At 39.3% G+C, this 62,167-nt stretch overlaps 1 protein-coding gene and 1 long non-coding RNA gene across 2 annotated transcripts; both read right to left on the reverse strand.

Moving 5' to 3' along the window:
- Positions 1-25,666: 25,666 nt before the first annotated feature.
- On the reverse strand, positions 25,667-44,649 carry LOC121951042. The gene is made up of 3 exons (XR_006106377.1): positions 44,575-44,649; positions 44,263-44,472; positions 25,667-25,909 (listed from the first exon to the last, which is right to left on the reverse strand). It is a non-coding gene; the product is annotated as an uncharacterized LOC121951042 (long non-coding RNA).
- Positions 44,650-57,831: 13,182 nt separating this feature from the next.
- klf17 (Kruppel-like factor 17) lies at positions 57,832-60,410 on the reverse strand. The gene is made up of 3 exons (XM_042497756.1): positions 60,224-60,410; positions 59,032-60,106; positions 57,832-58,907 (listed from the first exon to the last, which is right to left on the reverse strand). The coding sequence occupies exons 1-3, from the start codon at positions 60,302-60,304 to the stop codon at positions 58,732-58,734; spliced, it is 1,332 nt and encodes a 443-aa protein (XP_042353690.1). The 5' UTR covers positions 60,305-60,410; the 3' UTR covers positions 57,832-58,731.
- Between the last annotated feature and the right edge of the window lie 1,757 nt (positions 60,411-62,167).

Here is a 62,167-nt window from a genome sequence, read left to right on the forward strand (position 1 = left end):
CGGTGCAGTGAGTAAACATAGCTACTTTGCACTTCCGCTCCATAAACTGCAACACCTGCCCCCAGATGGGCAGTGTGTGTGTGTGTGTGTGTGTGTGTGTGTGTGTGTGTGTGTGTGTGTGTGTGTGTGTGTGTGTGTGTGTGTGTGTGTGTGTGTGTGTGTGTGTGTGTGTGGGCCCCTGCTGGCTTCCTACGCTAGATGTAATGTACTGAACTGTATATTAACAGCTACCATAACATTATATATGACATCCATGGTTGTTTCACAGTCATAACCATCTCAATAAGTTCGCAGAAAATGTGCGTTTTCAAAGATTCCTGCCAAATCCCTGGTAGTTCAAACTACCGAGGGTTATTTTAGGAGAACATCACCCTGCTAAACCAACGCTGAGACTGTGACAGCCTGCAGGGCAGAGAGGCTAAATATGTCTACACATGTTCTTATAGGAGACATAAAGAGAAAAGGTAGGTGTTGGGAGTGCAACAGCACTCTGGATGAATGCCTCTACAGCAGAAGAATTTGTACTTCTCTACACAACAGGCCTCATTAGCTTCTTGGCAAGGCACCCTATGATCCAGAAAATCTGCTTAAATACAAAGCAATAATTTGGGTCAGTCTGTTAAAGCCATTTTCTTCGAGTTATGACTATTTCAGATTAGTAGTATCGACTGTGTTTCAAAAATTAGGAAAAGTAGTTTAGCATCCTGCCAAATGGTCCCAGAGTGCACAGAGATTGCACTTAAATGTGCAGCTACCATGAATACAAATTGCTATTCTCAAATATGATGATAATTAAATAATGAAATACATAATTCCCTGAAGTCAAAGCAATGACTTTCTATTGTCTGGAAATGGAAATAATATCCGATCTGATCTTTTCTTTCAGTAACAGGATGTCAAAGGCAATCATCAGCACTCACTTAGCAATTACCAGATCCATCCCAACTCCTTATTACTCCAATTATTAGTCAAGCATGCTTCAAACACACACATGAGCTCAGACTATTGTCCCAACACCGTGAGGTCCGTCTACCGCTGAGAGAAGGACGTGACCCATGTAATGACAGGAAATGAAGGAACAGGGCTCTGATCTGAGCTGGGTATTTTTGATTGAATTTTATTTTGCAGTCAGGGAAACAACTTTTGAGGCAGGATATTGGGTGGTTTTAGAAATGGGAGAAGTATTTGTGGACAGAGGTCAGGGAAATGATTGGGTGGAATGGGATGGTGGGTCGCTTATGGCAGCCAGAGTCTGCAAGGTAACAACCCAATTGCCAGATTTGTGCATTTCTGAAAACGCAACGTTTCCACATATCATAGGGGATATGTAGAAACGTTGCGCTTCTTTACCTTTCAATTGTACGTTGTGATAATGCAGAGGTTAATGTGGTTTTGTTAAGGCACAAAAACCGCTTTGTTATGGTTTGGAAAAATCTGTGTTTTTGCATAAAATACACAATTTTGTTGTTACATCTAAAAATGGAAATGTTCTGGTGTCTCCTCAAAAAAATATCCACTTTCGTTGCCTCAAACACTGCTGGAAATGTCACAATGTGTCATTAAAAAAACACGGTTGGTCTGCTACTCAGCAGCTGTCTCATTTCATCCACCATGCACTTGTCCTTCTGATAAAAAAACTCTGCCCATTAGAGCTATATAACTCTGGAAATGTTGTAATTGTATGTATAAATCATACAAATGTAATGTATTTGTATTTTCTTCGGGCAACTAAGCTTGGGTTTCCCAAATTAAGAGTTAAAAAAAAATAGTTGTAATGTAAATTAATTACATAGAGTGAATTATTATAATTATGATGATTACTATTATTATTACTACTACTACTATTATTATTATTATTATTATTATTATTATTATCATTATATATTGGGGAGTTCAATAACCAATTAAAAATCTGCTTAAAAAACATGTTTGTTCTTATAAAAATAACTACACTTGCAACTTTTAAACTAAGGAAATGTTACAAAAAAAATGTGATTAAAAGTTTTATCAATTATTTGATAATCAAGCAACGGTGCAGAAACACTTAAATACATTATCTTGAAAAATCTGTTCACTTGATTTTACTGATGTTAAGATTTAGATTAAGACTTAGTTATTTATCTTTTCTGCTCTGTGACAACAGTGTTATCAGTCTTAACTTTGAGCGGGATCACTGAACATTTTTCACTTTAGAGCGACTTAATTTTGGATGACAGGAGGTGGTTTTCAAATCCTGCTGAGACGCATTCTTCAGACAAATTTAGCCAAAACAGAAATGTGCCTTGCCTGTCTGTATGACTGATTTCTGCAAAGCAAGTTTTGTTTGAGCGTAAAATAGGTCCTCCTGCTAGGCAAGTACTTTCATACCAATAACAAAACCGTGAAGTGATGGTGACCACATTACAACTGTTTGTACCTGTGAACGCCAAATGATTTATTTAGGGAAGACTATTGTTTGGGAGCAAACTGCTTAAAAAAACTCAAAGCTCAATATTATTGTGATTCGTGCTATAAACTTGTCTGAATAAAATGCACCCAAAATGTCTATGTTTTGAAATAATTTCTAAGCTTTAAAATAATACAGAGCAAAAAGGATTGACAAGGTATAATCATTTATACACTTTGGGATCTGTACCAGCTAATTACATGACAATATGTACAGTAGATCTGCACACCTCTAAATGCCTACATGAGGAAATGTACAATGTGTGCATGTCTGCCTTTTTTTTTTTTTGTTCTACAAGTAAAGTGAAAGTACTTAAGAGTCTTAAAAGAAACAAAAGCATTTTGACTACCCTGCATAAATAACCTTTTATCTCCTACAATACGCCTCCCGATGTGAGTGACATCACGTTTAACTGCCGAATCTTGTCTCAGTTATGACATTTAAGACAAAAACAAAAACACATCCACAAACGCTACTTATCCATGAAAACTGATAAGTGACAGCGTGGAGCTCAAAAATGCAGTAAAGTTCACCAGAAAACCTGCAGTTTCTGACAAGAACGCCCACAAATTCATAGTCAATAATTATGGCGCTATCTGCACATGCATCCACCGCCTGTAATTATGCAGTGTCCACACAGTCCTGTCAGTCAAAGCTTTGGGAATATGGTGTGTTAACAAATCTAAATGGACCAGAATCAGCGGATTAGCATGTGTTTTCAGCTACTGCTGTACACCTGCATGTGTGTGTGTGGTGCCGCCACGTGCACACGCACGCGCTCTGCAGCTCTAAATATCTCCAACCTTCCACCCACAATCCATCCCCGAATTTTTGTGTGCGAGCAATTCGAGCAGCTGTAGTGTTGGGCGTGTGCGTTTTGTGTGTACCCAAAACTTTTGTGCTTCTATGTGTGTGTGTGTGTGTGTGTGTGTGTGTGTTTGCCTACAGAACTATAGCAAGCTGACTCAGCCTCAACAGTAGCAATCGGAAACAGGAGACAAGGACTTGGCTAACAACATAAGCCGGCAGCAAGGTCGGATGCACACACACACACAGACAAAGACGCGCACACGCACACACACACACACACACACACACACACACACACACACACACACACACACACACACACACTTTTTGTCTTTACCTGCCATAATGGAAATAACTGTATATCTTATCCTAAACAGATCAGAGGATTTAATTGTTTCAAAGTGTTTCAAAGTCAGTCAGCAGTTAAAAAAAGAAAGCTGAGCAAAGGATGGATGTGCCAAAGTGTGCGATTAAAACGGCTTGTTGGGGAGGAGGGCTGGAGGAGAGGGAGAAGGAGGAGGAAAGGAGGGGGGCATAAATATCGGCCTTTTCTGGACACTTCTGCTTTTCTACTCTGTCACTCTCTTTCACACACACGGCGGACCAGCCCACTTCCTTACCAACCCCATCTCTCACAGCGCTGCCCGGACTTCCCACTGCAATTACTTATAAAAACTTTTCAGGGCCGCCACACGTGGTCAGGTTTTTAAAGAGCTGCGTCCCCCTCCTCACGTGGTGCGGGGGGTATTGAGTCGTCACAGACCCCCTGAATGATCACCGAAAAATAAGGCGGCGTAGACAATAGCTCGTCTTGATGAATTCAATTCTTTCAGGACCCTGTACCGTTGTCCAGGCAGCTCCGGGCAAAACAATCGTTGCTTTGATAGTCCAAGAAACACACACTCGCTCGGTTGCTCTTAGAAACTTCCTTAACTACTTCCGAATTAGGATCTAAAGATAATATACATCTGCCCGGAACTTCTTATTCCTAGAAGTCTTTCGAAAGTCTTCTAACGAGATGTCTCCCGCTGCTTAAGCTGGCGTGAGGCGATAGAGAAGACACATCGGCACGCTCGCTTCTGATGCCAGCAGAAAAAACCAAAAACAGAAAAAAAAAAAAAACAAAACAAAAACAATATGACAGCTTGAACTGACCTGGTCTGCGGTGGAAGCGGCAATGGTGTTCGACTCGGACATGATTTGACGCTGTGACCCAGTGGTGCTTCTCTGCTGGCCACTGTATGCTCCTTCATTCACACCTTGCCTTTCAGTTCCGCAGCGAAAGAGAGGGGGGAGAAAACACAGTATACCCTCCCTTTTGCCCTGGCTTGATTAATGCCTGAATTACTTTCACCTCATTTCATCTGATGGAGCTCTGCTTCCTCTCCGCCTCTCTTGCTCATTCGGCATGGTAGCCCACTCTCTCTCTCCCCCCCCCCCCCCCATCCTTCTGTGATTCCAGCTCCCCTCCCTCCCTCCTTTGCGCTCTTACTTTTTTACTCACCCCTCCCTCTCTTTCTCCTCTCACTCTTTTACTTTCTCTTTCTGCCCCCCCACCACCCTTTTTTTCTGTCGTATTTCACCATTTCAGGAATATGCGCCCTCCCCTCCTTTCTCCTCCGCTGTCCGCCTCCCCCCCACCCCTCCACTTCTCCCAACTCCCACCACCTCCCCCCCAAAAAAAGACACAGGAGAGATCCACAGTCTTTTCCCTCTACCTCCACAATGAATGGCTCGTTGTCACTCCAGCACCTAGGCTGAATACAGAGCAACTAAGCGGGAGAGAGGAGAACCGATGGTGGCGGCGGCGGCGGAGGGGACAGGGGGGTGTTGAACTTCTAGTTAAGCTGGCCGGAGTAAAGTGGGGGGAGGTCTGGAGCACCCATGGGCTATAGCCAAGCTCTCTCTCTCTCTCTCTCTCTCTCTCTCTCGCTCACTCTTTCTCCCAACAGATTAAAGCGAGGAGACAAGAAAAAAGTGAGGAGCCCACTAGTGAGGTGCCTGCACGCCCTGCAACCCCCCCTACCCACCCACTCTTTCTCTCTGTCTCTCTTATTTCTTCCGTTTGTTTTCAGGGGCAGCTGCTGCAACTCTGCAGACCACCAACAACTTCCCTTTCAGCGGCACTTGACTCTTCCAAATCCTTGTCCGTCTCTACACCCTGACATTGCCAATGCCCCCCCTCCCCGCCATGTCACACCGAGAGGCCGAGCCAAAACCCTCCTCCTTTGCCTCGTCCGCGACGCGTTCACAGAGTTACACCCTTTCAAATTCAACCGCTTCCCTCCTGAGCCTCTGTTTTGTTGCATGCATTGTTGTGCCTGTTTGCCACCATATGGCTAATGGCTGCCCGCGACAAAAAGAGCGAGGACAAAAAGCGAGGAAGTGAGCGTTATGAGGGAGAAAAGGTAAAAGTGCGTCCACAATGGGAGCGTGATTGAGAGATCAACAAAAACATCACTCATGCAGCAGAACGAGACGTGGCGTCGAGTCTCTGACGGGGATGTGGTGCGAGAGATGTTAAAAGTTGACAAGCAACTGGCGCACGGCCTAATGGGTATTTGATAGCCGGGGACAATGGACACTGCCGCTTGAGTGGAGGCCCTCCAGTTATGTTTAACACGAGACGAGCAACGCAGACAGGATGCTATTCATTTGTCTATCAATTCAGAGGATTAGAATCTCACAGGGGATCCAATAAAAGAATCATTACCATATACCCGCCCTATTCAGTGTGTCGACAGGAAGTACTGAGGGCAATGAAAACAAGTGCCCCCAACAAATAGTCTAACACGTTGACACATTTATAACAGACTCATCATTGTTTAAGAGCTACTATTGCACTTTGTTCACTACTTCTGTATTTCTTTCTACTTAGAGTAGATAAACAACCTTACATAAATACCTACAGATATTTAGATGCACACACAGTGATTTGACTTATGCATTGACATTGAGGTTATTGTTGGTTAACTAACAATAATTTCAGCACAGAAATGCCAAACTATTTTTGAGGTAACTTAAAAACAATGCAAACTTTACATAGTTTTGCTAGTGAGCACTTAAAGTCTATTTTTGAGCTGTAAATGTCCCGTTAAGTATGTAATTTGGTCACAATCCTTCAAACGAAACAAATTCAAGACATCCTTATCAAGATTTGTGTAAAAACATGATTATTTTGTCTATTGATGATTGCAAGACAATAACTGCTTTTTTTTTAGTAGATGTAATTGTTGTTTCATCTCAAGAAACCAGAATAACCGCCTCACAGCTGTATACCTCCACAACCAGTCAAGTTGCACCTACAGTTTACATCCATGTCTATGAAAACATGGACGCTTTCCACACCTCTTCTCCCCAACGGCAGAGAAGATCTATAAAATCAGCACAATTACAAGGTGGGCAACCAAGATTATTGTCACTAATGCAGTGTCTGACCACATGCCTCCCCTTCTGCTCCTGAGTTATGACATTAACAGTGAAGTTGAACTTTGACCTTATGAATATAAAATGTCATTGCTTCGTCATTATATCCGATTAGACTTTTGTGTGAAAGTTTGTCAGAAAAAGTATGTGAATCATTGCGTTGTGGCCAAAAAGATGTTTTGTGAGGTCATGGTGACCTTTCACCTTTTATCACCAAATTCTGATATGTCATTGTTGAGTCCAAGTGAACATTTGTGCCAAATTTGAAGAAATTCACTTAAGGTGTTCTTGAGGTATCGCCCTCACAAGAATGAGAGACAAAGTCACAATGACCTTGACTATTGACCACCAAAATTTATTTAGTTCATCATTGGGTTCAAGTGAACCATTGCGCCAAACTTAAAGAAATTCCCTTGAGGCGTTCTTGAGATATTGCGTTCACAATAATGGAATGGATGGACAGACAACCAAAAGAATAATAACTCCGGCCTTGGTTAGCTCGTATGAAGGCATAAAGATTTTTAAAAATATATAAAACTACAGTCACTGTGACATATCTGTCTATTGTTCTGGTAGCGCCATTAACATGTAAAATCCAATGCAGAAATATAAATCTATTAATGCACACTGTGAGAACAGTGACTTACAGCTATAATTCATCTTAATACAACATATGTAGGGCACACTACTAGTTGCAAGAATCATCACATTTTGTGGTCATACAGTTGGAGAGTGTCTAACTGTGTTTTTGCCGGGAGCCTTTTACAGCAGGATGTTACTGCTGCTGTAGCAGACCTGGCTCGCTTTTTACTCAACATGATAACAAAAAGTGAAATAGAAATTTTAAAACACCTCTTCAGGTGATAAGAGCCTGATGCACATGTGCTTGCAAGCTTAATGCTTAGAGATATGCTGTAAGGTGGTGTGTTTGTTCTTGTACTTCAGTCTTTGCGTTACCAAATTTGTTTTTAAAAATCTGAGTTATAACATTTTTGTGATGAGAAGTCATTGGAGCTGGTCCTCACTCCTTTGAGGAGCTGTCTCAGGGAGCGTTATAATAGTACAGACGTTTGTGTTTGTGTTTGTGTGTGTGTGTGTGTGTGTGTGTGTGTGTGTGTGTGTGTATTTGAGAACTAAACTATGGCAGACCATTAGTACCTCCACAGGGATCCAGTCACTGCTTACTAGCTCTGCCTCAGGAGGGTCTGTTGGCCCCAGATTAGGTCAAATCTAATGAAAGGCTTAACAAGTGCACCCACCCACCCTCACCCTCACACAAACACACACATACTTAACTACACTTTAATCATGCAGGCAATAAGTGTGGGGACAATCACGAAAAACTCTATGAATTTGGTGTGGACAAACAGATCCTAAAATAAACGCTTGTTGTGGCTGCAGCTGGCTGTTTGTGGAGGGGGAAGGACTTGTTTCGTTAACTAATTGCCCTATTATGTTAGGTCAGTTAAATCTAATTAGAGAAGCACAGATGCTGCCGCTGATAATAACACCAACTTGTTAAAATTCTCACTTGTTTCTGCATATGTGTGCCCTCTGATAGCAAAACGGCCCGCGTGAAAGCAGAACAATGCAGTGTGAATGTCCACTGGATTTTCAAAGGCATCAAAGCCTACTGATGTTACTGACACCATGAGCTTGAACTCCTAAGAGCACCTCCACACCCACCTACTTCATACAAGCATGTCTTTATTACATGTATTTAATATGGGGCACACATCTTCAGAGAGTCTTCTCTGAGAGAGTCTTCTCTGAAGGACAATCTCATTGTTGCCTTAGGTTGCACATTCAAAAAGTGACAAAATGTCATTTTACGAAAAGTCACGGAAATTATTGGTAGCTGGGCAAGCAACAGGTATGATGCCAAAAATGAAGCCAATGTAGAAGTGCCAAAAACTGCAGTTCCTTAAAAAGCCACTTGAGGCTGGCTCTAAAACAAGGTAAATCCACATGGATCCCCATATTAATGGATGTTAATGCCCAGCTTTACAGCAGAAATAAACATGTTTAGAAGCTGGTATAAAAATGGCTTTGGTGTCTATAGCTTATTTCTTCAATTGTACAACTTAATGTAGGATGTAGGATGAACAAAAAAAATAAATTTTCCCCAAAGATGTTTTCTGGTTTTTAAGGTATTTCTCATACCCGGGATGTTTGTTCAAGTGTAAGTTTGGTTTTATTGAGTTATTGAATTTTCTGCCATAATTAACAGCTGTGTATGGCAATCCGTGCATTTGCATTCAATGCTGCTGCTCGTGATTGGATGGACAGGTGATTGGCTTCGAATGATGCCACCAACACAAGATGGCAGCTGGCGTATCCCAGATATTTTGGCTTCACTTAAGCACAACAGGTGTAAGTGGGGACTTGTTCATCTTTATGTGCAGTCTGTGAGCCAGACCTGACAATACCTTGCAAACCACAGCTTCACCGTCAGGTCAGGGAGACACCGTGCGCTTAAGTGGGGAGAGACCGTACATGTGTCAGGTGAAGGAGAGAGACACCGTGCACCATGGAGCTTCAGTGTTATGTGAGAAAGAGCCAGGTGTGCCTTCGAATGTTTGACAGCTCTGTGACACTTTATAGTCTGCAAAAAAAAAAAAAAAAGAATATCCGAATGCCTAAACTGAAAACCAAATACCTATCAAATAATCAAATAGCCAAATATTTGGATCCAGCCCTAAAAACAGTAATCATAGCAGAGTATTTTTACATACATCTCTAAAGGGGACCTTAAAATGATTGACTATCAGAATAATTCATAGTCAATTCATTTCAAGGCATTTGATTGACTAATCGATTACACCCCCTTTCTTGTGTAAACAAGCACAAGTCATAGGACAAGAGCAGAGAGACAAACAGTCAGGAGGGCAAGGAGCAAAACGCTGATAAGGTCAGAATGAATCTCTTCTCCCCTCAAGGCTTTCCTGTCAACCACCAAGCACATGCCAACATCTATTACAGGTTAACCTGAGGCCAAACACAGACATTGATCCTAAATGCCATCACTAAACATACAAAACAAACAACGTTCAAAGGGAGAGCAAGAACTAAAGGCAAATATTTTAGTAGGGAGGCTTCTTATTTCCTTTTAAGCTCCAGCACTGACAAACCAATATCCTTGCTGATGACCATGACAAATATGCAGTAATTTGAAGATTAATGTAGCTTGGGTCTCACATTCCTTTACTAGGCTTTTTAACTACACTTTAAAATCAGGCAGGTAATGAAATGTGCTCGCAGCGTGATTTGGAGCTGTAATTAGGAGGCAGGTTGGAGTTTTAGCTACACAAACAGATGGCAGGGACAGATGAGGTGGCATTATAATCCCAGCATATTAAACTATGATTGAACACAAATGTATGCATACTGTCCTGTTAGTTTAATAAAGCTTGAGGTTGTAACTGCTTTTGGGAAAACTAAAATCATGTCTTTTTTTATGTCAGGTTTGCACTATTTACAATTTAGTCTAGTTAGTCTATTTAGAGGCAAACACATTACAATTAGAAAACAACGTAAGGGGTTAATACAGATAACTAGGCTTTAGCAGTATCACAGTATTACGGCACCATAATACCATCAATACCATCATAAATACAGGCGCTCCACTTTCTATTAAACTCATAGAATGTAGTGCACAGCACGTACCACAAGAGCTCAGTTTCCAGTCTCTACTGGTGAACAGGCAGCTGAGCTGAAAGACGCTGTAAACAGCTGGCACCACACAGTTATACTGTCATATACCACATATTCCGATAAAATTTCAGGAAGGTATGAAGGCACGTCATATGACATACTGCCCAAGCCTAAATCCAACCATGATCGATAGTAAAATTTAAACATTTTTTGCTAGGTTACTTAATTCACTCTAGCAGGGTGCACAGTGCATTTGCCACAAATTCACAGCTATACACTGCCATTCACAGCTATCCATAGGACTGTCTGATGAGGTGGTTTGTTTATGTTCATGACATGTTAAAGCCCAAACACACTTAACTGTCAGCAAAGAACTAGCGGTAACTTAAGCCAACTGTTGAATTGCCTCACATCGCCTATGACTCGGCCAAAAAATTATACATGAACACATCGCAAAGACTTAAACCGACAGCCAACCAGCACACAAGCTCTACAAATTGAGTTGGAGGAAGTAACTCTCCATACCAGCACACATCAGAAGACTGTAATTGTCATTAAACAGGGGAAATAGGAAGACCACCATGACACTAGTTTACCAGTTAGCACATTAACAACATAATCCAATGTTGAAACAACAAAGCATATTTATAGTGCAGCAGTAAAAAACAAGACATCACAAAACGTTTCTGCTAAAAAGGTCAATGGCTAAGGAAAAATTATTTTTACTAATGAAAGGGAGTTTGAGTGAGTTTGTTTTAACCGTACTCCCTTTTGACTTTAGCTCTTTGTTTACTTTCCCTACTTCAATTTTTCTTCTCATGCACTGAGCTGAACTGCCAATCATAGTGATTTCACTCACTGATGGGCTCCTCAACCTCCAATGCTGATTAATAAGCTGCATCAGCTAAAAAAAAACAAGGGCTGGCAAGGGCAAACAGTTCAGGACAAACTACAAAGACAAGAGCGACAGACGCTTGCTGATAGCCCAATATTGACTGATGACCAGCCACTGCCTTGGTGTGTCAGGGCCCGTAGAGGTCAGCGCTTCCCACAAACCACAGAAGAACCTGTTGTCTACAACTCTTCATCTAACCACTTACCCAGACTAAGAAATACGTCTTTATCTTTTTGTGTAACATTTTTTATGGAACAACAGCAAAACATAACACAAGTTCCACTTACATGATGACAAAAACAATGTATTATCTGTAGCGGCTTCACAATAAAAGCATCACGCTGACTTGCAGGTGGAAAGGCTTTAATGTGAAGCAGCAGGAAATGTTCAGTTTGCAATAGCAGTAACCCAAAACAGCTCGGTTACAGCTGTAGAAAAGCGATAAAAAGTTATTCTTCTGATATCTCATTGGGAAAAGAAAAACATGAAGGAGAAACAAAACAGGTGTATTTTTTCATCTGTAGAATTATTCCTTTCCCATTGGCACTTGGCCTCCGGTGCCCGGTACTCCAGAAACAAAAGGCTGCTCAGGGAACACTTTAAAGGTTCCTCTAAAAAGTCAACAGTTTCAAGTCCAGGGTTTAAATTTTGCAACGTGTACGTAGTTGAGTTTAGGGGCATCTGATGAAAAAAAAAAATGTTCGAGTGTCTGACTGTCGGACTGTGAAGGACAAAGTTGTTTTGGGAGCAGATAACTCCTCAAACACAGTGGAATATAGAGCAGGGGTTGGGCGGGGGAGGAGTGACAGGGAAAAGTAAGAAAAGGGTGACAGAAAGATGCACCCATCAGACATCACGTCTGAAAATAATCTCCTTTCATTTGAATTCTTTTCACTTCATCTCCTCTCTCATGTTTTTCTCCTTTTTCAAAGCACTCTTATCTGTGCTGACAAATAAATTCAAATATCACTGAATACTCATGGAAGATAAATGTCTCCTGTGCCTTTCTTATATGAGTTGAAAAAGTTTTTGATCCAAAAGGCCAATGAAACACAATTAATATTCACTGAGGAGCTATCAAACTGTAATTTTGTAGTGTTGTTTCAGTTGGATGACTGCTAACTTCCAGCAGAAAATAAACACTTTCTGTGTTTATTTCGTGTTTATTTTGTGTGTGTTTCGACCCCCAAGTACAAAGGTGATGCCCACAAGTATGAGTGGGACTTGGTCTACCTGTGTTAGGCCTGGAGGGACTATTTTGCCTTTTCTTTTATCTACTATAAACTGGAAATATCTCTGTCAGAGATAAAAAAAAAAATTATTTTTGCTGCTCAGAAGAAAGCTTTTTGAATTATTTGCGTCTAATGAAAAAAATCAAATGCACCATCATCTATCAAATAAGACAGAAACCAGTTCAGACTACTTTATAAAAGTCATTCAAACAACTTACAGTCCATCCTTTTTTTTTTTTTTTTTGAAGCCCTGACGGAGGCTGGTGTTTGGTCGAAACATTTTGGATTTTTTAATGATTTAGCCACTATAATTAAGGCTTTTTAATGTAAATCCTCCTTGTTTTTTTATGTTAGTATACTTTTGGAGTGACTGTATTTCCCTCCCACCTTGATTTACAGTCCATGTTAAGTAAGCACACAGACACAAAGAACCACCAACATACAAGTAAAGACAGGTACAAGACAAAGGATCTGTTTTCTTGGTAAAAACACACATTTTCAGTGATCTGATCACAAGTGGATGGCTCTAAATACAAGTGTAGGCGACTACCAAGTCGTACTGTAATCACATCACTCAAACCACTTGCAGAGGTGGTCCAGGACGCATTTGTACACCTATCTTTTGTAGTGTAAATGCTAATGCATCCTGACATCAGTGCAAGATGTGGTGGTTGTTTTGGTGACAGAGTGCTAATAAGTTGCCCATTTTATGATGATGTGGACCAAATGTTGCGTGACTGTCCATTGTTTTGCCTTATGGAAGGAGATATGTTGGATTCTGCTGACAGTGATACTTCCATCTGTACAGACACAACGGCTAATGTACCCAGCAAGCAGCTAGTGAGAGTGAGGACATAAAACTGTGCACAGTATCTTTTTAATGTCTAGTGTGAGAAATGTCAGTAGTAACGAAATCTGAACACAAGTGTACAGCTGGAGACGCATGACAACTCCATTTTACACTGCCTGTTCAAGGCAGGAATATCACGCCGTTATGCTGCCTCGCCATTCTGTAATCAAAGGTATGACCACAGCACACGGCAACACTATTGGGTCAGTACAATGACACTAGTGGTAACTGCCAAATTAGCAGTGCCACTAGCCAGTTAGCTCCTTCCAGACCTGACTGTTGCACAATGCATTAAACTGAAGAGAAGCAAAATTAACCCTTAGAATGATGTGTGTAACCAGTAAAAAAAATCTTGGCGGTTAATCAATTAACGGTTGACCGATGACACTCTTATTGGATAATGATGCAGTCTTTGTGATGTGATCCATTTTGTCACAAACACATCAACGTATTGTAAAGAGCTTGCTGTAATTGTGACGTCTTGGTGATTTGTGCTTTAAGAAACTAATTAAATACAAAAAGTAAAAATTTCAAAATGATTAATCAATCGGCCGGCTGCACAGCATAACTTCTTGTGCTTTATTATCCATGGATCAAACTGCTTTTACACTGGGAGGCTAATCTCAGAGGGAGCCGACAGCCATGTCTGGGCTTATTACATCCCTCTCGATCTATATATCTGTCCCTTACTGCAATTAGGTTAATATCTCTTCACCTCTCGTTAGCTCAGCATGCCTGTGATGGGACGTCTGACTGTGAAAGGGGCCCTGAACTGAAGGAAGCATCGATAGGCCTGACGTTCTCTCCCCTCCTGAGCAGTTCACGTGAGGAAAAGCCGAGAGCAGAGGACAGAACAGTCAAGAGAAGATATGATAAGAGAAGTGAAGTGACGAAAGGATGAAATAAGTGAAGGGATGGGGCAGTGAGGAGAGAATTTCACAGGGTTGAGGTTCACAATAGGACAAGCACCACAGGAGCCATAGAGCAGAAGAAAAGGGAAGAAACACAAAAAGCTCAGTTTTGCAACAGCAGGTCGGCTTTGTCCGGCACAACAAAAGGACAGAAAGTGTTGAGGCGCTGTTGGAGGGAAAATCAACCTTTCTTGTTCAGTCCAAAACAGCCAGCTCTTTAATTGGGAGTGGGGAAAGAAAGTGTTTGTGAAAGGAAAAATGAGGGGAAAAAAACATCAGTTGCAGAGTGGTTAAAAAGAGAAAAAGAGCAGAGAGATAACGAAGAGATTGAAAGCGGGATAAAGGACGAGATTCAAAGAAGTGAGCGATGTTTGTCTGGCGGTCCGGCTGACCTGAGCTGAATATGACCTGACCTGGCCACTCTGGACACCCAGGGGAGAAAGACAAATGACAGAGTGGAAGACGAGAGAGCAAAGACAAGGGAACAGAGAGACATTTCCAACGCTTGGTTTAACCTGAAGTTTCCATGATAATTTCTCTACCCATCCCTCACTGCTTTGGCTGGGAGGGCCCCAGCTGTTCGGTCTGTATAAATAGCGTGAGGCTTCAGCTCAGACCCCCGGGGAGAGCGGGGCTCATTGGAGAGAAGGCATGGGAACAAATCGGGCCGGAAAAAGCACACAACATACACATTTTGACAAACATATGGGACCATTGCTGGGGATGAAAGTGAGGAACATGTGACTGAAGTTGGCCTCACGTGGCAGAAGTCACTGCCGCGCTTTAAATGTGACAAGAGAGGGAGAGCGGAAAGCAGAGACAGAAAGAGATATGAAATATGTCTTCTTCATTCGTTAAAGCAATGAAATGCCGTCCAAGATGGCAATTGTACCTGTGCATCAGTGAAGATCTTCTTTGTGGTGTATGCAAAGATATCAACATCAATAGTCGGGGTGGGAATCACCCCACGATACAATATTTATGCAGTTTTAAAGGTACTGAGATATACTGGGTTTTGCGACATCTATCGCGATAAATTGTCATTCATTAACTCTTTTTTCAACTGTAAATTATGTCCTCACAGGACATTTTCGTCAACATTCATTTTATCTCATAAGATAAAAGTTTTCAGTCTATTCACCTCACCTCAATCATTTTTATTGCAGCAAAATGTATTGAGTGGCCTGAAAAAGATACTGATTTTAAGTATGCTACAAGGCTATCAAAAGTTTTATATTTGCAATTTATATTGTAAAAAAATCAGTACTTGACGTCTGTGTATCCATACAACCTTGCCACAAAAAAATAATGTGGTTCTTTGCTGTTTCATTTCCCCCATCCTAGGGTTCTAAAAAGCACTTTCCTTAATCGATTATTTGTAAAATTAACGACTGATTAACCATTAAATCGTTATCTTAAAAAAAGTGTTGCTTATTTCAAACAATGCCACATGATTTTTTTCCGAAATCAAAGCTCACAGCAACATGTCAAGTGACAGTCACATACTTTGACAGCACTGCATAGCCTATCAATTGATTAATACAATTTTACATGCATGTTCAATTAAATGTTTAATGACTGATTATCAATTGTAGATTATTTTTTTCCATTCTTACCCCAACCCTGATCAAAAGCTCCCCAAAATCTTTTAAAGCTCCTTTATCCATGTACCTACATGCGGCAACTTGTGCATGCCATATACTTTTCTCTGTCTCTCAGTTTCGCATGCAACTGAAATCCCTCCATAATAGAGATTATATAGGAGGTAAGAGTTTTGTCTACCTCACTACCTTCTACTACTTTCTAAAATATCATTCTTGAACTTAGAAGCATCTGCTTCTTGAAACTCGACCTGTGCTTCAAAAGTTAAGGAGAAAAAAAAAAGAAATTTTAAAGTCTATATTTTCATGACAATATAGCAAACTCCACCTGCTGATTGACATTATGTGATATGATCCAGAGCATGTATGGACCTAAATTCTATAAAAAGGTATTTGTGAAATATGCACAATCCATAGGTAATGGAACAAGGTTTTACTGTCGAAAGTGTTCTGGTTATTGTTTGAGGTAGGTTTGTAGTTGGAGTAATATTGACCAATCACGTTTGAGCATCAAGTAAACCATGCGTGTGGAGGGCAAAAGCGGTGGAACACATTGTCCGAATTGCAATATAAGAATCCACTGGCTATCATATAAAGACAGTGAAGCCTAATATTGGGTTTTTTTAAAAATATATCTGCATTCATATCTTAAGTCAAACAATGTGTAGCCATGCCATCATGCCAGTTGAAGCGGAGTTTTAAGAGTGCGAAGTTAGGTAAAAACAACTTATGTTGGTAATAGCAGCACTAATTAACAAAATTGATTTAATAATGAAACTATTACCCAACCAAAATTTACAGAGTATTTCAGCATCTTTCAGCATATTGTTTGGGGATTTAGGAGACTCGCTGGTGAACATGATGTAATATTTAGCAGCTTATGAGCCAGATAAGGGTGTATATTGGATTTACAGTTAGGTAAACAGAACTAAGACTTCAAATGAATGCTAATGTTGGGTTGTGTCTGGTGGGTTTATATAAAGGAAATTGTTTGCTAACATGCTCACTACAAAATCTAAATCAATGTTGGGTTGACAGATACTTCTGCTGCCCTCGTGTGGCAAAAAATAAATAAATGTGGCTTCAAAGTTGCACTTTTTCTCTTAAAGTTTGAGGGCACAAAGCAAGAAATCTGAGTATAGGCCATTTGTTTTTCAACTAACATTAAAACCAAGTGGGTATAGGTTGAAAATCCACCAAATTGCATCACCTGTATTGACTTGGGTGCTGTTGGGTTGTGTAAACAGTAAAGCAGCGGAGCAGCTAGTCAAAATTTAAAAACGATAAAATTAATGAGAATGTATCTTGGATGTTAACTGAAATCTACTTGAGGGGTGACTATAGTGAAGGAGAGTCTCCCCAAAGCACTGTAGATGGTCGGCAATCAAGCTGTGAGGATAAGCAGTCGACATCAAAAAGTTTAATATTTCATCACTGAGGCAGCCGGCGTGACTGCTCTTCTTCCTTGATGAAATTATTTTCCAAATAACAGCTGTCCTCCAGCAACCCTGCACCTGGATCTCTGGAGTCCCACTCATGTTTGACCAGTCAACTTGGAACTTTCCCATCATGTTTAGACAGTCAAAGAGCCATTATTCTTAAGATGATCTTAGCAATGTTACAGATCCACGTCTGACGGGAGCTAAAGAGGGGAAGAAATAAAGGGAGGAGGAAAAGTGATAAATAACACAGAGGAGGTGTGTAACCAGGCAGTAGAGGGCTGTCCGGCCCTGAGAAAAGCGGACCCCCCCTCGTCCCAGGCTTATAGCTGCCATTCAACACTCACATATGCACACAGTGCCAGGGAGCAGGTTGGGTTCAAGCGCAACAAATTACCTAAATATGGTTCTGAAAAGGCCTTTGAAAAGAGTTCAATTGGAAACCGTTGAAAATGATAATAATACTAAAAGAAACGGGGGGAGATTTAAGAGCCCCGTTGTGTGGACACAATGTCAGAGCCCTGTCCATAATTTCACTGACTTCAGAACGACGAGAGAGAAAGAGTGTGAAGTCCCCCTTTTTCCAACTTGCTTGTATTTTTTGTTAAGTCAGAGGGAGGGAGACCCATTAAACCAGAAAAGAAGGGAGAGGAAGAAAATCAGAAAAACGAAATTTTCAGCCTGAGTGGTTTTTCCGAATGAAATCTAAAGGTCCGAAACACAATGGAGCCCCCCTTTTTTTTGCCTCTTTCCTATGAGTGTGTGTGTGAGTGTACACGGGGGGTTGGTTGGTGGTGGGTTACCTTTTAAAGAGTGCCCAGCAGTGGACGTGTTTGGCATTTGTGGCCCTTGTCCCTCAATTGTACGTTCGCAACAGTAGCTGCCATTAAGCTGACGTTGGGCGCTGCCTGTGCTCTGTACGCCTGCTTGTATAAAAAATTTTTCTTCTCGTTCAGCTGGTTACTCAGGGGGGGTGAAATCAGAAAGAGAAATCATGTCTGACTCTTCTCCCCCCACCTGCCCTCCCGGCTCTTTCTCTCTTTCTCTCTTGGTTCACATCTGTTTGTTGGCCCCTCACGCCAGAGGCAGGCAACACGGTTGCTGAGCACTGCTGTTAACTAAACTGGCTGACTGGCAACTCAATATGTTTCTTACATAAGGACTGAGAGAGGGAGGTAAACTGTCTAGTTTCACCTGTAATCAGTGTACTCGTGTTATGGGGAGCACATGTTTGACACTATGCTGACGATACACCGCTCTAGCTCTCAGAACCAATTTGTTTATTTGGCAACACTCACAGCACTACACATGGACCATGACCACAAACAAACCAAGACACCAGGGGAAGCTAACTTTTTAAAAAGAGGCTTAACGCATCCCTAGTGAGCCCAAAATTGGCCCCTGAGCCACAGTTTGGATTGCACACTTTTGTCACAGCTTCGGAGCAAAAGTCACAGCGACAGTTTTTGTCACAGCTTCAGAGCAAAAGTCACAGCCTTGAGTTACTAAACATGTTGTGTAATTATTATTTTATAATTATTGTGATGTGTGTTCAGATTTTGTTGTCTGTGTGAGTGTGTGCAGATGTGTTGTATGTGTATGTGCGGGTTTATGTAGCTGTGAGGGCAGAAATCTATGTGAATGTGCTTGTGTAGCATTGGAATGTGTGGACCAAATGTAGAAGTGTGTCGTCCATTATGTCGTTATGTTTCTATGTGTGTGCGCGTAGGTGTGTGTGCGCTTCCTGACCTCAGGGAGGTTGTGGCTGTGGGTTCCACTATTTCTTTTCATTTAATTTCCACTTCACAGCCTACAGCACACATTAGCCACACAACCCCTGGGAAATGGCGTATACACACACACACACACACACACTAACACACAAACACACACACACACACACACACACACACACACACACACACACACACACACACACACACACACAAACTGACACACTCATTCTCTCTCACATCCACCCACCCACACCCATACAAACACATACCCAAACACACAGGGGTACACAGAACGGAGGGGTAATCACAGACATATAAAACCAGAGTCCTGTATGTAAAACATGTCTGCATTGTTGCTCCTTTCACAGCATTCCTTTTATTAGATAAAAACCACATGCATAATTTACAGTTTCTAGTTAAAAATGCAATGTGATAAAGTTGTTGTATCTCACCCAGAAGCAGCTACTTATTAAGATAAGCCTTTATTGATCTCCAGAGGGTAATTGAGGACAAGAGGAAAATTCAGCATTCAAACTGTTTATATTATTCAAACTATGGTTCGGTATTAAGAAGTGTTCCTTTGTTGAAATTGGTTCAAAAACTGCTAGAACATGTATTAAAGAAAAAAAAGAATTTTAACGTCACAATTTCAGCCAATCTTAAAAGAGCAGTACATGAAATTTAGGGAAATTTAGCTGTGTTCACTGATAAGGATTGCGGATGCAACCAGAGGAAATTGTTAGAACTCCTTCAGTGTTTGTTGTTTAGGGTTTTTTAACACAGAGCTGATTTATCCACAAAGGTCTCCTCCTCTCCAAAACAAACAGACCTGGTGATTTACACCAGTAAAAAGGCTGAATAAAGCAGTTTCACATTACTAATCAATGTTCTTCTGATGCTGTTTGGCATGTTGGAGCTGGGCCATTAGACTAGCACCTGCTAAGTGCTCACCTTTTTTCTCTGATAATTTAAGACTGAGACATTTAGGATTAAAGCAGTTTCACGTAAAAAAAAAAAAATCTGTCTTTTTTCCAACACTGATTGTCATCAAGGGGCTACTAACTATAATGGCTACCACAAAAATGTAAATCCATTCTAGGCTATTGTAGAAACAAATCTCCCTATGTAGATATAAACGGGTCAAAAAAGCATCAATTCCTATTTCCAGGTGATACACTAAAGAAAACATACTTACTATATTATATTTCATTTCTGCCAATATCCACCCATCTAAATCCTACACACTGGACCTTTAAGGTTCAGTAGGGGGACTGATCCATGCTTAATTCAACAGATCTACGTATATCAGCCAAAAAATAAATATACCACATAGCATGCCAATTTGGCGCTGCTCTCCTATATGACAGCTGGACTATGACAGAGAGTATTTTTGCAAACTAACACATTTCCCCCAGTATAACATCCAAGCTCATTGCATCACCTCAACTCTCGCAGGTGCCTTCTTGCAGTTAACCTTTTTCATGTCATATCAACAAATCAAGATGATCAGTTCTTGAACAGTTTTGGAGCAGGACCACGAGTATTTCTATCAATAAGCTTGTGGAAATAAAATTCTTTCAGATTAAGTAGGCTACACCTGCTATTTTCTTGTGTCAAAGTACATAAAGGGACCTAAAATGCTATTTTTCAGGTTCATACACTACTAGGACTGTTTTGTAGCACCTGTCTCTTTAAACTCTTTATCTACGCATCATTGCACCATCTTTGCATCTGGAGAATAACTATAATGGAAATTCAAGCAATTTCTACCATGAAAAATCACCAACAAATGCTTCTAAACAAAACTGGACATGCTCCTGCAGGAATGTGATCCGAAATCAATGAAACATTAACAACATCAGCAACCAAGACTACAGCTCTCCCCGATGCTAGTATGTAGCTACATGTAGCAGTGTAGTTATTTAATGTAAACAGTTGAATTGACAGGCTGTTCTCATGCAGATACATCTACCTACAAAGGAATGCACCATAATTCATAGATGTCCTACATAATCATGAGCCAGTAATTTGTGAAGAACCCATGTAATCAGGAAGGCTGAGATCACATGACCAATGCGCTGCTGGAGGTAAAGAACGAGTAAGTCCATGTTGAGAAGCAGGTTGGGGTGGTGGGTTGGTCAGAAAACACAGAACATGTGTTCAGAACAGACTGAAATCAAGTGAACTTTGAGTCATTTTAAGGTACAGCATAACCATGTTTCTTCTCCTAGACCTAACTTTCGTAACTTTCTTAAATATAACCTCCGTAACTTTACTTGCCTTAAACCTAACCTTAGCAACTTTACTTAGCCACACTTAACCTTCGTAACTCATCTTGGCTAAACCTAAAGACGCCCAACCATGTTTCTTTTCCTAAACCGAACCTATATAACTTAACGTTACATAGGTAACTATAGGTAACTTTACTTGAAGTACCTAACATCATTCTTTGGGTGCTAATTCATTAGATGCATGATCTGATGCCAGCTTGTCTTAAAAATAGAAAAACACTGGAAGTAGAGCATTCAGATTTGATTTTTCGTTGCATTTGCATATGTTTATCTAATTTTTTGAAACTTTGGCCGCTATTTATATAAAAAAAATATAAGTCTGGTAAGCAGACGTCAAATTCAAATGTGGAATTGTAAAATTATATACGGTCATACAGTGTCAAAAAGTGCTAATGTTGTAGTTAGAATATTACGGTTCAAAAGGTTTAAGTCTCATTTCACTGCTGACGGAGCTCGAGTCCAAATTAGAATTCTTAATTATCACCCCGACACTCCAAACATCTTACAAACCGTGGATGAAAGTCACAGGCTAACTTCAAAAGGCCTGCCAGCGTTATTCTTTGATCAGAGGCCAATATTAGGTGACCTTTTCCTCCATTTGGCCTTCACAGTGATGGAGGGGCAGCAGTGGTCTGCACAGCCAGACATATGAATACAGCGCTCAGCAGACAAATCAGCAAAACCTCTGTCCAACTCCTCCTCCTCCTCCTCCTACTCTTACATCCCTATACATACACCCAATCAGTCGACATTTTAAAGACGAGCCGAAAAGAAGTGACTAAGAAGTAAAAACAAAGGGACAGCTATCCGTCCAGTAAAAGCCAGTGCCAGGGCACCATCTGCTCATCCGTTCAGTGGAAGTGGTGGCTTCCAGGGCAGTCAAAGACAACGCAGGAAGATTGAGGAGAGGGGGCTCCCTTTGAACGCTGTGAACGAGCAGGGGAATTAAGTTTGAACAGAAAGAGACCCGGCAGAAGGCTACCAGCCGAGCCAAGCGGTAGCAGGAAGCGAGCGCCTTGTGTGTCACGAGATTTACGGTGACGGGTCCATCCACCAACCATCTGGGCCGGCATAAATAAATTTAAGCAGACTGCAAAGAAAGGGCAAGGGGAAAGTTGCACTATGCTGGAAAAAAACACAACAGGAAAGGGCAATTTTCACCTTCCAAATAGAGGTGAAGGTGAGTGGATTAGTGCCCAAGACTCTTATAGATTCATCCACTCTTGTTATGAATGTGAAAAGATGGGTGAAAAGAAAAGAGCTCAGAGAGAGGGAGTAAAAACTGAAGTGACAGTTGGCGATGGGAGAGCAAGGTCAAAGATTGTGTCCATAAATCTCTCTCTAACACACACTTTCTTTCATTCTTTGTTGACATCTCGAAGCCACGACTGACATCACTATCTGCCCCTGCGGAGGACAACGGTCCCAGCCATGAGAAGTGACCAATCACAAGAGGCGAGCTGCGTCTAATTGTGCATTAGCAGTTGTCTGTTGTCGCTGCACATCGTCCTGCAGCTTTTCAATATATTTACATTCATAGATAAGATATGTGGGTCTGTTACACTCTAACCTCTGCACTAGTTTTTGAGGAAGATAAGTGACTGATGAATTTTATGAGAGCAATGTGAAAGTGCAGCTTGACGGCCTAATTGTTTGATAAGTGCACTTGTGCCTTCGTCTAAAGTTACAAAATGTTCTTTTCAATATCTCAATGAGGCTAAGTCGCACGCCACCTTCTGTGTGTCTGCTTCAAATGGCTTTTTAATTTTCTATTTCCTGCCAAATCAAGTGAATCGACCCTAAAAGAATGAGTCACTAAATGTTGGCCTGGAGACAAAACTCTCAGATTTCGAGAGCAAACAGTCTGTCACTGACTGCTGTGGGTCCATGTGCCAAATTAAATAAGCAATCATTTATATTGGTGATAAGAGGCGGCTCTGGCCAAAATGTGTGGTTATTCACATTTTGATATAACAGCAAAGTTGTTGCCTTATGCGACAGTTTGCTCTCAATTGCATTACACTTTTTTAATGCAGCTTTCAAACATTTCAGTCACTTACAAACTGAATGCTGGCACATTTTTAAGTTTATACTAAAGAATTTAACTTCACCAAGCTTTTATTTTGATGATATAGAATGATAAAAAGCACTTTTTATCTGCACAATGTAAATTTTGTGTTTGAGAAGGTGCTGTCAAGATTTAATTTTTTTAGTTGATGCGTCCACTCACTGTTGACCTAAATGCCCCTAGTGGCTATGAGGAGTCATGGCAGTCTCTCCAGATGCTCTATTAACCCCTTGAAACTTGGGCAATTTGGCTTGATTTATTTCAAAATCATGGGAAGAAGGCAATGAGCAACTTAAGAAGAAATGACCCAAAAATTAGAAAACAAAAAAGGTATAAAAAAAAGTACAAGATAATGACTTTGAAATTGCAAAAAAAATAAATAAATAAATGATGTGAAAATTTTAAAAAGAACAACATAAACAACGAACTGACATTAAAAAAGTGCTTACAAATTGGCAACAAATTAAAAAAAAAATGTAAAAGTAAAAACAACCAAAACAAAATCAAGGAACTGACCTGAAATAGTGCTTAAAAAATTCTCATAGTTCTGTAAAAGAATTTTAAATATGAAATTATGCCAATTATAAATACAGTTTTCTGGACAATTTTGCCTAGCATTTATTAAAAAAAAATAATTCTTGCAATATGCAGGACATTTTCCTGCCAAGTTGTTCATTGCCCTTTTTCCCATGTTTTTGAAAGAAATGACACTGATTTGCTCAGGGTTCAAAGCTTGAGAAAGGCGTCTGAACGCAGCAGAACAAAACTGATCAAGGTTTTGAAGGGTTAAACAAAGATAGTTCACTTATATCTTCCAAAGAGACACCTCAGACTGTGTGAGGGGCAGTAAAAAGGTACATGACTTCATAATTACGACAGAGTAAAAAAACAGGTACAAGTCAACAACTAAACCTCCATCATGGGGGAAACAGCTGAAATCTTCCTTGTAACTAACATTTCATTTCACATGAATCCCAAAGAAAGCCATATCTAAACTCACAGAACATTTCTGCAACTCTCCAGCTATGCAAAAGATTGATTGGCAGTCTGTCACTGAGCTGAAAACGCAGACAAACCCACACAGAAAAAAGAGTTCTGAGAACAAGTACGAAATCTCCATCCTCCTCCAGCCACCTTCAAATGTTGCGAGAGTGAGGGGGAGAGAGTGAGGGGGAGACAGCAAGGCGGGACTGATAACGTCCCCCCTCTTAAGTTCAGGCGTATGCATTTTAACATGGATATGCATCTCAAAAGGACACGGCAGAGAGTGGGAGAAAAAAAATGTCATCGGGGAGGAAAGCGAGGCTTCAAATGAGCGAGAATGTCAGAGGAGAGTTGGAGCTCGGAGTTTGTTTATCGCCGTCTCAAGACGGACTGAAGAACTTGAACTGAGAGGAGAGAGAGAGAGAGAAAGCGAGAGAAGGAGAAGTGACCTGACTGCCAATGATGCCAAACCTCTATTTAAAGCTTCGCCAAACAGCGCAGGCCTGACACTGACACATTTACCTCTTGGCCTCAGCTCTTATCAGCAGCCGGAGGACACTGAAAACATGTTTAATTGTTTGCGGAAGTTGACAAGATCAGATAAACAGGGCAATGTAAAAGCAGCACTGAGAGGGAGACAGAAAGTTTCTACGACTGAAGACAAATTTTGGGGACTTTTAGGACAGCTGATGATGAGTGTTAAGCACCACTGCCAACAGCAGGTGATGTCGGCTCTGCCTGCTGCACTCAAGCACCAACAACAGCCACTCAGGAAGAAACAGGCTTATCATCGAGTGTAAACATGTGCGTCTTTGTTTTTTCAAAGATAGGCGAGATTGGGAAATTTAGGGCATATTGAAAGATAAAAAGTGTTCCCAGGGTAACAATATCGTCTTTTTTTTAAATAAAAACAATTGGTCAAAAAAGTTTTTAAAATAAGTAAAAAGAATTGATCAACAATATTGTCTTTAAAGTGAGTAAATTTAAAAAAGAGTAAATTTTAAAAAAAAAAAAGTGAGCACAACTGTCGTTTTTTGGGAAAAAAATAAAAGGAAGGAAAACAAAATAAGCAAATAAAAGCCTGTTGGAGTCCTTAGCGACCGTGCTGTACAGTGAAGCTCAACCACCTGGCCTCTTGTGCTTATTGGGGAAAAGGGGAGAGTGACTCAACTGGTGGTCCAGCAGCTGCATCCCACCAATGAACTCTGAGATGTGGCCGCATCCAGTGTATGACATCTTGTATATCTATGCTTTTCAAAGTGTGTGTGTGTTCACCGAACAAAAGTTCAACTCACCAGGATGCCGGCAAACTGCTTTTCTTCCATCCTTCAGGACCTTGTCGGCAAAGATCCCCTGCTGCCGTCTCTCTGCCTCTGCTGCCTCTCTCTCTCTCTGGGGATGGACTCGTCCGCCTGTCGCTATCAGAAGTTTCAAGTTTTTCTGAGGTGGCGTTCGCTCGGGCGTCTCGGTCCCCCCTCGTGCCTCTTCTGCGTTGTTTTGCGAGTGTAGCTGGAGTGGCGTCGCCGCTTTGTGTTAATTCTGCCCTAATCCAGAAACTTTTCTATGCTGTGAAAAGAACATGTGACAGGCAAAGAAGGGGGGGGGGGGGGGTGTAGAGGAGTAGGAAAGGAGGAGGGGGGAGGCAAGGCAACACTTTTTTTAGTTACTTGTCCCCTTGGCCACGTTCAAAACAATTCCTCGGGCTTTGACCTGCTTTGAGGTGAAATATAAAAACACAAAATCAACTGTGTGCACCAGCCATGCACACTGAGGTTGCTAAGGGGTGGAAATAAAACTTCTGATGACTCTTTTGGAAAGGATGCAGAGAGAGAATTTAGAAAACATGTAGTAACAGATTTGCATTTTGTAGCAAAGCAGCTGCCATAACAAAGTGCTCTTTTGTGTAAAGAGATTAACTGTTAGGGGAACGTTTAGACTGCCCACTGACTACTGCTGTGTGACAGCCAAACTGGAAAAGAACACTCGAAAACAGCCTGGATTTGGAAGAAAGTGGCAGAAAAAATAGTTGATTGGAATGAGCGAAATGTGTCTGAAATGCTCATGTTGGCGAGTTATATCAAATTTTTCGTATTTGATGAGTAGTTGTTGCAATAAACAACATGAGAAAAGGTCCGCACATTGTAGCTCCCTTAAGTGCAATTTATTAGCAGATCCACAAGTTTTGCATGTTGTTTATTGCTATCCCTTTTGGCCAGCGATTACTATGTTTTTGGAAAGTAGTTTTTTACAGTAAGTATAACAGTGAGTAGTTAATTACAGTAAATATTTTACTAGTGATACATTTGATTTTCAAAAAAACCTTGTAATTATGTATACATAACAGTTTGATTTCTGCAGTTGTATCTAATTAAAAATAATCAGGAGGCAGGTCTTGAAACTGCAAAACTCACCAGGATGAAGCACTATGAGAATTAACTAATTATGGTGATTATTTTTACTGCTTATTGATCTGAAGATTATTCTCTAGATTAGGGCAATCTCATGAAAGGAGACTTGATATTTTCTTTAATTTTGGAAATTGTAGTACCATTAAAGTTGTCTTTTTCTTGTTTTGAAGGCTGGATTACAATAAAGACTATAATTTCTATAATTTACCGGACTGTACAAGCTCTTATTATTGTTTGCCTTTGTCATTATGTCCGTATTGCTGATGACTATTTATCAAAACTCTTATTGTGTAAATATTTTGTGAAAGCACCAAGAGTTAACTGCCGCTGTAAAAATGAACTATTTGTTTTAACTTTAAAAAAGTTATCGCTCAGGCTGCCTTAACGTTTTAAAGTAGACTGAATTTGAGAAGACAAACTGAATCATTACAAAATTAGTCTTCTCAGTTTCGGTCGACTTTAAATTTCAAAGCAGCCCATAGATAAACTTTTTAAAGTTTAAACAGTTTCTTTTTACACTGTAAAAGCAAATATTTGTTTCAACTTAAAAGTTAACTCACAGTGCACAGTGATATAACTGCCATACCGATATGGATATATTTTGTCAAATATATTGCAATAACTGATTTTCTCCAAATCACCCAGTTGTACTCTTGATTAATCAATTATTTTAAACACTTTTCAGAAAATGATGAAAAATACATATCACAATTTTCTCAGTGTTCAATCAGCAGTCCAAATACCAAACACATTCGATGTACAGTGATACATAACAGAGAAAAGCAGTAAAATCTCACATTGAAGAAACTGGAAACAAAGAATTGTAGTTGTTTTTGCGAAAAAAAAAAAAAAAACACTTAAACATTCAATAAATTATCAAAATAATTGCTGCTGATAAATAAAATTAGGTAAATTCATTAATTCATTGTTTCAGATTTATAAAAACTTTTGTATTAATGTGATTGCATAACTTCTTTGCCGCTGCTATCCCGCTGTTCTTAGTTAAGTTGGGCCGTCATGTGGAGGCTGCAGTGTGTGTCAAATAGTGTAACTCTGCAGCATGTCTCCTTCCATCTGACTCTAACCCTGACTCAGTGAATAAAAAGCCTAGACAGTGAACTAAAAGCATCCCAGCAAAAGCAGAGGGGGAAAAAAAAGTGGCCAAATATAGCTACCATTCAGCGCTACCAAACATACAAACACACACATGGACACACTCTTTTACTGTATAGGAGCCTACAGGGACTCAAAATAGCCCCGGGACATCCATCATACACAGCACGCTGCACACTGATGAAAAGATGACGAAGAAATGGAACTAGGTTAAAAGAAAAAAAAAATGAACCTTACCATCCACGTTAAGATGTTTGAAGAAGAAAAAAAAAACATACAAAAAGGAAAACACCAATTTCTACATCAGAAAAAAGGGCACCAGCTCAGCAATGAGAAACTAACTGGTGTGAAGATTGAAGTCTGGGATCAGGTCACAGCGCTCTGACTCCATCCCACTGGTTGACTCTACTAATGTATGTACACAAGGCAGGAGTTTGAGCCAAGCCTATTGGGCCATCCCAGGAGGAGTGGCAGCGAGAGGTTACATGACACTTACTCAGACCTGACGTGTCTGTTGGCTCTTATCAGGGATGTTCCCGTGCAAACAATTAGCCTGCAGCCACAGATGTATAACTGACACTACAGGTCCTATTAATGAATGAAGGAAATAAATAATAAAGTGATCTTGACTTTTGGGGTCTTGTGATTGCTTTATTCTACTTTTAAAAATTTATTGAGATGTTGAGAGTACTGAATCTGGGGTCAACATCACTTTTAGAACTATTTAAACCTTCAAATGCTAAACATGGGCAGAAAAGGGCAATGAGCAACTTGGCAATAAATGTTCCACCAACTGCAAGAAATTGTTGGAAAATTATTTGGAAAAAAAAGCTTTTAAAAAAAGTGTATAAAATACATATTTATGTTATATTAAATTTTTTTCCTTCTTTTTTTTCAGTTTTCATGCAATTTTCTTGTACTTTCTACAACTTTTTAGGACATTTCTTCTTATTTCTAATTGGCATACTTACATGATTAAAATAATTTTACAGAATTATTAGAATATCTGAAAGCACTTTTTTCAGGTCAGTTGATCATTGTTTTGTTTTCACTTTACCTTTATTTGCCAACTTTAAGGTCATTTTCTTGTACTTTTTACCAATTTTTTGCTGCTTTTTGGGTCATTTCTTCTTAAATTGCTCATTGCCTTCTTCCCATGTTTTCGAAAGAAATGAGGCTAATTTGCTCAGGTTTCAAAGGGTTAATACTTTTAGATATTGTGTCATCCAAAAACTGAAATGACTACTGAAATGTCAGGCAGACTTTTTCTATTTTATATGATTTAAAATTTAACATCTGTAGGTTTTGAACTTAGACTGATTTTTCAGTTTTTTCCATAGACTGAATGATAAAACTGTTGCAGCCCTGTTTGCAACTAAGTCATTAATGAACTTGGCAAATGGCGAAAATGCAAACGAAGAGAGACACTGCTCACACAGCAGTGTGCTTAACACGAGGAGCACAGGAGGTGTAGCAGCTTGGAAACAGGTTTTGGTTGTGGATGATTCAGGCATGCGTAATGGTGCTGCAGATGGCACACGCATACCAGTCCTGACCCAACACCAATCAAGCGAGGATGACAGGAGCTGGGTTCAGAATAGACTGTGCTTTCAAAGCCTTCATTTTTTTAACAGAATTCCAACATTTTATCTTATGCTACCTGGAGCCAGAGTAACCTGGGAGAGATGTTTGGGGTAAAAATAAGCTACCGGGCCCCTTGGAACCTCACCTCCTTACATGTGGTGATTTGATTACAGATGATATTGTCGTGGAAATATGCAACATACAAACGCAACAGCATCACCAACTACATCATCGCAGAGTTTAAGTGTTCAAGTGCTCGTAAACGTGGTTACTTTGTCACAGGTTTTTTGTGTGTCTGCTGCTCACCACAAAGCACCTCAACTGAACATCTAAGGTTTGTAATTTGGTTAAAAAAAAAAATATATATATATATATATATATATATATATATATATATATATGTATATATATGAGAGATGAGAGTATATATATATATATATGTATATATATATATATATTATATATATATATGCACACTGATCAATGTCAGAGCCCCATTGCATCCCCCTGTGCACTGCAATACACAGTAAGCTAGCATAGTGTCGACTAATGAAGCTAAATAAGGCAGTACCAGTGTTTCCTCTAGGATTTTTTTCAGCAGCGGGGGCAGGCTCTCCGGGGAGCCGTGGCGGCGTAAACAAATGACGCTTTTTAAAGGCTGAATGTAAAAATAAAAAATAATAACAAAAATTCAACAATAAAATAATAAAAACAATAAATAATAATTTCTTGATGGGGCTGTAATCAGTGGCAAAGTTTGCACCCAGGCTCAGAACAATGGATTTTTCTTGGTTTTTTGTAGAACAGCTCTAAGGCTCTGTTGTACGGAAATTCCCCAAGAGGTGGCCCGTTGATGCTCAGCAGCATACATGCTGCAGGGTGATCCCCTGCAGCCTGTTTCTCAAGTCAGTCTTCACCTACAAATAGAAACAATAATTTTTTTTTTTTTTTTTTTTATTTTTTTTTTTCAACCCATTTAGGGTCCCAGCCTGATAGCCTGTGTTTCCCTTTATGTTTTTCTCCTCTACTCTCATCTCTCTCTCCTGCACCATCACTTTGCTCTCCTGCTCCTTCACTCGGCACTCCCCCTCCTGTACTCTGCTCTCCTTCACTTTGTTCCACTGCTCCTCCCTGTCTGTTACTTGTCTTATACGATTACATAAAACATTAACGTTAGATAATTTACACTCACGTCACATTTGATTACAAGTGTGAACATAATTTTTTACCTAACCATCATAATTTGAGTCAGTAAAAAGGCTAATGATACCTGACTAGCGCCATCCTCATCAGGTGTCTTTCTCTTCTTTGAAAAATATTTGAACAAGCTCATCTGAAAATGCAGTCAGCAGTTACATCATGGCGTGTATATCGCTTAATGCTATCAATTAGTTTACTCACGTTAGCGACACTGAGTTGAGGTGGCACCGGGCCCAATTAACTTAAGCTACATAACCTTAGCTGGCCATCAATATTTTGCGAATGTTTATTTAACTTATAAAATCTATTATAAGTTTTCTTAAGCTAAAAAGTCTACCTTTTCTCCTGTACCTTTTCTCCTGTACACTCATTTAGGAGTGGCGGGCCGCCACTCCTAAATGAGTGTAGAGGAAACACTGAGTACCACAGCTAGAAACAAAAACAAATGATGGGCTGATGCCTCTCTGACAAAAATTGATGCCAACTCACCTTTTATTTGTAGTGCATCACACCCATCCCTAGAGCTGTGTCAGTTTGTGGTTTCATGTCTCAGACTTCCATTGAAAATAACTTTTGGTCTGTTGCTGCAACACTCCCTGTGTGAACTAGGATTTAGGGGGAGTTTTGTGGTGTCTAGTGATGAGAACTGCATATCTCAACCATCTTAAACTTCTCCCAGTAAGAATTCCTTCAGTGTTCATTGTTTAGGAGGTTTTTGCCGGGAGCTGAATTATCCACAGAGGTCTATTCCTCTCCAAAGTAAACAGGTCAGGTGATTAAAACCAGTAAAAACACTAAATGAAGCAGTTTTATGTTACCTATCAGTCTTTCTCCTGCGCTGTGCGCTGTGCACTGAGCGCTCGACTTTTTCTCTGATAAATTAAGACCCAGACATTCAGGAGGTTTTTGTCGGGAGCAGAGTAATCCATAAAGGTCTCGTCATCTCCAAAACAATCAGACCCAATGATATAATTCTGTAAAAACACTGACCAAAGCAGAATTCTCTGATGCTCTTGTCATGGAGGGGCTGCTAACTTAAGTGGCTGACACAAAAATGAGAAAAAAAAAAATTGCAAAAATGCAAAAACACCCAAACTAAGAAATGCAAATGGCCTGATTTAATACCACTGTTTGGTTCGTCTGTTCTAGGCTATTTGAGAAACATGTCAGTGCAAGATGGCAATCTCTTATGTTGACAAAAGGTTCGGAAAACACAACAATTCTTATTTTCAGGTGATTAAACACAAAAGAGAACTTATCATATTCCATTTCTGCCAAAACATTCTCCTAAATCCTACTCATTGGACCTTAAAGGACCTTATCGTGTATTGCTGTGGTGCTTTAGCGCTGTATGTTCCCTTATACATTTTCAATTGAATTACCACAACCCACAGTAAGACTGGAGAATGCTCAGTTAGTAATCCAGCCTTGTGCCACCTCATTCAAACAGAACCTCTCCTTCCTCTCTCAGGTCATGCGAGGTGCTCGGGGTGGGAAAAAAAAACCAAACTAAAGCAGTTTAAGGTGAAGAAAACACCAATGTCTCGTGGTGCATGTGTAAGTCTCTGGGTAAAATCATGTGATATTTGATACACCAAAAGACAGACTGTATCTCAGCAAACTGCTAACCTAATCACAGTCTAATTAGATTTTTATGAGGCTGCTTTTCAAGGGCAATTACATTTTTTTGTTTTTTGAGAGATATGTGAGTAGAATGTAATGAAGGCAATTAAGACACTATGAATGAGGTCAAGTCTCTTAATCAGTGAAAACATAAGTAAATGAATGGATAAATTAATGGTTTTATGATGGTGGATAATGAAAATGTACTCATAGATTTTTTTTTTTTTTTTTTGCCACGCTAGCGCCTGACCACATTGACGACAACGACTGTTATCTGAATTGGAAAATCCCCAAAACTACTGAATGGACTCAAGAAACCCAAATCACCAATGCATGTATTTGATTTTTTTTTTTCAAAGAATATAACTAACGTTGACATAAAAGACATCAACAGGACTGTTACCTGTCCCTCATTGCTTATTCTGTCCCCCAATGAACCACTGGCTCCTTTATACATGTTGTATGGGAATGTCCAGGGGGTTTGGGGGTTATAGGTTATAATAAGGTTATAATTACCACTGCAGAATTAATGGGGATGCAATTGCCAAATGACTGATTCCCACCTTTCCTTTACGACACAGCATGCAAAGTCTGGCTGTCAGGCCTGACTACAGCTAGAAGACTGCTGTGTTCAGAACTGGAAACCTTTCATAACTCTAGTATTCCCTGGCATCCGAGCTTACTTAGAACTATCATCAGCAAGAGACAAAATGCAATTTTAATGCGGACAAATCCAATATCTAAATAAAAGGACCTGTGTGGGTATCGCTCTCATGTTGGCTGGTGAAAGGGAAAGAGGTGTGGGGAGAGGGAGATAAATAGGTTAAATACTCAAGTGTAATAAACAGTAGGTGAGTTTCCATTACAGATTTGCATGAAACTTAAGCGATATTTTTGAAATGTCAATAAAACACAATTATTGCGAGATGGCTGTTTCCATTGAGTGGCGTTATGCGACTTCTCTTCTCTCAATAACATTCCAAGAAGCATGGTGATGGATGTTCAAAACATCAGCAGATTTATTTCTATTGCAGCCACCGCACCAGCCGTCATTATTTCCAATCCAAGGCCACGTAGGCGTGTTATGCAAGTGATAATGGAAAGACAAGCCCCTCATGCGGGGGAGCGGCCACTTATGAGGGATTTCTGGGAGGTGATAGTCCACGATTTCACAGAGGAATTGTGGATCCAAAACTTCTAGATGATCCGCTCAACTTTTGAAGAGGTATGCGATGCATAAAACCTCTTGTAGCGCCTGCTGCAACATGCCCGGGGGAGCCAGTTCCTACTGACAAGCACACAACCATATCATCATGTGACCTATAAATGTGAAAAGTGTTTTCACTGCAGTTTTGCAAAATATGCCTTTTTCACATTGCCTGAAATACCACCTCATGCAAGCATAAAAACGTTTTTCTAAATTGACACATATTTAGATTTAGCAATTTTAATTTGTGCAATATGGGGGTTAATAGAAACCCGCCTGCTCGATATTGTTTATCTGTTTATGTTACAATAAAAAGTGATTGATTAAAAAAAACAACAAAACAAAATATTGAATGGATTGCCATTGAATTTGGTACAGAAATCCGTAGCTCTCTGAAAATGAATTCTAATAACTTTGACAATCTCTTGACTGTTCCTCCAGCGCCACCAGCAGGCAGACATAGTAGTTTTGAGTAAAATCTCAACAACTGTTTGTTGGATCACCTTAACACTTTCTTGACACATTCATCATTCACTCAGGATGAATTGTAAAATCTCTGGTGATGCCCTGACTTCATCTAGCGCCATAATCAGGTCAATATATCAATTTGCCCAAAACTTTGGTCAACAAAACACCTGCAAAACTGATGATATCCCCATAAGTTGATTTGCAAATGTAAGCACACTGACGCACTAGACTATGAGGAAAACAGTGAACATTATGCTACATTCTGCACTGTAATATTGTCATTGTGAGTATGGTAGCAAACTAGGAGTTCAGTAAGTGAAAGACAATTTAAATAGAGGTGAAGACACTAGTGTCTTATATTGTAAAGGGTGTAAAAGGGACCCCACTCAAGGTATTTTTCACATTCTGCTGAAACAATGCTAACCTAAAAAAAAAACACCTAAATTAGGTTACCCGGTCACCAAAGTTTGGTTTCGGTATTTTAGGGTCAGCCCCTCTGACCCTGACTACGCAATAGAACTATGGAAGTATTAACCTGCTGTTGGTCAAAACAAGTGGGAGGATGCCACATGGTTACACATTAACCAGCATGAGCATTTCTTTGTCAGGGCCCCATTTTCTGGGGACAGGATGATCTTTTGCAAGTCAGAGGCCACCCAGCTAAAAGATAATTAGTTTAGTTGTTTCTTAATTTTGCCAAAGCATTTTTGAGGCAAAAAATGAGGTGAAGGCACACAAGAGAGACTCATTAATTACTTTCTTTTATCTAACATACAGATGCAACACCAGCCTCCTGTACTCACACAATCCTACACGCTGTCCTCGATTTTCACTCTGCATCTGAACGGTAGCAGCGTAGGGTCCCTGTGTACAACACAGTGAGTTCAAGACAAAATAGCATCTGTTTTTGCGATTTACAATGCATCACATTATTGGGCTTGCAAAGCAGCTATTATCACTAATGTCAATATGCAGTGGTATGATTGGGACTCCACAAGCTCTGTTTTGTCATGATAGACAGCCTCTTTCTTACACTGTGCACAGAGAGGTAAATATGACTTAGAAATAGCGACGGCACTCAAAGCGGCGCTAACTATGCTTTATGGACCTTTGTTCGGTGCCCAATAAATAGAGCCTGCAAGCTATGCACCACTCTGGACGACTGAAAGAAATGGGAATTCTCACAATAACGCAACGGCATTGGGAATGAGAAGATATGGGATTTTAAAATGAAGTGCACAATAGTGAGATAGTGGATATTCAAATGACATTGGGAAGGGAGAAGAGTCCTGCAAAAACACATAATCTACAACATTACATCCACCGGGAGAAGAAAAACCACCAGCAACGTGGACTGTCGAGACAACTGAGTTAAAATCACTGTGCTAAATAGTGCAGTGATAATGTAAATAGAGCGGAGAAAACCTTTTCAAAGGCATAGTCTGATGAAATTCAATGAAAAGACTCTGCCACGCCACAATAATACACACGCACGCAAATACCCAGGCAGCGGTAGACCTCTCTTTATTGAAATGTAGACCTCGGCTTGGCAACGCCAAAAATAACAATATCAAGCACACCATCACAAATACATACCATCTACCTCAATGTTGCTTCGTCTCCAGTTGAACAAGGAAAATTTAGAATTTCTCTGGGGAAAATTGTATTATTTTTTATTATTATATTATCTATTATATGTTTTGCTGTTTGACCTTTACCCTTTTACTGCTGCAAAACTTGAATTTCCCCTGTGGGGATCAATAAAGGATCATCTTATCTTATCTTATCTTATCTTATCTTATCTTACCTTATTGAGACATCACACCAATAAGGGTGACCTTAATTACATGTCTGAATAGTAAAGGGGAACAGATTCTCACGTTGTGTTTGTTTATCGCAGAGGAAATCTGTGTGTCTGTCTTTGCAAAACCTCTTGAGAGGTTCATCTTGGTTAGTGTTCTGAGCCCTGGGGTCAAGAGCTGGTCAGTTTGCCTGCCTGTGTAACCTGGTACTGATAAGCTCTATTATGAAGTAATATTTATTCTTTCATTCAGAGTTCTTAAACTTGTGATCTATCAGGATAAGAATTTTTTAGAATTATAGGAGCATCAGAATAAACAGTGTGCGAGTGCATTACGCTGATGAGAAATGAAAGAATTAAGGAAAAACAGCTGATACTGCTGTATAACATTTCACTGAATCCGTGCCAGAAGAATGCTGTGATCTCTGTGTATTTGATTCTCAGCTTTTTGACTTGTTTCTGGATTAATCGACCACTGATTTTGGATTACGGACCTTCAACTTTCTGCTGGAACCTTGGTGCGACCCCTGCCTGGTTTAAAACTTCGGAAAGGACTGAAAGATTGAGAGCTGAACGTGATGATATGGGGGTTTCTGTGTACGTATTTCAGATTATTTTGCCTCTAACTTTATACATTAAATATTTTAATGCAAATGATGTAGGCTGATATATGGCTGATATATGGAATTATATTTATTTATATGTTTTTATATATATATATATATAGACATATATTTGTTTTTTGTATGTTTTTTGCATTTCATGTAAAGCATCTTTGAGTATTTACAAAGTCGCTAATTAAGTCATGTCAACTATGTTTTATTTATTTATCTATTAAGATATATGTTTGATAGTTTGTAGTATGGCCTTAAGATTTTTTCCCTAAGTACTTTTTTCTATGTATCTTATTGAATTGTTTATTGTCAATTGGTTAACTACACTGAGTGGCTTAGATGATTAACCAAACCTGCCATAACAGAGCTTGTCAGCCGATTGGTGTGCATAATATATAAACATAGATGTGGTTTCAACTTTTCAAACATTTTGACATGACCCAGATCCAAGAGGGATTAAAACATCGTCTCCATCAGCATCGCACCTACACGATGTGCATATAATTATTCTCCCTTAAAAAATCACATCATTAGTTCAACCATATATTTTAACTGCACTATTTACAATGCTTTTCACAGCAGGAACAAGATCCTAGAAAACACATAATGTAAAATACCACACAAAGACAGCAGAACCCAACCTGCGACTAAACGATATATTTAGTTAATAAGCAGGTGTGCAGCCTTCCTGAGTCCTTTAAAATAGAAATTCCTCTTGAGTGAAACAATGCTCCGATATGAATAACAAATTTGCATGCAACACAGTGCTGTTAGTAAAGGTCTTGCATTCAAAACGTTCTTATTACATCTACGCCTTCAGGTTACATCTCATCACAACTCAAAAGGGAAACAAATGAGTTAGCATATCCCAAAACCATCCAACAAATTCCAGTTGTTTTCCCTACACTAAGAAGCATTGCAAACAAAGCATGCCTACTATCTGAGATATTTTATGCGTACAAGCTTCAAATACTATAGTTTATCGAGTATTCTCTATTGCAGCAGCAGTGTTTAAACCAGAGTAGTGTCACATGGGACCCATTTTTGCTTTTTCTGCTCAATTCAAGAGGGAAAAATAAACAAAACAGAAAACAACCACTGAAGGCTACAATAAAACAAAGCAATACAAGATTTGATGCTCCACATATTATTATTACATATAATGTAACTAAATCCTTATTGATTAAATTAAAGAAATGACAACTTTAATAAAATCTTGAAAATATCAGCGTGTAACTTTATGTAATTTTACTTCCAACTCAACTTCAGAGAACTTCAAAGCTCATCTGTAGTTGGAGAGTCAGACCAGCTTACATCTGGTGATGTAATACAAACATTGTTGGACAACTTAGTATTACTTCACAATAACTGTTGAAAATGGTCATTATCTTCAAAAGTGGCATTACATTTAGTGACTATGTAGTTGTTTTAGTTATAGTAATAAGTGGAAAAGAACGGCTGGTTAGTGGTGTGAAAATCCAAGCTGAAGATATCAGATATGATCTACAAGCATCCTGTTTATGACTCTCAGCTGCCACTTTGGCTGCAAAGCTAACAATTAACATTACCTAACGTCCATTTTCACAGACTGGCAGACTGGTTTCTCTAAGGTTCCTGTTAAACATATTGAAAGTGTCAAAAAAAAGCTAAAATGATATTTCATTTTGCGAAAGTTGGCTGAGGGTTGACTGATTATTCAAGTCTGACTTTTAAGGGGCAGCCCTATAAATAAGTAATTGCTTGTTAACAATTTTATGAGGTGATAATTTGCCCACGTTGTGTTTACAAGATTTTCTGCTTCACCCAAGTGACAAAAAATCAATTAACGACACATTCGAATCATTAGTTTAACCTTATATTTTGTACTATTCACAATTCTTTCTGTCGCAGCAATACAACACGAGAGCCTGAAAACACACAACATAAAATGAAACACAGAGGCAACAGTACCCAACGTTCAACTGAATGACACATTTAGTAAATAAGCAGGTGCAGCCTCCTCAACTTCTCCAAAACAGTGATTCCTCTTGACTGAAACTACTGCAGTAAGACTTTTGCATTTAACAAAGTGCTGTTATTCCTGCAGCCTTGCATGACTAAAATACCAAACTCTGCAGCAGAAACAGCACGCCTCCAGGTTTTGTCCATCTTTGGAAAAAAAAGTGAATATGTTTTTTCCCAAAATGTTACAGCTTTAAAACATTTTTTTTAAATCACATCATCAAAACTTTTTTTATAATTTTAATATTTATCCCTGTGCTTTTTCTACTCCGAGAAGACCAAATGTTTTCCATGAAAGAGGTCGGTGCAGTCCGTGGTTGTCAATATTATGCTGTTGAGTCTACCTGTCAAGTGTAAATGCACACACAGTATCTCACAGAACACACACATCAATTAAGATTAAAGATCTGAATATAGAATCAAATATAATCTTGATTACCTTCATGTATAAAGAAAGAAATTATTTGTTATTGTTTTGTTTTAGCCTACTTATGTACCACAATTGTGAACTAAATTTCTGAATGACCTGAGGAGGAACACCAAACATTCATAAAGAATACTTTTTGGTAAATACCAGTTTCTATTAATGTTGTAAGCCAGTTCGAGGGATTGCTTGTCTGACTTTATTTGTTCTGTCACGTCAGTTTTTGCCTGGTCCAGCACCTAGTTTTTATCACTTTTGGGTGTGTACGCTACTTGAACTTTTCTCCATTGCTTGGAGAACCCTCATTTTGGAGAAGCAGGCAGGAATACCAACACCGAAGCTGAGCAATTTACTGCTGTGGACAGGAAAACATTTTTAATCACCTAAAAGAAAGCCAAGGTGACAGCAAGGTAAAGCAGTGGAAACTTTATCAATAAAGCATGCACATAAACTAATATAGATTTTTTTTTTGGCTTCACCTTCGCTTCCCTTCTGGCTAAGATAAGTATTCTGTGTTGCTACTCTTGTCTATTTCTCCAAACGTGTCGACCGACATCTACTGTCACTAACACACTGACTATGAAGGAGTACCTCATATAACCCCGCTTCAAAAAACCCAAACAGCCCCTTTAACAACCATATTGCCCATAGACTTCAATTTAAAAAAAATCTGCCTTATTACCTTTAATTAAAATACATGTAATTGACAGTAACTTTTATTCTAGTCATATATTAATTGGAATAAGTATCAAAAATAAAAGACAAAATTGTAAGATATTAAAAAGATGAAGCATCCCTTTGTATAATATTTGTTGTATATTTAAGAGGAGAGAAAACAAATGTACCTGATTGCTGCTGTACAACTCACTCTACAGGTGTTATTTTCTAATGACAAAATTTAGATTATAGATACCATCGTGTCTTACTCTGTCACACATGCAGAGCCGAGTCACAGACAGGGAAACCAGGCTAGTTTTGATGGAAGCACTTCCACTAAGTTTCTGAATAAAACCCACCTGATGTTTCATCCCTGAATTATCCTGATGCTGATACTTAACTCCTGAGCAAATCCCAAACAGCTCAGTCTAATTATGCTATGGGGCCCCCTAGTGGCCGTAGCATATAGATCCATCCTGTTCTTTCTGACCAATTTTCCTGTCTCCCCCTCTCCTCACAGCAGGGTATAAAAGAGAGTTTTCATGCATAACATAGCAGCAGCATCACTATGTTACACTTTGAAGATGTGGGATCAAAGCACCTGTCTATTAAGCACAGAGTTCTCTGACACTACAACTAGCTGGGTTATATTCCTGCACTCACACAGTATCTTGGATTTCCACCAGTCCGGACATGTCTGGACTATCGCTTCACAAAAATAACAATGAAATATCTCAGAGTCTACTATGAAAACTGTCCGATACAAGCCACGGTAAAGCTCCAATGGAATTAACGGGAAATTTTACAAATACGCTATGGTGCAAATGCAACAGATTTCACGTTAACTATACCTTTACAAAATTGTACATTTCAGCATCCAAAATTTGAGGTATTTGAAACTGGCCAACATAGTCTTTCTAAGATTTTTTTAATATTCAATAATACTGCAACACATAATTTTTGTCAAATATATTTTAAATGTCCTAATTTTAACCTTGACCACCAAATTTGCATCCGCCTTAGACCAACAACTACTGTCATTTCTAACAGTGTCCTTGATCTTTCCATGATCTTAACCGAGTCTTTTTGTTAAACCATAAACCTGCATTAGTTGACTTTAGATACACACAGGCAGCAAAATGAGGTGCAAACACAACATTTACATATTATGTCAAAAGTGTCTGCACACAGTTGCCTAAAGAATGTGCACATCCAGCTGACACAGAGCAACCTGAGCATTCATTTGGAGACCTGTTTCTGTTCACCTGACAAATTTAAGTCAAATACAATTCAATTTTTTTTAAAAACCCCAATACCACAAATCAAAAAGTTAAATGGGAAAAAAAGGTAGAAACCTCAAGAAGAGCAACTGAGGAGGCGTCCCTCTTCCAGGACGGACAGACGTGCAATAGATGTGTGTACAGAACAGATCACCATTGTAAAAGTAATCTATATGACAAAATGATACTTAGAGAGAAAGAGACAGAAAAGGGGGGGGGGGTGAAATATAGTCCAATATTCACCCTTCTTCTCACTCTGTTTTGGTCTGCATGAACACGAATAAAAATATCTAGCTGCTAAATACTCCTCGATATTCACCAGCTAGCTGCCAACTTTATCCCTCTGCAGTTTGGTGCCAGGCAGTCAAAGCTTTTTTTAATGAAAACAGCTGCCTTCCGCTGCTGAAAACCAACACAGCTGGACACCACCACTAATATTTGGTTTAATTTAGGTTGTGATGTTGGGTAACCAAAATTCAGTGTCAGGACAACAATCTTAAACATCAACTTGACACAGAATACTAAAAACAGTTAAGTTACGTTGTTAGGTAACCAACATTCAGTGTCCTCCATATGCCTCATGCCAACGTCATCTTGATGTAGAGTAATGACATTTACTCATAAAGGTATGGAGAACAAAACCTTTAAAAACTCATTTTTAAAACTTTATACATGTATAATAACCACTTCATTTCCCTAACCATAAACAAATTTGAATAGTCTAACCTGCAATCCAAACAGTCCAAACATGTTTTGGCATCATGGAGGATATATAGCCCTGAAGCTGCAAGTTAACACAGATGACTATATCTCTCAGAAATTCACTACCTCAAATTTTAATCTGATGTCAACACCCTGAGGTGGAGGCAAGGTGCTTTACCACTTCACCAGTGTTACATCATCTTCATCTTTACCGTCCCTGCAGAGGACCTTTCAATTAATCAACAAGCTGGCGGCCGATGTTGCCGGCCTGTGATGTCTGATTATTCAAACTGTGACTGATCATTTCAGCCATCGTTCAAAAGGTATAAAAACAGACATTCATCACAGCTGTAGCTGCTGTAGATTTGTTTTCATCAAAACCTAATGGCTGAATGTCTTCTACTGTCAGTAGATGACCTGAACCCACATACTGAGGCAGTTTGAGCTTTGCTGGTGGGAAGAGCAGTTGGGGAGATTTGATGACGGATCTGTTCCTTGTACAGCTGCTGCTAAACCTTTCCTTAAAAGCTCTGCTGTCGATCTGAGTGGCTTAAAGACAAAGTGAGGAGAAACTCAATATTTCTGAAATATGACCTAGGCATGGCAGAAGCTGGCAATCTATGGTGACTTGTTCTTTCAATAGGTTTCATTTACAATTTAAAGAATTTTTAAGGTTTAGGTCTGGAGACACATACTTTCCAGTTCTTTAGACAGACGCAAAGCTATGCGTTACCTACAGATAGAGCATAAGAAAAAGCAAACAGAAAAGTCCGCGGCTGGATGAAAGAAAGGCCCTTCTGTGTGTGGATAAGGATATGGTGGGAAGGGGGCGGTGTGTGCGTGTGTCGGGGGCTGGGGGTCGCTGCCATTCATGCATGCACAACTTCTGTTGACATACCCTACTTCAACCACCGCGTCCAGCAACCAATGTGGTTATGTCACAAGAATACGACTGAAACATATACAACAACAATCTTATTCGTTATTAATTAGTCTGCCAATTATTCTTGATTAACCGTTAAAAGGCGGTAAACAGTCCAAAACCCAAACATATACAATATAAAATAATGAGAATGGTATATGCAATTATTTACATTTGAGTAGCTGAAACTAGTGAATTTAAAAAACAAAATGTAATAATTTTTGCTTAATGTTGTTTTAAAAGTAATGAAACAGGGTCCACATAAAACATATGTCCACACACACATTAGTCCTGGTCATATTAAGAATTAGTTACATTTGGAGATCTAAGTACCTGCTGTCTCTACCAGTGAGATATGACTTTATGTTATTGATTAGAGCCTGACTGGTAAATTGAATGGGCCAATACATTAGATGATATTATTTTATCACAGATATAGCTATATGTAGGATGATGTGTACCAATACAGTGATGTACTGAAATACTAAGGATATTGTTTAAGGTTGTTAAAAAACAGTGTCGACACCGCCATGATTATTTTTAACCATAACACGTCCAATTAATTACATTATTTGGTCACAAATTCTCTAAAACAATAAATTTAAGAAATTATTATCAAAATATCGGTGAAGGTTATGGTTGGATTTAGGGATGCACTAGTCCAATACATAGGATCAGTATCAGCACAGATAATGGCCCCAATAAGCAGATTCTGTATCAGTCAGATCATATTAAATACTGACATATACATTTATAAAGCTTACAGAGTAACATAATTAAAGTTTGTGCAAGCCTGAACCAAATGATGGTTAACGAAGATCTACATGTATATATATGACATTATGAGGTTATGAGGGAATGTATTTCCTTTAACACACCATAATAATCATTTAAATTTAAAAAATATAGAGAGAGGTAATTAATTGCGGTTTTTTTAATTATTATTCTTGATCCTTAACTCCTAGTTTTGTTAGGTTTGTTGGTTTGTTGCTCCGTAAAGTAGTTTTGGTTTTTTTTTTACTTTTACTTACTGTGAATGTGAATTACTTTATATTTCTATAATTCTTTGTGTACTGCATTTTTTTGCCATGCTTATTTTGATTCAAAATTCAAAATTTTTTCTATCTGTAAGTTGCTATAACAAGTGAATTTTCCCAGTGAGGGATCAACAAAGTCTTATCTTATTTTTATCCTATCTTATCTTAAATTAAATAGATACAGTGAGGTAAAAAGACACCCAAAAAAACACCCAGTATAGGATAATAATCTGAGTTTAGGTATCAGAATCTATACCTGGAGCAAAAGAAAAAAAAAGGGGGGGGGGGTCAATTCAACTCTATTTATGTTATTTGATTATTTTAGAAAAACAATGATGTTGACTGATTTATGTGTCCTTATCAGTTATTTTTTTACATCTTTAAATATTGAAATCATTATAATAGTCCTAAAGAAGGTAACTATCTGGTTATAATTTTAAATAATAATAATTATCAGTGACATTGTGTAGTAATAGTGTATAGCACTATTACTGCCTCCTCTCACCTAACCCCCCCACACTTCCTTCTTAAATCGGATCACAACAAGAGGGTGGGGGGAGACCACAACCAGTGCCACGTGGTTCTCCCCACTGAGATAAAATAACGGCTTTGGGGGTCCACCTCAAAATAATAAACACTCGTCCCGGGATCACCTTTATTCTAACAATCCGTTCAACACGTGTTCACTTTATGAACACGTGTTGAACGGATTTTTTTCTAACGATAGCTGGATCATTCTAACACATTTAAAGCCTCAAAATGAAAGAAAAAAAAGTAGCTCTTTTAGGGTATAATCACATTAAAGGGCACTGTTAAGCAGAATATTAGAATCAAAACACATCAGATTCTGTCGCTCTTCCGTGGAGACGCTGTCTTACCGTGCAGGTGAGCTCTTGTCCTTCGCCTTGGATGTTCTGCTGTATGTATGTTGGGTTTTTTTCCGCCAATATTTGGTTTATTGGCTGTTGCATCACCTTCCTCTTCGGTCACAGCCGGGCCAACAACTTATGTTAAGCCCCTCCTTTCTCAACTCCAAAATAGGCGGGGGGTCAGCAACATGTGAGTGCACCCAGAGGCGACCACACAACCTGTAGGAGACAACGGATGCGGAGGATTGCTTTGTCAATTTGGCTCACACCGCATGCACCTAATAACATGACGCGGATGCGCAGAAATGATTTATTACTTACGCTTAATAGAAAGAAAAGTACCAAACTGGAGTAATTCTGCATTTCAATAAAAGTGTTAATAACCTGAACACTGAACCGCAACATGCACCAACATGATGACTGAACTCTAATTATTTCATACAGGTTTTACCGGCAGTGACACTCCTTTTCCAAACAACGCATTTCGGTGTTTCTTTGAAACGCCACGTGTTCAGTGGAGGAATGGATTGTGTTCAGTCTTTTGTTACAAGAGCATGCCGCAACGATTCCTCACACAGACCCCCGAGCTTTATGGTGTGTGTGTGTGTGTGTGTGTGTGTGTGTGTTTGGAGGCTGTTTGCAGGAATCAAATGTGACTGAATCCGATACCCTGCATGTATGCACAGTGTGTTTTAATGGTAATGCTCTTACAGGGCACTGTCACAGCTGAGGTAATGAGTCAACGCGATGCTCCAGACAGGTGTGGTAGCCCCGGCTACACTGAGCCACTGTGCTGCTGAGAGATGCATGGAAGCTTCGGGGCGTCCTCATGGAAGATAATAAGAGAGGATGTGTGAAGGATGACAGATGCAGCCAAAGGGATGAATGATGGCAGTCCGGAGCATTGTTGTGGCATGCAGATGCAGGTTTTACCTTGTTTGTTTGGGACCGAGCAGGTTGTAGGGCTGCTGGAGGAGGCGGAGGAGGAGGAGACACGTATGCAGGCGCGGTGATGGTCAGAGGCTGGCTGGGGGTGAGAGGAGGGAGATGGGGGGGGTGGAGGCATTTGGGGTGGCGGTCAAAAAAATTGCACAGCGTAAAACGTTATCATTAAAATCTGATTCTGCATCCAAGGAAACATTTTAATTAGATAGTTCATTTACTTAAGTAACAGTACAAACACTGAAAATATCATGTTACAAGTAAGCTCTGCATTGAAAAGTGAATTACAATAATCTCAGAAATGTATTTAAATTATTAAAAGTGAAAGTATCCAATGCAGAAAATTAAAAAAAAAAAAACAAAATCATTAAATAAAATAAGTAAATAAATCTAATTAAAAATAATAACTGCTGCAAAATCTTTTTTTTTTTTCAAAATAACTTGGAGAATGACTTAAATGTTTATCAAAATAATTGCCTCTTCCTTAAAAGAAAAGTCATTTAAAGTATTTTTTGAAAGAACACTGTACACATAACAGGGCAACTAATCACATGAACACTGGAAATACAAAAAATTAAGGCTACTACAGCAATAAGATTGGAAATGAGTAGACTATCCAGTAAGGCTATGATACAAACACTGTTTGTCACTTTGACAGCCTCCAAACAAACTGTGTTATATAAAAAAAGATAAATTCCTTTCCACACTCACTGTCTCTTCCAGTGGTGGAAATATTTAGGTTTTTTTTTATTGATTTATTTTATAAAACATATTTTACAAAAAGTAATGTTTTTAGCCCCCCATGCCATGTTTCAAATTTGTTGTTGTGATCAGCGTGTAAAATTATGCTTATGCACTGATGCATTGGTATGAGCAATCATATGATGTCATATATAATAATGTATCAGTCACAGGAACCATTTTTTTTCAATGACACAGGGACATTTTGCTCATAGGAAGTGAAAGTAGGAGTATTATTACATTATAATGTATTGCTACTTCTGCTTAAAGGATCTAAATACTTCTTTCACCATTGTCTCCTTAACCTCCAGTAGAGTTTTTTTCTCCTTTTATTTATGTAAAGGAATAATCTCGTCGTGCTACAAGTTAAAGGCAAAAATAAATATATAATTCAAATGCAAAATAAGCCAATGGAAATGTAACAACAAATTATGGAATGCATCAAAAAGGCAAGAACACGTAGATGCAAATGCATGGGGAATTTTGAGATGTTAAGGTGGTAAAAATCTGACTTTTTGCACAGCATTACATTCATTTCCTGCACAAAATGAGGCCAAGAGCTTGAAACCTCTGTGGCTAGAACTTCCGTGAATTTCAAAAGCCGGGGGGGGTGAGGGGTTTCCATTTCGTTAGTAACCATGCTCATCCCCTCACCCCCACCTTACTTTTACTTTAATTTGTCTCACTGTTATCACCATACTCAGATACTGACATCTCTAAGAAACATATACCATGAGTGAGAGTTACGTAATTGAATGTCAGAAAAACAGAGCAGGTGGCGTTTTCACAGATAAGAAAGAGAAGTGAAGAACAGTGCGTCCTGTGTTATGTAAATTATCAAACATGTCTAAAATGACTGATGCTCTTGTCCATCCGGATCATTAGTTACACATACTCATTTGATTCATTGTTAACAGCAATGTCTCTTTCCAGAAATCATAACCCGCTTACTGAAGATAATCCACAGACCTTGTTGTGAAGAGTCTTATTGGGGAACTATTTTCTTTCTACTGAACTCCGCCTGCCAACCGTATCACCGTGCAGAAGGACGCATTCATCTACTCATGAACAAGAGGTTTATGCTTGTGACAGCATGACGTGTAAACATTAATGTCGTCCTTGGCTGAGCTGTAACGTTAGCTAGCTCAGTATTGCTCATTGAGCCAGCAGTAGATGCATGCTTCCTTCTGCGCAGTGCCACGGTTGGAGGGTTTAGTTTGGTAAAGAGAAAATAGTTCCTATTTGCAACTGCTCACAAAAAGGGCTGTGGATTAAGCTTAGTAACTGCATTATGATTTCTGGAGAGAGTCATTACTGCTGTGATTTTTCAGTGATTTGAGCTCCAAGTGCATTTAGCTCCATTATATTAGAGAGAAGGCAGACATATCTATGGCTGATATCTCCAACACTCAGTAACTCACATCAGAACAATCTAGACTGAAGAAAAGTGCTACAATTGAAAAAATATGTATTTTTGATTTTGGGGTGAACTGTCTTTTTTTTAGCTGTAGATATAGACGCTAGTTTTACATGCTGTTCTTACATGAGAGCTGTTTATGTTTATTCGTTAGATAAATGAAGTCCACAAGATATACTGTTTTTCATAATAAGCTTAAGTTACGCTTTTTTATTATCATTATTATTGAACTAATGTACAGATCTATGCGTTTTAAGCACATTTCAGCACTCAGAAGAGTCTGAAATAGCTATCCATATGTCTAAACATAGCAAACAGCTAGTTAATTTTGGATTAACATACTGTAACTGGATTTGTAGATTCCTTTCCAAAACTCAGTATTGGAAATGAAACTTGTATTTACCTGCATTTGCTTTCTGAATGCTTATCTGAATATGTTCCAACCCGATGTTTTAGGTCTTAGGTCTTTAGGTGCTCGTCTGCTTAGCATACCAAAAGTGAATTACAAAAAGTATGGTGAGGCAGCATTCTGTTTTTACGCACCTGTGGCCTGGAACAGACTACCAATACAAATAAGGGAGGCATAGATAGATAGGCATGTAGATAGTTTTGAGGAGCAGCTCAAGACTCTATCTATACTCTTGCTTTTAACTAGTCATCTAATTTATTTAATCACGTTATGGTTTTACTTTCTTAAAAATGTGTTTTATGCTTTTAATGAACTTTTATAATTTTACTCTTCTTGTTCAGTATATCTTTTATATTCCTACATGTGATTTCTTTTATTCGTTTCTCACCTCTGACCTGTTCTGCAACTCACTGCCAGAGCTATGGTATACATGTGTTGTATAATGATTTTTAATCTATTTTATTTTATCTTATTTTATTTTTGCATTTGTAGGTGTATATATATGCACGCTGTATTTGTGTGTTTGTATGAGATTATATATGTATTTACATACACGTTTCTCATTGATTGTTAGGTTTTGAATCTTGTATGTAAAGCACTTTGAGCTGCATTTTATGTATGAAAGGTGCTATACAATAAAGCTTTTATTATTGTGGTTATTATTATTATTTAGTACAGCACCTTTCTCATTTTCTGACCATTCACAGCGCTTTTACACTACATGTCACACTCACCCATTGGCACATGCATTAATACACTGTTGGCAGAGGCTATCATACAAAGTGCCACCTGCTACCCAGTTGAAGCATTCACACACACTCACACGACAATGGCATCAGAAGCAATTTGGGGTTCAGTATGGACTGGAGGAGCTGCGGATTGAACCACCGATCTTCTGTTTGTTGGAAAACTCACTTCAGTTCACCAGAACAGTGAGGAATCTTCAACAGTGCAATGTGAGTCAGTGCTACAGTTTTAGTCTAGTTTCAATCATCAAACATGGGTTGAATGTATGTTCAGTGGTCGACACCTTACACAGGGTGTTTGTTGTATTTGTCATCTGCTCTTCTTCCTGTCATCATTTTGCAAAACTACAAATTTAGACCACAATGGAAATTAACATCCTGCCGCCTTTATGTTGTAGGTCTGTGGACAGACAGTAGGACATCACAGACTGAAAATTATATAAGGCGGTAGAGGGAAATTCGGAACCCAACTTATATTGCAATTCCTGTTGGGAATGAATAACAGAAACAAAGCCAAATTGGTTATATAAATGATAAGGTCTTGTACTGTGTCAAAAGTCTACGGACTTTTGAAATTTGACATCACTTTTCTTTTTCTGTGCTCTACACTTCACATGTAGTTAAACATTTGAACCTTGAACAAATTGGTTTGATTTTTTTTGGTTTGTGCCAATTTTGAGGTAATTTTCTTGTAGTTTTTAATTATTTCTTACAATTTTTTGGGTCATTTCTTCTTAAATCGCTCATTGCCTTCTATTGAAAGAAATCATACCAATTTGCTCAGGTTTCAAAGGGATAATTCAGCTTAGATAAAAATGTTCTTAGCTGTCAGGAGAAGATCCAGTCTACCTCAAATGAACCATTTCACTCCCTGTATCATGCAACAGTGAAACACAGAATTATGCAAGATGATGCATATCCCATTCCTGTATGAGATTACTTGCCACAATATTAGTTTTGTATTTTATGGGATAACTTCTCATTTTTGGTAAAGCTAATGCAAGGACCAAAATAACTGTCACCCTGTCTTTTATATAGATGAGACTGACTCACAGACCTAAAAGTCTCCTCTGGTATCTATAGTAACATGACTTTTTTCCACCCTGCCCTTTCTTTGACCTTAAGATAATAGTTGAGTGTTTCGGGAGTGGCATGTCTGAGAAACAGCCCCCCTCAACATATATATGTTTCCTTCAGGGATTTGTATGAGTAATCCATATGTTTGACTATGTTTTTCTTATGTGCACAGATGTTACTTGAGGCATACTGTCACTTTAAAGGTGCAATGTTATTAAAAAAATCAGATTTCATATCTTTTTTTAATTATAATGCAAACAAAGGTGCTATATCAATACTAGAGTGAAAGTATCAAAAAGCTCAATCCACACAGAACTGCAAACAGTCTGTATTCAGAAACATTTGCCTTTAAATGAGCTGTTAGGACTTCTGTGAAATTGTGATGTCACGTCTATACTATACAAAGGTACAAATTGCTGCTACAGTGCCATTACATTCATTCCCCAGCTGTAATGACGGTGCAGGGATACCAAGAACGCAGTTGTGGAAATTCTGAAAACACTGACCAATCAGAGCAGCCTGAATTTATTTTAGGTAGTTGGGCTTTAAAGGGATACTTCGCCTATTTTCAACCAGCTTTGTATCAAAAAAGTGAGTAGTGTGTGTAAATCAACTGTGATAAACTTCCTTCCATCTAAATAGTGCCTAGATATCCCTCCACACTCCAAGCACAACTCTGGATGATGCAAATTGATGCAAAACATGTCACCTGGCAGAGATTTGCTGGGTCTCGGGGCTATAAGTCTAACTGAAGACTGTTTTGTGTTGCCGGTGATCCAAGAAGAATATACGCACAGATCAATAACCTATCCTTTTCTGTTAAACTCCGACAAAATCTGATCAAACTGTAAAAATTCTACCTCCACGCTGCCTATATCTCGCTTAAAATGTTTTCATAAAAACATTTTAATGTTCTGTTTAGCTGTAATAGTGAGCGTTTATGAAGAGAAGGTTGGCGCTACAGATCCAAGATCAAAAGCAGCGCTGCCCAAATATAAAAATAAAAATACTCAAATATAACAGGTCAAAGATTCTATTACTGTGTTGCTTATTTCTCACCACAAATATTTGTTGAGACGTTTTAGTTAAGCACTTAACTGTAATATGAGATTGCCGGTTCAGCCGGTTACCATTGTTTTACTCATGTGAGTTTGCATTACATCACCCAGCAGCAGGAGGATTTATTGGTCTGGTGTGGAGAAATGCATTCTGGTAGTTGTGGGTTTTCTATAACTCTTGAGCAAAAGTGTCCCATTTCTCCGTTTTCTCTGGTCATGAGGCACCAATTTAAAAATTATTTGCATCTTTTCCCTTCAAAGATAGCCTAGTTCTATCAAAAGGCCATCTTTCCAGTACTGAAATACTTATTTAAAAAATGTATGCAAAACGGACCATTTCAGGGACAGACAGTATGAAAATATAAAGCCGTTTTTAGACATTAAAGCATGTAAAGATGTTGTAGTTGAAACCCCATGTGCAAGTATGAATCTGAAAATGAGTATAATGTGGGACCTTTAAGTTAAACCATTTTATGATGACTTTTTGGTTATTGCCATGCTTTCTGCCCAGTCACACTGAGTGTGCCGACTGACTTCTGACCTAGTGGCCGTTGACAAAACCCAGAATCCCAAGGGTTAGGTAAACATGGCTATAGGGGCACACATAGCTTTGCCTCCTTGACAACACACACATGCACTCACGTAGAATACTAATCTACCATTCCCACCCAAGTGAACTACAGATAGAGTCATGTTACAAAGGGGTTGAATACACATATTGATGTTTGATTAAAGAAATAATCTGGTTATTAAAATGCTCATCACATAGCTTTTTATGACATAGAGCAAACAACTCACAGGTAAAAATATTTTTCTGTCTCCTCACAGATACATGAATCTAATTTCATGACATACAACTATTAGTCACTGTAACCTGTACTTGTAACTTTATCTAGGAGATTCTCAATCATCCACTTCATACAATGTCAAAAAGTACCTAGTCGAGGGCAGCTGGATTTGCTTTTGTATTTTTCCAAAATACCCACACTTCCTCTAAACCGTAAATCTGGGCTGGAGTCTATCCCAGCATGCAGTGGAGAACAGAGGGTACACCCTTGACAGGTTACCAGTCAAACACACACCAGGAACCCAGGAACAGTTCTAGGAATTTAGGTACTGTCTAAATTAAGCTCCTCAGCAGTGGTGGACTCATGCTGTCCGAGGGAAAGGGGCGAAAAAAATGAAAAGGGCACCAACTGCATGGGGCACCAGTGAGTAGAACTTTTACTAGCAGGGCAGCCTACATGGCACTGCATCATGTTTTCTCCCCTGTAAGGGCACCCTTGGTGTACCCACCTTAAATATTATCAAGCCATTAAATAGCTATTATCAGTTTTCATCGGGAGCACAGGTTTGAGGTGGTAAGGACCTATACCCCCTGCATTTACATTCATTGTAAGGCTTCAGCCTCTAGCAAATATAATAGGAACAAAGGAAGAAGTCTGATGATGTAGTATAAAGAGTGAAAAAGTCCACTTGAGGAGGTCAGGGTGGATGGATAGGTCAAACAAACGCAAGACTTTCGGCCAGGAGACCACTGTTTGTATCCCATGTGAATCTTTTCCAAAAATTAACCACATTGTTTTGGTGCCTAAACCAAAGGAAAATGAGTGTGATTGTTTCAAACCATTAGATATGAACCTTCTGGCCCACTAGAAGGTGCAATTTTCCAGATCTGTAATGGTAATGATAACAACTGATGACAGGTCGATAACTTTAACACAGATGCCTGCCGTCTATCTCCGAAATCACATAGCTCTCATTGCTAACAACAGACAGCGATCAGTGTAATTCAGCATGTAGATGCAGAGATGTGAAGCACAATGGAACAATGTGTGGAGAATAGGAATTAGATGACTTAAAACTCTGCTTAATTTCACACATGTGGCCCTGACCACTATGGAAAGTGGGTGTGATTGTCTGATTACAATTTAATAAAGTTTAGATCGCTGAGTGATGCAGTCTGAAAGTGGATTTTAACAGATTTCAGACTGTTTGAAGAAGTATCATTAATAACAAGAAGTAACTCGTGACTGCTATTTCTCAGTGTATAAATATGAATGCAGTGGCCCAGTAAGTCTTGTGATTGGACTTTTCATTGGTCCTCTATATTAACAATATTTAAAACAAAGACAGGTACATACACCTGTTTTTGCTAATCAGTATTCTCAACAGCTGGCTTGGAAGCAAAGCCTAATCTTTGTTTGCAAATTTGTGTACAGAATAATAGATAAGAACTGAAGGCTCTTAGCATACTCAGTTTGAAATTTCATTTGGCATTTCTCCAAATGCTGCCACATTTTCCAGCAACAGATGAGGGGGTGGATGTGTGCCAGACAGTCTGATCTTTCAAAACCAGATACCCTAATTAAAAATACCATCAGTTATATTTGGAAACCCATTACAGAGGTACTAGAAAGTCAAAATAATTAATTGGTTGCCATATTTCACAGTATGAAAAATGCATTAAATACTGCATACTGGAGTATGATGTATTTTACATATGAGCAATGACTGAGGCTCAAATTATGTACAGGCCCTCTTTGCACCTGGTATTAGCATGTGTCACAGGTAAGTAAGTAAGTAAATATAAAGTGCAGCCATGTTGTCTCCATAGTTCATCCAAGTCTCAATTTAATAAACAAAAAGTTCAAATCATGATATGCTAGGAAGTCCCTCATGATACTTATTGACCTCACTTTGATTAATGCCATCGTAATTGGGGAATGACTGCAGTTTATGACTCCAGGTAATCTGGATGAGGCTGCTATCATTTACAGTAAATCTGTGAGCAGTGACACGTTTTTTTTTTAGCCAGGAGTTTGAAATGTAATAGGCATGTAATACTGGCAATAACCAGTATGAGTGGGTGAGTGGGAAGATGGACCAATGAAAATGTTGGTGGCAGGGGAGGACAACATAAGGAATTAGCAGAGTAGATGGTGACCTGAGGTGAGACAGAAGAGAGGGGTCGGGGGGGGGGGGGGGGCTTTGGAGTGGGTTACAGTACAGTCATGCATGTGGAGAGGGCTGGACCACATGCTGATTGTTTGCTGCAATGTGTTTATTTGCATATAGAACAAGGATGTGAGATCTGATCCAAAGTGGTCACTTGCATTTGAGGACAAATGTGAATACCATGTGTAAACAGTGCAATCATTACTCCAATCTAGGCTGCCTTAAAGGTGCTAAGCACAGGTGGTGTTTTAATGAGTCAGTGCTAAGGCCATCATTAACCAGGTCAATACATATGATAATCATTCTTCAGGTCGATACAGACAACTGCAACTGCCATGAAAAGAATTAAACCTGGACAGTGTGGGGATACAATAGTTTCTGTAAATCTTTGTGCATTCAGGGCTTGAAAGCAAAGTAGGAACCTAATACAGAGACTTTCTTTACACTCTCACACTGATTCATCTTTGTATAAATTGGTATACGTCCAACAACCAAACGTGGCATAATGGAGGGCCAAAAACCACTTCAGGATTAGTGTTGGCTCCTCTAACTTTTAGTTCCTTCAACAAACGACAGCTCCCAGAAGTCTTATCCATATGTGTTCTATCAAAACCTCATCAGAGCTTGGATGCTAAAGAAATGTTTTGTCTAGGTTACAATTATAGTCAGAAAGATAATATTTTAGCCAATACAGAAGAGAGAAACTGTCAGAAAGAACCCTGACCTGTAGAAAGGTGTCATCCTCACAAATTTAACTGTAAAGAAGTTCATTTGAAAAGTTCAAGAAAATTGTACGTATGATATAATTAAACAATTGGTAAAATGTGGGCATTAACAGTAAGTCTACCTATTTAAGAAACATAAAAGATATTCTTAATCCAGAACAAAAGTATATTGCCACATAATCTGTGTATTTAACAATCAAATAAGAAGTGTGCAGTGTGTAATTGTCCTTCATTGAGGATATTTTGAGACGTCATAGCAGAAAAAACAACAGTGTGACCAACAACATAATGATTAATGATGCAGAATAATTTAAAAAAATATTAGCTCCACCTGTGCTTTCCCTGGTAAGAAAAGCCTCTCTGTTAGTACTTCAGGCTTAAATTTGTGAATGAAACAGGTTTTTAGAGGCATTTAATACTTTAAGACCCAAAGGAAACCACATCTGACGGTCTCAAGTCTTCAATTCAATAATTGTATTCCAATGGTAAGTAACATTCTGTGTATCTACTTTCAGTTTGCACTGTTATTTTCTTTGCCTCTTTTGCGATTTTAATTTCCTCCAGTGGTGTACTCTGTTGCCCATTTAGTACTGATTTATGGCTCAATTAAACCCAGCTCCCAGTAGCAGTGTGTTCCCAGTCAGTGTGGTGTTATGCTGCCTGTGTGTGGCTAAAAGCAGCACCTGCATGACAGGTCAGTGATCACTGCAATTCACATTGGCCTTGCTATCACTCCTGAGAACAATTTCAAAGCATGTCTTCTGATAAATATTCTGCACACAAATTAACCCAAACACAACTGCTCTGTGATCAGTTTGACTACATTTCATCAAATACAAGTGTCTCAGTGATGCAAATTTAAATTAAAAAAGTCAGAGGAGAAGTTAAACAACTTATTATAGGATAATTCAAAAGGAAATTTACAAGTGCAAATGAGAAAACTATGACTGGCTGACCTCCATTTAGCGACTTTTGATTTCTGGGGCCTTGCCGGGGGTAATCAAATTCTGGGCCCTATGCAAAAGCATTTTCTGTGGGCCCCTCGCCCTTCCTCTCTTGATCCATGTCTCTCACACCGTTTTCGATTAAATTTGCTTTCCTTAGACTCTTGTTTTTCTTTCACAGAGCCCTGATTCCGTGGAGGGGAAATACACGAGTATGCTGGTGCTTCAGCTGCATAAGCAGTCGCTCACTCAGCTCTACTTGCATTTAAAGACGAATCCTAGTGCCGGGGCGGACTAAACCACCAGACAGCTTCCACTTTTTTAATTTTTTTTTTTTTTTTTTTTAAATAAATTTCAGCCTCCCCACAACTAATTTATTCAGCTAATTTTTAATTTAGGTATGGTACTAATAAGTCCCCCCACCCCCCAACACTCACTGGAACACTTCAGTTCTACAAATCCCCCATCTGTCTTTCTGTATCAGTCAGAGCACTTCTTATTCAAGTTAGGGTACAGCGAAATTAATGTGTAATGTATTTGCAGAGGATTGTTAAATAAATGTGCTGCTCTCCTCAAAGACTCTACCCTGGATAGATACTTCAAAACACAAACACAAGAAATCAGTAGTTTCACCACTGGAGACAATAGCAGCGACAGATTTTTTCACAGTGAGAAAGAGAATGCTGACAGATACTGAGGCAAAATTCGAGGAGCAAAAGGATCTAAATAGCTTGTACGCAGGAGACAAGCTTTACTAATGACAACAAGTGCACTTAGAGAGCCTGACGAACAGATACTTCAGACTACATGCAGAAACTAAACCAAAGAGGACATCTAGTGGGGAAACTGAGACATGACAGAAAACAAAACACACATCCTCCAGACAGGAAGCTCTTCTAGTCCTAACATGGGGGTCCTGGCCATGGCTTTACAGGGGGTTGCAAGGCCCTCTTAATTTTAAAAGATGCAAGAAAAGTTTTTTAATGAATATACAGTTGGCCCATATCTCAATTTCTGTTAAGAAAACTAAATATATCGTTATTAAAGTTTGGGTTTTTATTCAAGATAGACCTGAACTGATCTCATCTCATCCTGCATTAGAAAAGTAAGTAGTTAAAATAACCGAAGAGCTAATGGAACGATGGCCAAGTGTCAGGGAGAAGAAAAAAAAAAGAAGCCAATTAAGTATAGATGATTGCTAAAAAATAAAACACACATACACACACACAGACAAACAAAAACACCAGCAATTATCCTCCATCACCTATACAATAATCTGCTCAAAAATAATAAAAAATCGCTGTTTAGATTATTTTTAAAATTTGGGTAAATTGTACAGAGTATCAGTTGAACACCTGGTTTCCTATATGAAGCATGAGAGTCCATCTGTTTCTGACTGTCAAAATGGGTTAAGCTGAAATTACAGCAGCATCTGATAATTACAGCGTGGAAGGATTACTATAGAATAATCACCCCACATGTGATTTTTTTAATACTTCATTGCGACATAGATAAGAGATAATCCTAGCATAGTTTATGGTGAGCAAGAGAAAAGAAATCAATGACACCTTAAAAAGAAGAAGTACTTCAAATTAGATTCTGTGAAGTCGTGTTTTCTGTATTTTTGTCATAGTTTTTCTCATCAATGTGTCTCTGTCATGTGTGGACATGTGTCCCGCTGCAGGTGGTATCACCTCATTTGTTGAAGTGATTGCAGAGGTGTTTCACAGATATGATTGGCTTGTTTGGTTTGCTGTGCAGTTGGCAGCATTGGCCCATGTTTGTATAGTTTCAGTGTGAAATATTTTTAGGCTTACTTGTGTGTAATTGGTTGGAAATGGATCACTGTAAAAGAAAACATTTCCTTTGTTATTTTCTTTTTTGGATGAGTAAAATATCTTTGAGAAACATAATTATTTATCAGAATTTATACATCAAACAACATTCCACTCCCCTCAGTACTTTCAGCTTAATGTATCACATATGCAGCGAAATACTATATGCACCAAAAAAATGCATTACCAACATACTATGGCCTGATCCATGGGAACTTGTAACCACATTCATGAGATGAGGCAAATGTTGTCATATAAGTGAACAGTAGAGGGCAGTCTTTCATAAGCAGTGATGAGGCACCTGACCATGTATGTTGTCAGTACATCACTTGCAATGATAGTAAAAGTCTGTACAACAATTAGTATCACAGCCCAGGTCATCCCAGATGACACTGACCCATGAGCTACAACTGCAACGTATAGAGGTTGATGTAAATGTATTAATATTACACAGAGATGCTCAGTTTTTCTCACCATAGCTGTAGATCACATCCCATAAAATTGTGCGACTTTTAAAATTTATTGTACTATAAACATCTAGCCAAACATTTACACCGTACACCTGGTTAGGTTGCATAGTTCTTTTAGTTTTCAGCTTCAACATGCTTTGTTTGTTTTGTCACCCTTTAAGAGAAAGAAATTATGAAATACCATCAGTGCCAACAAACCTGCTAAAACTGTAAGCAGACAATGAATTGTGTGGAAAAAGGGGCGATGACAATCATATTTGTAAAAGTACTTTTTATTTTCTGAGCCCTTAAGCACATAAAAAACAGTTGCATTGTTGAGAAAAAATATACATCTGAGTGGCAGTTCTGTTTCTTTCAAGTTCATCAGATCAACCAGTGGTTGCAGTGGATTTCTTCATTCTTCAAAAAACATATCTTCTATTACAAAAAAACAAAAAGAAACCCATCCCCAGATGACACTGAGCTGTAAATGCCATCTGAATAAGGGGCATGAGGGTGGAGTTACACTTGATGTTCCTAAAATGGGACTGGAAATGAACTTTAGTACCTGAATTTGTTGTTCCGTCAAACCTTCACAAAATAAATGTCTGAAATGCAGGCTAAGCCTGCAATGCTGAGCATAGCTTTAACATAAAAAACTGAAGAAAATAAAATGAAACAATGTCATTAAAAAACCCTGACCTGATTTAAGTAGTATCAAAGATGTAAGATGTAAACATTACAAAAATACAATTTACATATGTACAGATTTCTGGGTCCTGCCCACAGTCAGTTTTCCCCTTTGGGAAGCAAAAGGAAGCTTTTTAAGGCACTCACCAACAATCAATAAGTTATTTCAGAGACAGAGCAAGGAAATGTCTTAAATACAAACTCCTATAATTTAGCCACTTATTCATATATCCACATATATGTACAAAACCACTTGCATTCATTCTGTTTTCTGATGGAGAGGCACTTTACTTTTGAAAAACATAAACAAGCTCCTACAAGAAGAAATGTGTGGTACCAAGGCACAACACGAGTCCCTACAGGAACGTTTTGTTTCATTGGTTTGGCCCAGATGCACAAAATATCCAACTCATGCTTCCCCTGGGGTGTTCCTGGCATGATCTTTTGATGGATTTGGATACCAAAGTGTCCATAGGTTAAATGTGGCCTACATGTGCCTTTTCATGTGAAGCGCCAGGTGATCTGAGCGTGAAAATGCACGCTCACACAGATGACACTGGAAAGGTCGGTGTCCAGTGTGCTTCCTGAAGTGGCGGGTCAACTCGTCTGACCTGGCAAACTTCCAGCCGCAGCCTTCCCAGTTACAGTGGTAGGGCTTTTCACCTGAGAGACATCAGCAAAGGAGTTAGATGACGGGATTTACAGTGTGTTAATTTAAAAAAGGCAAACCAATACAATTTCAATTTTTGTTCAGAAGTGTTTCAGGAAAAAAAAATTCAGTGCTCACCTGTGTGTGTTCTCATGTGGGCTTTGAGATGCGAGCTCTTGGTGTATGTCTTCCCGCAGCCAGGGAACTCGCAGCTGTGCGTCGCGGCGCGTTTTCTAGCCCATGACCTGCGTCCTCGCTTCTGCTTGATGCTCCCCGCCTCATCCTGTGCGTAAAACTCCAGCAACGACGGCGACGACGGTGGTGTAAGCATCATCCCCTGCACAGAAGCCGAGTGGTGCTGCTGGTGAACGCGGACAGGCTCTCTGTGAATGCTATACTGTCCTTGAAAGTGTGCCAAATTCTGGTGCCCATACTGCGGTTGGTAATGCGCGTTCATGAAGTGGTTTTGAAGATGGAGATGAGAGTTCACTTGCGCCAAATGGCAGTCTGTGCGTCCTTGAGGCGCTGGGTGTTGCATGGAGTGCACACCATATCCTGGAGCTGTAACCTGGTGGTGCGTAAAAGCTGCCTGGTGCATGGAGCGCATCTGGTGCCGCTCATACATTTGTCCCATAAAGTTCCCGCCACCTGCAGCCATCATGCAGGATTGACCTACCGGCTCGGTTTTTATTTTGTATCCAAGCGGTGGAGGAGACGTGGCCAACTGGTGATGAGTGGGAGCTGCTGGAATAGGATTTAACGCACGCAGTTCGGTGTACTCCCGCCCGTCTCTCGCCTTCCCTGCGCCCTCCGGTGAACTATCTCCCGGGAAACTCATTTCTGGCGTGAGAAGCTCCGCCACGAGACTGCGGACTGGGCTCGAGCCCGTGAAGCTCACCGTGCCGTGGTAGCTCTGCGCGGCCAGGTGAGAAGGAGGGTGCTCGCTGCAGTCTGGCACGGAACTCCCGCTGCAGCTCTCCGGCGACTCCGGCAGAGAGTACGCGCACTGCTGTGCCGGAGAAATGTTCTCGGTGTTGCTCGCGACGTCGGAGTTGATGGTGTTTGACAAAATGAACTCGAGGTCCAAAAATTTCCCCAGCTCATCGTCGTCTTTGGGGAGTAAAGCAGGAGACTGCACGATGCTGAACTCCACTTCAATGAGCGGATTGTCTGTGCCACCTGTTGCGCTGCTTCGTGCACCCACCTTACACATCTGTACAAAAGCGCAAATGGGAAAGTCAGACAAAGACAAAACCAAACTTGAACCAACAATCAAATTTACATGTAAAATGGTAATTAGAGGATTCATAACTTTAAATCATCTACTTACATTGTCGAACTGTTTTCCTTCCATCGCTTGAACACTTGGGAACGATGTGATGGCAGGCATCACTGCTTCAGCCACAGCCATACTGACCGCTTAGACGACAAAAAGTGAAAAATTGAAAACTAAAAACGCGAACAGAGACTTTGCTCTCTGTCCATAGATCGCCTGTTTTGTGACAGCTGAGGAGCGTTTCAGGATTCAGATTCTGAGTGTCAACAGAGCTGTTGGAGCTTCTTATAGCTCAGGTAGGAGTGGCTACTATACCCGAACACACACGCACACCTCCCCCACGGCAACCAACATTACAAACAAACATAACATGGCATTCAGGTGCGTCAAGAAGGTAGGTTACCCAAGTGCGTAAAGCATGATCAAGATAATCATCCGTAATTTAATTGAATGAACAGTTGATTATGAATGTTTTGCATCACTGAGCGGATGAATAGGAGAGACTCGTCTTTCAAAACGCACAAGAATCTAAACTTTTCGCCAACTTTTTTGAGAGTGATTTCTAAAATCTCCATGCACCCATTGTACTGTCATCACTCGGCACGGCATAAAAGAATAAATGTGACGTGTAAAAGTATCAATGCACATCCACCGCAGCAATTCATTATCTTCTCTCGTGGGGAACCACACGTTTCCCCTGAGGCAGGCACAGAGGGCGCCACTAAACCTGGCAACACTCAGGAAGCGCTGGGAAGTCAAAGTTCTAGTGCGTAAAAATATCATCCAAGTTGCCTCGCTTGAGTTATGTTTAATTACACGTTTTTCGTTTGACATTCAAAAATAAATCGATCCAAACTGTCACAATTTTCTGCCTTCAACCCCACAAAGTGACCGATTTTCCGAGACATTTATTTCCCAGCTGAAATATCCCCCACAGTTTCGTCCCAGCCTCTTCAAACACGCACGCACACTTGCTAACACATCATTAATTTGTCCCGAGCTGATCCCTTGCATGTTTAACACAAACACGGACGTGTGAAGCGGCGGCTCATCGAAACAACCTGTTAATCTGGATGTCAACAAAGGACGACATGTTTCTTAATGGCCTTCCCCCAGCAGCCCAGTCCCCTGCAGTCATTACTATGGTAATGTACAAGTGGATGGTCGGTGGAGGAGAGCTGAAAGAGAACAGCCGACAGGACCAAACAGGTTTTGCTTCATCTGAATAGTGCTTTCACACATTTATTTGGAGTGTATCCTCATATCAGCATTTTTGTCTCTATTACTCTGGGCCATAGCTACAGGCCAGTTTTGCCGCCCCCCACCCCAACATTTTTTTTAAATGAATGTATTCAGTTAATTGTTCTTTTAGACCTTTCTGTAAATGTTATTCCCCAACATGAAGGTCTGGATAGTGATTGAAATTTATCTTTCAATTGACACAAATAAATATCTTAGGTGGGGATTACTGTATATTCATTTTAACGTCTTGATTTCTTGGTATACAAATGTTCAAATTAAAATGTATATTAAAATGTATATTTTTTAATTGTAGAGACTGCATAAAAAATATGAATAAATAAAAAAAGAAAAAACAACACACAAAAATAAATATTTGTTATGCCACCACTCCATTCAACAATTTGAATAGACGTAGTGGTTTTAATTACAATTAACTAACAGCAAAAACAAATAAATAGAAGCAAATATAATGACAATAATTAGATGTGCTTTATCAGTGTTAGTATGTAAGAGATCTAATGGACAGACAAATCTCTCTGGGGTCTACATAAGATAACCTAGTGTACACTTAAAAAAAAATAATTCACAAACACACTGTGAATGACTTTTTGTAAAACAAAAGGAAATACCTTTTTTTCTCCCATTACACATACAACATAAAACATGACATACCTCCTTATTTGCCCTAATAGCAATGCCTCAGTATTTTGTCATCTTCGTCAAATGTTTTAGAAAGTCAGCAGAAAAGAAAAAATG

This window comes from Plectropomus leopardus, chromosome 12, assembly GCF_008729295.1.
Source record: "Plectropomus leopardus isolate mb chromosome 12, YSFRI_Pleo_2.0, whole genome shotgun sequence".
NCBI lineage: Eukaryota > Metazoa > Chordata > Actinopteri > Perciformes > Serranidae > Plectropomus > Plectropomus leopardus.

What these genes read in the sequence shown, in the direction of transcription:
- klf17 (XM_042497756.1), bottom strand. Translation starts at nt 60,304, where the DNA reads ATGGCTGTGGCTGAAGCAGTGATGCCTGCCATCACATCGTTCCCAAGT. An exon ending in AAGGAAAACAGTTCGACAAT is followed by an intron (nt 60,107 to 60,223) that starts GTAAGTAGATGA and finishes GCTTTTGTACAG; the next exon opens with ATGTGTAAGGTGGGTGCACG. An exon ending in CCACATGAGAACACACACAG is followed by an intron (nt 58,908 to 59,031) that starts GTGAGCACTGAA and finishes GATGTCTCTCAG; the next exon opens with GTGAAAAGCCCTACCACTGT.